Raw genomic sequence first — 70,224 nt, 5'->3', positions numbered from 1 at the left:
GAATTTTTCTTCTGTTTTTAAAAGCATGTCAGATATTTAAAGAAAAATTCACCTCCTAGACCTGCATAGTCAATTTGATATGGATTTGTCTGCACTGGGGGTGGGATAGGCGTGGCCATTGCAATCCAGCAAAATTAATGGGTAGTTGATCCAGGACTTTATTTCTTCACCCAGTGCATAATTCATATATTTGCTTGTTTTACTGATTTATTTTTATTGGTGTGGTTGGTCTTTATTGACTTAGTTTTGTTGTGTTGCATGATTCTGTTTTGTTGTTTAACACTGTGAGCTGCTTCTAACTGGTCTAAATTCCTTTAAAAATGGATACATACATTTAATGATCACTTGCTGAGATGGCTTTTAAAGGGAGTGTGAAGAAATGTTCATGGAGAGGACCGTCTTACCCCTTATGTCCTGAATCGGTCTCTGTGCTCGGCAGAGGCCAATTTACTGGTGATCCATGGCCCCTCAATGATGCGGCTAGCCTCCACCCGGGCCAGAGCCTTTACAGCTCTGGCCCCGGCCTGGTGGAAAGCTCCCCCTCCAGCTGTCAGGGCCCTGCGGGATCTTAGCGAGTTCCGCAGGGCCTGTAAGACTGAGCTGTTCCGCCGGGCCTTTGGGGAGGCCGGCCGCTGATGGCCCCCTGTAACATCTGTAACATCAGTGGATCCTGCCGCCCCCCCCCCTCCTTCTGGCCTTTTTAGGGGATTGTCAGTAGGCGCCGTCTATTATGTTGATTTTAGTATGCTGCGTTTTAACGGGGTGGGGTTATTTTATCTATATAGAGCCAACTTGATTAATATTTATTGGATTTGTTTTTGGTTTATGTGCTCTATTTTGTTTTGCTGTTCACCGCCCTGAGCCCTCCGGGGGAGGGCGGTATATAAGTTTAACCAATAAATAAATAAATAAATATGTCATTGGCTGAGCCCAGTGGGAACACGAGTGGCAGGGAAGACGTACGTACGTCAGCCATTTTTCCCAATGGCGGGTTTTCAGGCAACCGGGAATTCTCCAGCTTCTCCTGGCTCCCTGTGCTGCCTGGAACCTGTTTGGAGACAGCCGTGCAGCGCGGCAGCAGTTCCACCCCTGGACACCTCTAGGAACTGAATTGGGCTGTAAATAAATGAAATACAAAACATTTTTTTTCAGTTGCCCTTTCAATAGATAGCTTAAATTAGACTTTGAGTTCCTGAAATTGTTGGGTTCTTACGTCATTCTTCCTGCAACAGGTTGGTTTTTTTTCAGAAGTTCAACTATCTTCCTAAACTGAAGCTGGTCTGACATAGACAAAGCCTGGATGGGTGACCTCCTGGAAAACTTATGTATGCATAAATGGAATGAATAGATATTTCTGTCGGTTCTGTGCAATTGCAGAACAAAGGTTGTTTGTCATTATAGCTAAAATAAGAGAAGGGCTGGGAAAAATCAGAGCCCTTCTCTGACAGGTTTTTGTCCCTTTTTATTCCCTATTTGCAGAAAAATTCGCAAGCTGCTTTCCTCTTATGAAGCCAAGAGAGCGGCAAGAAGCCCTTATAAGCCAATCATCCTCCAGCCTCTACAGAGCGTACATCTGCAACAGCCGGTGAATGATGAACCAATAATTATTGAGGACTAGAACTGGACAGGCCTTTAAAACACTGGAGAGCTTTTCTCAAACCTCCACATGCTATTATGTGACTTCAGCATTGAAACTGCTGCTGAAGACGAGAAACGAATGCATATCTTTTACAGCACAGTCCTAGGCAGACTTAATTCTTCCACGCCCATTGACTTTAGTGGACCTAGAAGGGTGAAACTCTGCATAGGATTGCATTGTCACAGTCTGAAAAGGAAGCCGGTTTCTCTCTTGAGTCTTGACAACCGCAGACTGCACCTGAATGTGCTTACTCCTCTTTTTAAAAAAATCTCTTGGTAACAGATTTTTTCCTTTCCTTGTAGCTTATTGTTTTGGGGTTTTTTTGTAAACAAGTAGGAAGCAAAGTAACTTTAATTTATTGCGGAGAAAATGGGGGATAGTCATTTTACCATATTCTGTTCTATCTTTTAGTAAAGGAATAACCAGATGACTTTTGTTTTGTGACCAAATTTTCATTTGCCAGGATGTTTTATGAGACTGTTGTAAATTTTTTTTAAAATTTTGACAGTACCATTTTAAAATTCCATTTATATAATTTCTTTGTAGATAAAATGCCAATGTGTATCTGTTATATTTGGAAATAGACGGTCTAGAAACCAGCAACAAGTTTAATGTGCTTTATGCTACAGGTCCCTGGGGGGGTTTGAATACTTTGCCAGTTCCATGGATCTTGGACCACATAAGTGAATATTGCTGGGGTACAGTGGCGTAGCACCAACGGGATAGGGGGGTGCGAAGCACCAACGGGGCAGGGGGGTGCGAAGCCTTGGGTGGAGCTGTGTCGGAGGCGTGGCCTGGCCACGGAGGGGGCGTTCCGGGACGGGGGCAGACAATGCTGCGACAGGGGCCCAGGGCCGCGTGTGCCCCGGGCAGAGTTTCCCCTCGCTCCGCCTCTGCTGAGGAATTGGTGGCCAAGCTTTCCACATTGGGTTATTCCATTTAGGTTTTCTAACAGTTATCAATCAAGCCTCCAGTGCAGTATGTCCATGGCCCAGTAATCATGCCTTGTATACAGAAGGCCCCAGGTTCAATCCTTGGTATCTCCAGTTGAAAGAATCAAGTTGTGATCTCTGCCTGGGACCCTGGAGGTCCGCTGCTCATCAGACCAGATGAGACTGACCTGGATAGCTTTGTGTGTCCAATGGATCGTGGTGCTGTAGGAACAGTTCCATACTTTTAGGCATGCTACAAACACTCAAACACATTTTTGATCTCCTATCGGGGAAATTTCGGTTTGTAGCCAGGAACACTAGGGAGACTCAATATCTGACTCCTGACTGATCCACCTTCTTTATGATCTCTATGCAGTCCACAAATGGGTTTTGCACAGAGTTGTAGCGAGGGGGAACTGTGCCTGGGGCATGTGTGTGCCCTGCGCCCCTGCACCGGCGTGTGCCTGGGGCAAGATGCCCCGCCCCCTGGCAGCTGCGCGCCTGGTTTTGCATCAGCACCGAAGACAACTCTGGAAAGCTTTAGCGCTCTAGCCAGTGAATTGGCACTCAGCTCTCCACCCTGAGGGAGAGCGACGACCCTCTGCTCTTGCCTCGAGGGGAGAGCCGAGCACTTTGCCGTTCTTTTCTGACCAACAATAAGCGGCTGCTTGAAGGTTCACTGGAGAACTCTTTTCATTATTGTTTTATTCATCTTTAGGTATGGGAATTCCTATTTCTTCTTCCCTTTACTTCAGTTTTGCCTTCGTGGGAAGATGTCTCCAACAAGCACTTTGTCTCCTGTGTGTAGAATCTTGTGTTGTCCTTGCTGCTGTAAATTCACAATGCTCGCTCAGACAACCTAGATTTAGAGCTCTATGTCAGGAGCAATTTCTGTCACCTGCAAAGATATCCTAAGTGATCTCATTGACCCAGCTTCCTTGCACTGAGTCTAACACAGACTTCCTTATCCACTACTGTTGGAGACAAAGCTCAACGAATACCTTCCCTGCCAATTCTCAGGTATTTTGGATGATTCAAGCCAGGCCTGATTCAGATATAGGCGTGCACATAAGAAGCCGTGGGCATCTTATGTGCTTCCCAATATCAAACCATGTAACTCCTGACTAAAGGTACACCACAGGAACATTTCAGGTTTATTTCAGATATAGCACACAAATGAGAGCCAGTGTGGTGTAATGGTTAAGAGCGGCAGAATCTAATCTGGAAAACTGAATTCAATTCCTCACTCCTCAGTATGAAGCCTGCTGGGTGACCCTGGGCCAGTCACAGTTCTCTCAGAACTCTCCCAGCTCCTCGCAGATAGGCAATGGCAAACCACCCCCATATCTTATTTTGAAAACCCCGAGGTGGCCATAAGTGAGCTGTAACTTGATTATCCTTTCCACCACCAATACTGTTAGAGAATCTCTGGCTCATTCCGCACATGCAGAATAATGCACTTTCAAACTGCTTTCAGTGCTCTTTGAAGCTGTGCGGAATAGCAAAATCCACTTGCAAACAGTTGTGAAAGTGGTTTGAAAACGCATTATTTTGCGTGTGCGGAAGGGGCCTCTGTTTCCATTTTGAGCTTGTTATTAAAGTGTAACTATTCAGCATTCTTAACATTGACTAAATCAACAAAACATTATACCATCCATCACTATCACATAGACAATTAAAGGAGAGCCTTTACATGAGTCCGTAACAGTTTCTTGCCCCAAAACTAAGAAGTTCACAGACAAGAAGCCTGGTCTAAGAGGAAACTCTCGCTCCATTCAACTTTCCTTAGTCACAGGGTTTTAAAATTATCTCCTAACAACAGCTTACTGCCCCTCTTGATCAAGGCACACATTCTTGGCTAACTCACTATCAAACTTCGAACACCCTACAAAGTTATCTCTACTTGAAATGTCATCATAGAATATATTAAAAAGTTAGTTCATTCTTGCCACTTGCTAATCTTAACGTCAATTTGAAAAGAGCAGCAATAAGTTTCTCATACATAAGAGTATTTCTTGACCCTCAACCAACACACCACTATTTGCACAATATCTCCACTTCTGAAAAACTGAACATTCCTGCCATACTTAAGACACTTCAGCATCTGTACCTCAACACCTGTAATATCTATTGACTTGAGTCAGGCAGTTTCTAATCTACAAAAGACCATATAATGATGTTACTACTTTGTTTTCTTGGTCCCATCAAGCACTATTCAATTCTGGGTCTTATTATGGTCCAGTCCAGCAGCTCTTCCCCTATATTTTTGGCTCTGTCTTTGACTCAGGATGGAAGAACAATGATCTGATAAACATCCTCTAACCTAACCACGCTCACAGCCAAACAATTGTTGCAGGGATCTGAGCAAATCAAATGCTGAAAGTCTAAACTAGACAAGCAAAAGAGGGTGCAGGAAAATATCTCTGAAACTGGATCATCATCAGAAGTTGTGGAAGTTTCTATGCTGCAGCATCAGCTGTGCCATCCAATGTGGTGCTATGATCAAACATATTGCCAGGACCATTGTCTGCTTTTCTAATTAGCTCATCAATACAGCATGGAACTAGTCTTTCCAAGGTGACAAGCTATGTAAGTTCTATGCAAGCAGTGGGGTAGTGGTTAAGAGCAGGTGTACTCTAATCTGGAGGAACGGGGTTTGATTCCCCGCTGTGCCGCTTGAGCTGTGGAGGCTTATCTGGGGAATTCAGATTAGCCTGTACACTCCCACACACGCCAGCTGGGTGACCTTGGGCTAGTCACAGTTCTTCGGAGCTCTCTCAGCCCCACCTACCTCACAGGGTGTTTGTTGTGAGAGGGGAAGGGAAAAGAGTTTGTAAGCCCCTTTGAGTCTCCTACAGGAGAGAAAGGGGATGTAAATCCAAACTACTACTACTACTACTACTACTCTTCTCCTTCTCCTCCTCCTTCTTGTGTCAGCTGATAGGGAGGTAGATCCGTAAATTTCAGTGCTACCCAGTTCTTCCCCTTTTTAGCCACTCATCAATAATCTTGGTCAGGTTTCTTTTACTGCCGTTACTGCTCTTCCTAATCTTCCAACTATGGTATGCAAAACAAAGCGTGCCGTTACTTTATGTCCTGGCATTCCTTTACTTCTATTCCAGGCAGGAGCAATAAAAATATCAGTAAATATACTTCATTCTCTATATGTCTCTGTGTCAACAATGCAGAAGTCTTTAACCCACACTGCATAAGTCATTGGAATAGTTCTTGATGCCACTACCGGGTATGTCTTTGCAGCACAAGACCAGGCATTTAGCATTAGCACCATTGTAAAATGCTTCAACATACAGCATGTTACTGGCCACCATCTTAGTATGTTAGTATGTTTTCCCAACTTTACATGTGCCCCTTTTGACTGTGCTTCCTGCGACTCTCCACTTCCACTCTCCTTCCAATTCCAGATCTTACAGTTAGTACTAATGTGTTCTATAGAGATAGTAAGTTTACTGTGTAAACCTCAAAGTGGCTCTTGGATTTCCACAAAAGCTGAGAGCACAATAGTTGCCAACAACTCTCGGTCAAACATAACTCACTGACATCTTTCCTTCCATGAAAATGTTTCCTGGGTATCCACCCAGAGACTATCTTAAGCAGAACCCCTTCAGTATTAAATTGTGCTATCAGCCAGGGGACCAACTTCAACCAGGCTGTTTTCTATATCGGCTATCCTTTTTAAGGGGAGCCTTGTGGTGCGGAGTGGTAAGCTGCAGTACTGCAGTCAAATCTCTGTCCATGACCTGAGTTTGATCCCGATGGAAGTCAGCTTCAGGTAGCTGGCTCAAGGTGGACTCAGCCCTCCCTCCTTCCAAGATCAGTACAATGGGGAAGGCAAAGGCAAACCACCCAACAAACATAGCCATGTTATGATGTCATCCCAAGACCTGGTTGTTTGCACACGGGACTGTTTTCCCTTTTTAAACGGCTTGCTTGCCTCCATATGATGTCAGTAGAGCCTGGCGGAACGGCTCCATCTTGCAGGCCCTATGAAACTGTCATAGGTCCCGTATTGACCAGGTCTCACTTGAAAGAGCATTCCACCAGGTCCCAGGAGGACTACCCTATTGTTATTCTTTTATTCAAATCACCCTGTATACCCCAGTTGGTTCCAGCACTGTTCCTGGTTGCTAACCATGAGGATAGCAGCGGAGGTCAGGGTGTGGGCCCTTTAAGGCCATCAAAATCCTGAGGGTAGCTATTTAGAACACCTGAGGATATAGGGCAGTGGTGGCGAACCTTTGGCACTCCAGACTACAATTCCCATCAGCCCCTGCCAGCATGGCCAATTGACCATGCTGGCAGGGGCTGATGGGAATTGTAGTCCATAACATCTGGAGTGCCAAAGGTTCGCCAGCACGGATATAGGGGGTCTGGTAGCTGGGCAAGCTAGGAAGTATGAGGAAGAGGCAGCTATGAAGAAAGTCAGAGAAGGAAGCTGACGCTGGAGCGTCCTGAACTAGAGAAGAATTACACACGTGAGCCTTTGCTGTTGCAAAGCTGGCAATAATTGGATTGATACTGCAGCCAAGCCTATATCTGAGCCTTTAATTATGGAGAGAGAGATCTTTTAAATGCCCCTGGGCGATGCACATATATACATACGTTTACGTGCATAGAGTTCCCCCAGACAGCACGGCTTGTATCCCTGGGGCTTACTTAATAATTGAGCCTTAAAAATGGTAGCTCCTGGCCAGATGTTTAGTTCTACTTGCAGTGGCCTCTCTCTGGTCAGCACTTGGGCTACAAGAAGATTTAAACTCTACGTAAAATGTCTAACTGTACTTATTTCCTAATAGGAATTCTATGTACTTAGTTCTGTGCTAGCGCAGCTGGCATCAGGGAAACACGATAAGTAGAAGGGAGACATTAGCTAGCTTCAATACAAATAAGGCCTTCCTTAGCATTCCTGCTTATAGTGCAGTGATGGCGAACCTATGGCACGGGTGCCAGAGGTGGCACTCGGAGCCCTCTCTGTGGGCACATGCACACAGAGTTTGTCATGTGGGGGGTGGAAAATCACCCCCCCACACACACACACACATCTAGGTTGGCCTGGGCCACTGACCACGATGGGCCTGGTGCCTGTGCTCCGGGGGGCTGCTGCCCGAGGGGGGGGGTGCAGAGGAGGCAGAGATACTAGAGGGGCACAGAGCAGTGCACACAGGACTTGCTGGAGGCTACAGCAGGCTGGCCCCTGCTCCAGCAGGTGGGGCGGAGGAAGAGGGAGCCAACCGTTTTTTTCTAAACTAAAACCTCAGCATTCAGGTTAAATTGCCGGGTTGGCACTTTGAGATAAATAAGTGGGGTTTGGGTTGCAATTTGGGCACTCGGTCTCAAAAAGGTCGCCATCACTGTTATAGTGAAATAAAAAAATATTCCTCCAGGAATCAGAGTTAAATATACTTACCTGTCATTAAATTCTGAGGCCTCCAGGAGAAATGTGATTTAACCAAGTATAAGGTGAGAAAACATGACTAGGGTTCTGGGTTGCATTATTTCTCATGGGGAGTCTTTGAATTGTGGATCTTGCCTGTCACTGAGGTTTAAAAATTAACCCTTAGGGCAATATTTGTTTAACATTTGAACCAGGCGTTTTGTATCCAGGACGTGAGTGCCAAAGAAACAAGAAACAAACTTCAAAACTGTGTAACTTTCACTTCACTGTGGTATGCAAGTAAAATAAAAAAGATATGCTTCTCACAGGATCCGTAATAAAAAAAGAACTGCCTGGAGCAAATTGCCAAGGAATAGTTCTTTGGGCTGCACCGTCTTCGTTCCTCCAGGATTTCTGTTTACATTTGTCCTGAAAGAGAAGGCGTTTAACAAAAGGAATTCGCAACAACAATGTAGATTTGTTAAACTTCATACATTCCTTACTTTGGTAAAAAGGGGAAATGGCTCTCGTTATTCATTTGCAATACAGTAGTTAGCCATATGATCCAGAAGTTTCTTCAGCCAAGGTACAAGAGGCTGAAGTATTCCCCCCTTGCCCCCACAAAAGAAGCACTGAAGACTGTTTTGCATCTATAGTAGTTTCTCCACTTGCCTTAGCATTTCTGTATATATTTGCTGTGTGTCTGCAGGAAGCCACCAGTGAAAGAGAGACCCTGAACAGATACCAGTTAATGATTTTACTGTTTCTATTTTAAGTTGCTGCAATACTTGGGTAAGGCTTAAAAGGCAGGGATACTTGAACATGGCTAGTCATATCAAGTTGCACTTTGAAAAAAAATGGTTAGACAGTTTAATTATTTGGGTATCACATGTCAAGCGAACCTTAACTAAAAATTCCACGTCAAAAATATTAAACTTGAAGCATACATTTCGACGAATGCCCTAATTCGTTTCTTTCTACGCAAGAGGTGGGAATTATATACCTGGAGCAATTAAGGCTTTCACGGCCAAGGTGACCCCTCCCAATTATTGTATGGTATTGGCATCCTGATCAGTGTGGTAGATGAAGTCATTTATCAATCAATTGTTCCATTGCAGGAATGCCAAATTGTTTCTGGGATTCCCCCCCCCCCCCCCCGGCATGGAATTAGGTCAGAAATCCCCAGAGGCCTTTGCATGGCAAACCGTAAGACGCTTGTGCCCAAAGAGCGGTTTAGAAGCCTTATTGGAAAAGATCAATTTGTGTCCTCTTGGGAAAGGGTTATTGTAAATAGATTGCAGCTGTTGGGCTTTAAGCCCAGTAAGGCGTTACAAGACTAATGAAATCAAATCAGGGCTGACATCTCTTGATTTTAGTAGCACACAGGAGAGAGCTTGGCAAGGCCGCTCAGCTGCCACTGGCGGGTCTAATCCCCTCTAATTCCATTCCACAATATATCTTTAATTTAATGGTATAGCTTATACAGAAGAGCGTTCATGCTCGCTGGACGGGATGCATTCCGGTCTAGTGTTACCAAAGGGCACTTGGTGGGCATTCCCTATTCAGACAGAAGGTGTGAGTGCAGATCGCCATATAGAGACTCTGGAACATACCCTGTTTCCCCGAAACTAAGACCTACCCCGAAAATAAGCCCTAGCATGATTTTTTGGGATTTTTGGAGGATGCTTGAAATATAAGCCCTACTCCAAAAATAAGCCCGAGTTACAGATTCCCCAGTGCAGCTGATCTGGCCACGTGGGGAGCGCAAAATATAAGACATCCCTTGAAAATAAGCCCTAACACGTCTTTTGGAGCAAAAATTAATATAAGACCCTGTCTTATTTTCAGGGAAATGTGGTATTTTGCTGTTCTCCTGCTATTGGGCTGATCTGAGACAGAAATATTGAGGGCAGTTTTTATCCTATAAATCTTAGGTTTCCTCGCAAAGCTGAATTCAGCGGATACTATCTGATACAGATGATAGAATTACATTATCAGCAGCTGAATTTTTGCCGGCAGTAATTAATTGGAAAAGGGGTTAAGTTTGGGGCTTGTATTAGTGTGATGCTGCTTGTAGCCTTTTGGCTATTTAAGCAATACAGTTTAGGCAAGTAAGTTTAGGCTAAGTTCCCTAAATTATTCTATGCTTGCAAAGGAGCAGACATAATGTTAAGAGTTGGAGGAGATTTTGTAATTCAACTCGCTTCTTGGTGCAAAGTATAAGCAACCGCAGCATCTTCAGCATATGTACAGCCAACTTGAACTCCAGCGAAGGAGCGTCTACCATATTCAGTCCATTCCTCTGTTCAGGTGCTCTAATCATTAGAGAATACTCCCTCAGACAGTGATGGCGAACCTTTTCGAGACCGAGTGCCCAAATTGCAACCCCAAACCCACTTATTTATCGCAAAGTGCCAACACGGCAATTGAACCTGAATACTGAGGTTTTAGTTTAGAAAAAACGGTTGGCTCTGAGGCGTGCATTACTCGGGAGTAAGCTTGGGGAAGAAACCATGCAAAGCGTCGAATGGGTGAATCACGACCTTAGGAGGGTTTACTCAGAAGCAAGCCCCATTGCCAGCAACCGAGCTTACTCCCAGGTAAAGAATCACACTTTAGTTCTTTGCATGAAAACCAGTGGGGTTTAACAGCGCTTAACAGGGTTACCTGCACTGCTTCCCCAAAACTAGGTCTTAGGTTTAATGCTAACAATCGAGCCCAGCAGCCCAGGCCAGCCGGGGGTCTGTTTGCGCGTGCCCACAAAGAGGGCTCTGAGTGCCACCTCTGGCACCCGTGCCATAGATTCGCCACCACTGCCCTAAGATTTATCGGAAATCTGCTTCCTTGTAATTTCCACCTATTAGTTCAAACCCTGCCCTCTGGAACAAGACTTTCAGGTATTGGAGGGCTATGATTATATCTCCCTTTGTCTTTCCTCTAAGAACCCACCCAATTTCTTTCAACCTTTCCCCATTGGCTTTGCTTTCCAGACCTCTCACATATCTCCGGTGCATGCTCTAGTTTTGAGATGTGGTACTCCGGATGAGAGTAGTGCAGAATAAAGTTATGACTTGCTGTGATCTGGACACTGCTTTTGTTAATGCAGCCCAAGACTGCATTGGCTTTTTTAACAGCCGCATTGCATGGCTGGCTCATATTCCACTCGTGATCAAATAAGATGCCTAGGATCTTTTCTCAGATATTGCCGCCAACCTACATTTTCCCTGTCCTCTGATTCTACCTTAGAGACATGTGATACAATATAGTGCAGCCTCATCATATCTGATAAGCTACACCTGGTCAGTACTTGGGTGGAGACCACTCAGGAAGACTTTGCACCAGAAGGCCAAGGCAATTCACTTCTGCTTAATCACTTGCCTTGGAAACCCTAGGGGTCACCATAAATCAGCCGCAATTTAATGGCACTTTACACACACACGCACACGACTGTGCCTTTATTGTGTACCTAACTGTAAGACTATACAGCCATTTATGCACTTGTAGTCTTCCCCACAGTGAGCATACATTCCCTCCGGACCAGATTCTTGCTTGTGCACGTTTGCCCTCTCCAGAACTCACTACACTGCAGATCAGAGAAGCCCCATGGCTTCCAAAACTTCCGAAAGTCCCACCGTCCTTTGCCTCGCCCCCTACCTTGTCCCACACACTTGATAGTAGTTCCAGCCATTCTTTGGGCCAGCAGAATTTTTCTTTAAATGTTATGGCACAAAGAAATTGAAAGAAAATGTATTTCAATTTTATGGCAAAAAAAAAAAAGTAGCAAGCAACATGGGAAAAGGCGGGAAGTGGCTGACTTGGCTGGGGATGCCTTGCAGTGGGAGGATCCCCAGTTAAAACAGACAATTATGGGAAAAACCCACTGTTGAGAAGAAGAGCAGCGGGATAAGCACTGCATGAAGAATGGTCCTAAATTTATTTTTGTTGGAATTGAATTTTGTTGGTCTTCATCCAGTATGTTGCGATAATCTTTATCCTGACTCTGTCTTCTTCCGTGTTAGTTGTTTCTCTCAGCTTTGTGTCATCCGCAGATGTGATAAGTGTCTGTATCCTCATCCAAGTAATTTATTAAAAAATAATGTTGAGCAACACCAGGACTAAAACAGAACCTTGCAGTAAGACCTTCCTTTAGGCTGATCCATAACCATTAATGAATACTTGCTGGTTACAAACTAAGGATATACCTAAGCAGTAACATCATCCTGCCCAGTGGTGTGATCCAAAACTTTTAGTAACAGGTTCCCATGGTGGTGGGATTCAAACTGTGGCGTAGCGCCAATGGGGCTGGGCGGGGCACGACGGGGGCGTGGCCGGGCATTCCGAGGGTGGGGCATTCCTAGGCGGGGCTGTGGCAAGGACACAGCCGGTGCGCCGGTCCTTGGGCGGGAAACGAATGCACGCAGGCGCAGGCTGCCACGCACGCCGGTGACCTCCTGCTAGACTGCTTCAAGTTCTGCACGCTACAGCTGAGAGGAGGGGAGTAACTAAGGCAAAAATCACGTGGCAAAATCACCCATTAGTAACCCCCTCTCGGCACACACAAATAATTAGTAACCTACTCTCGGGAACCTGTAAGAACCTGCTGGATCCCACCTCTGATCCTGCCCACGTGTAACCATAGTGTCCACAAAGATACCATGGAAGACTCCGTCAATTTTTTTTGCCTAGATTTACAGTACGTCCACAGCATTCCCATGCATTATCAAGAATGAGATAAGATTGGTGCAGTATGACGTAACGCTGGTTCGTAGAAAATAATGCATTCTTTTCTATATGCTCACAGACCTTCCAATTAAACTACTCTATAATATCAGCGTGAAGATAAGCGGCCTGCAGTTTTTTCCCCTTCCTTGAAGACTAGGACAACATTTGCCTTTCGGGAATCTTCTGGCACCTCGCCCGTTCTCCACGAATTCTCAAAGATTAGAGCCAGAGACTCCAAAAACAACACAAACCCTGGGATGTCATTGCCCCGGCCCTGGATAAATCAATTGAATTAAAGTAGCCAGATATTTGCTGATGATCTCCTTACCTGTTTGGGGCAGCAACTTATTCCCCACATTGTATTGTCGAAGGCTTTCACGGCCGGAATCACTTGGGTGCTGTGTGGTTTCCGGGCTGTATGGCCGTGTTCTAGCAGCATTCTCTCCTGACGTTTCGCCTGCATCTGTGGCTGATCCTCTGAAGATGCCAGCCACAGATGCAGGCGAAACGTCAGGAGAGAATGCTGCTAGAACACGGCCATACAGCCTGGAAACCACACATATTCCCCACATAGTTTAGTCTGCTTTCCCAGACTGGACACAATTCTTGTGGGAAAAGGCCAAGGCAAAACAGGAATTAAGGAGTTCTGCCATGCCCCTGCCACCTGTTAAGATATTATCATCTTCCCTGAGCAGCAGATCTATCCCTGCCTTGTTCTTCTGGCTCCAAACATTGCTCCAAAGCAGTCCCTACCGTTGGTAATATCCCCGGCAATTCTCAGCTCATTCTCGGCTTTAGTCTTCCTGAAGTTGTCCTCGTAGGTTCAACTTTCCCTTCTCTTTCCATCCTTGTTTATTTGTTCTTCCTTCCATTTCTCTTTTATGTCTGACCTCATCAGATAGCTCCTGGGGCAGCCCCAGGGCGTCTGTAGTTGCTTTCTGTTTTTCCCTCTTGTAAGGATAGATTGTGACTGCTACCGTTGGTATTTCGCTTTTCAGAATCTCCTGTTCTTTCTGAGCACTTTTGGCTACACAGTTTTCTCCTTCCAGAGGTTTAGATTGTAAAATCACTCCAGGGGATCTTCAACCCCATCAGCTTGACTAGTGCAATTTTTACACATTTGTCTTAACTGAGGCAGAGATAGAAATATTAATATAAACCTTAACACTCAGTCTTTCCCAAGAGTACAAAAGTCCAGGTCCTTTAAAAATTTGCCTGGTATTCCAAAACAATGACCCCTTTTTCTCTACTCATATCACTTGGCTTGGATCCTCAAGAGTGTTATGATCTGGTTTCTTTGCTTCTGAACATTGTTATCTTGTTCTGAACTGTTTTGGTTCAGCCTTCCTGGAATTCTTGCCTCTGTGTGACAAAAACCAAAACAATCCATTGTTTGGGGAGCGTAGTTCCCAGGAAGTAGGCTCTGCGTTGTTAGCCACCCAGAGTCTGACCTTAATCTGGGAGGAGTAGAATATAAATCTAATAAAATAAATAAAGATCCCTCTGATTATAAGCAGTTTTAATTCTGCATCCCTACAAGCTTTCTTTAGCCCAACGATACCGCAGAAAACAGGTCCTGATTTTTACTGAAATAAACTCCATCTTTTCCAAAAAGCTTTTCTGTACCAGTGCAAACTCACAGTTCAAACTTTATAAAGGCACCATATATTTTCCCATTGTCTTTTAGGACCAAATTGAGCCTTGAAGGTTAGAACCAGCATTCAGCTCAGAAACAAACCGGCAACCAATGTAGCATGGCAGAATTTATTAGGTTTCATCAGCAACTAGGCAGCCGTGTTTAGTACAAAATTAAGTTTCAGAGTGGTCTTCAAAGGCTACTCTATGTAGAGTACAATACAGCAACAAGGTTATAGTAACATGGATCAGCATGCTGAAGTCCCCAGAAAGTATGTCCTTGCTGACCAAGGATGTCCCTCTATGTCTCTTGAAGGTAGTTGCAGTCAGAAAATGAACATCTGTTGGTGATCCCTGGCTGAAAGAAAGGCTGGCTAGCCTCGACCCGGATTTTTTGACCCCGGTCCCTGGCCCTTTCCCCACTCACCTTAAGCCCCGCGCTACTCAAGAAGAGTAGCGCGGGGTCCCTCGGCACTCCCCACAGAGAGGGGCGGCGACAGCGCAGCCGCCCCGAAGCTGCTGCTGTCGCGCCCCTCAGCGCGTGGCATCCCAGACGCTCTTCTGAACGGCGCCTTTTGACGACCCCGCACAGAGCGCGGGGTCGTGGGGACGCCTGGGCTGCCGCGCGCTGAGAGCAGTGCGCGGCATAGGGGGGATGGAAGCGAGTGGGGAAAGGCCCCCTATCTGGGAGAACACTCTGTTGGGGGGGGGGGGGTGACGGCAGAACCCTGCAGGATTTAATGCAATTCCACAGGGCCTATAAGAGAGAGCTGTTCCACCAGGCATATAGTTGAGGCAGTGGGGGTAATATATCAACTGGTCCCCCTTTCTCTTCCCCCTTCTTCTCTTTCCCTTCCCCCTCCCTTCTCTCCATTCCTGTTTTTCCTTCCTTCCTTCCTTCCTTCCTTCCTTCCTTCCTTCCTTCCTTCCTTCCTTCCTTCCTTCCTTCCTTCCTTCCTTCCTTCCTTCCTTCCTTCCTTCCTTCCTTCCTTCCTTCCTTCCTTCCTTCCTTCCTTCCTTCCTTCCTTCCTTCCCCCTGTTTCTTTCCTCCCTACCTTATTTACCATACTGTTCATTGATCCCTGTGGCTAGAGTCCTATCCAAAAATCACAAATATTGATAAAATGAGGAACACATGTATCAATTGACTGACAGCCTCTGACGGTCTCCTGTTGTTAAACTGTAAAATTTTAAAGTCTAAATATGTTTTTAAGTGTAAGTTTAAAACTATTTATAATGTTTATGCATGGCTTTCTTAAATGTTGGAAATGGCCTGAAAAGGGAACAGTGGAATAAAAATCTAAAGAAATAAATGATATGCAGCGTGCCATTGCTGTGCTGAGGAGGCCCCTTCCGCACATGCAGAATAATGCACTTCCAATCCATTTTCATAATTGTTTGCAAGTGGATTTTGCTGTTTTGCCCAGCACAATCCAGCTGCAAAGAGCATTGAAAGTGGATTAAAAGTGCATTATTCTGCACGTGCGGAAAGGTTCTGAATGACATGCTGTGATGGAGCCCATTGCCACTGTCAGGTGTGCTATGACCCCTGGATTTCATCCTAGTGCCTTCATTCATGTGCACCCTGGCCCACATGCAGAGTTCACCAAGGGGTGAAGATGCATACACCAATCCACCCACCAACTTTGCAGGGGACTATCAATGACAATGAAAGGAATAAACTTGGGGGACTCAAAAGGGCCTTGTAACTGGGTAGAAAGGCAGCATAAACACATTTGGATAAAATACGTTTTACAACTTTACATACAAAACACTGTTCACATTTGAAATACTGGAAGGGGTTTTCCAGCAGTTGAAGAAGAAGAGTTTGGATTTATACCCCACTTTTCTCTCCTGTAAGGAGACTCAAGTTGGCTGACAAGCTCCTTTCCCTTCCTCTCCCCACAACAGACACCTTGTCAGGCAGATGGGGCTGAGAGAGTTCTGAGAGAACCGTGACTAGCCCAAGGTCACCCAGCAGGAATGTAGGTGTGCGGAAACACATTTGGTTCACCAGATAAGCCTCTGCCACTCAGGTGGAAGAGTAGAATTCCTATCCAGTAGAATGGGACTTCTCACCTTCCCATCTCACACAGCAAAGGGCTTGCCAAGTGATGCTGTTGGTGGACAAGAATTCTCCAGGGACAACATAAGAGGAAAACCTGCAGTAGGAAGGAGAGACCCAGCAAAACCTCTTAACGGAAATGTGCTGCTGAGTATAGTTCAATGTCATAGCTCAAAAAAAGATACTGCACAAACGGGAAGCTAGGAGAAGCTAGCAATCAAATGAGTTGTATCACTGTTCCTATAGTATAGAGCAACCATCTTCAAACTATGGCCCTCCAGATGTTCATAGACTGCAATTCCCATGAGCCCTACCATTTGGCCATGCTAGCAGGGGCTGATGGGAATTGTAGCCCATGAACATCTGGAGGGCCATAGTTTGAAGACCCTGCTATAGAGGCTACAGAGCTTAGGACATTTCAGTTTTGAAAAATGAACGTGTGAGGACATGATAGGGGTTTATAATATTATTCAAGGAGCGGACAAAGTATTGAGACGGAACTTTGTCTTCCATGCCAATCACAGTAGTAATTAGGAGCACCTAATGAAGTTCTATTCAGGACATACAAAAGCAAGTCCTTCTTTACTCAGTGAGTAATTACATTGTGGAATTCAGAGCTGGTGGAAGTAGCAATGGGCACTGGCATCAATGGTTTTAAAGGGGGGATTAAACAGATTGATGGAGAATCATCCTATGTTAAGAGTTTATTCCTGTCTAAGGATTCTTTTTCCAGTCCCAGGCTGCTTTGAGAAATTTTGGGAAGCCCTTTCCCGTGCCATTTGAGTTCAGCAACCATGCCTGTCAACAAGAGATGTTTGTTGAAAACTTCCATTAGCTGTCTTTCTACCTTATAGGATCTGAAGGGTGTTTACAATGTAAATAATAACAAAACACAATAAAACATACTTAAAAACTAGTTACAATTAATTATTTGAAACTGCAGATAGGTAGAAGAACAAATCAAATACCCTCATGAATAAAACTATCCTCAGTGGCCTCCTAAACAGCAATGGTGTAGGGTCCAAGTGCCCCTAGTGAGGCTGCTCTATAATCATGGGGCTACCACTGTAAAGACCCTGACTTTCGTACTCTCCATACAAATTTATTTGTTCTGTTCTGGATTACTCTGGTCAGGCCAGATTCAAAGATAGGTGTGCACATCAGAAACGCTAAGCATCTATTTAGCGTTACTATATCAGACCATTTAATTCCTAGCCAGAGATACACTTTCCTAAAGCAATAGGTTTGTTCTGGGTGTAGCATACAAGTAATACTATTAGAGAATATCTGCTTCCATTAGCAGCTTTTTAGTAAAGCATAACTATTCTGTTCTTAATATAAACTAAGTCCACAAACCATTTCACTATCTATCCTTCTGTAATTGTCACATTGATAATGAAAGAAGAGTAATCAAATGAGAACATTAAGGCTTCTTACCCCCAAAGTAAGCAGGTTACAGGCAAGAAGTCCCTTCTGAGAAGAAGCGCTTGGTCAGTACAGCTTTCCCTACTTACAGGATTTCAACATTATCTCCTAACAACAAACTGCCTCACTTGATAAGAGTGCACATTCTTGGGTAACTCATATCTGACTTCAAACACTGTACAAAGTTAGCTATACTTGAAACACCCTCTTAGAATATACAAAAAGTCAGTTCATTCTTGCTACTGTTTGCAAATAGTGGCACTAAGTAGTGCATACAGATAAGTATTTCAATGAACATTCCCACTTTTAATTGTGTCTTCATTTCTCTGAAGGCCAGTTTTGCTATATTCAGACCCTGGATCTGAGAACAAAGTTGTCAGCGTATACTGTGAAGTTCAGAACAGAGTTACAACTTTCTCGGTGAGGCTTGGCGGTTAGTCACATGTGAGTAAAACAATTAGAGGTTAGTCTCATGTGAGTAAAAGGCATTCTGTACATGTTAAGAGGCATGCCTTTTTTCAGGCAGTTAAGTTACAGCAAAGTGGTTTGCAATTAACAATTAAAGCCAGATATCAGGTTCAGTGAAACTCAGCTTATCCTGCCACACTTCAGTTTCTAAGGCAGATCAGCAGGAGGGAATGACAAAACAATCCAATATTCTCACTGTGGACTTCAAAGAGGAGGTAATCAAGAAAGAAGTAAAGAGTCCAGGGAGAAAAAAAGGTGATGGGATGGAATAGAAGTAAAAAGACTATTGAAGATATGATTGAAAAGATATGATTGAAAAGATATGATTGAAGTCTACAAAATTATGCCTGGGGTAGAAAATGTTGACAGAGAGAAATTTTTCTCTCTTTCTCACAATACTAAAATCAGGGGGCATCTATTGAAAATGCTGGAGGGAAGAATTAGGACTAATAAAAGGAAACACTTCTTCACACAACATGTGGTTGGTGTTTGGAATATGCTGCCACAGGAGGTGGTGATGGCTACTAACCTGGATAGCTTTAAAAGGGGCTTGGACAGATTTATGGAGGAGAAGTCGATCTATCTTGATCCGCCTTGATGTCAGATTGCAAATGCCTTAGCAGACCAGGTGATCAGGAGCAGCAGCAGCAGAAGGCCATTGCTTTCACATCCTGCATGTGAGCACCCAAAGGCACCTGTTGGGCCACTGCGAGTAGCAGAGTGCTGGACTAGATGGACTCTGGTCTGATCCAGCAGGCTAGTTCTTATGTTCTTATGACACTTGTTGTGACTTTTAATTCTTGGAGGAGAGCCCCTCTTGATTGGCTCTCGACAATTGGATCTATTGAGGAATGGATTCAAGGTGCAGGAAAAGAGATCCCACCTAAACATTAGGAAGAACTTTCTGACTATCAGGGCTGTTCGACAGTGGAATTCACTGCCTCAGAGAGTGGTGGAGTCTCCTTCTTTGGAGGTTTTTAAAGAGAGGCTGGATGGCCATCTGTCAGGAGTGCTTTGATTGTGTGTTCTTGCTTTGCAGGGGGTTGGACTTGATGGCCCTTGGGGTCTCTTCCAACTCTATGATCATGGGTTAGACAGCTTCTAATCTATATAAGGCCACATAATTATGTCACTACTTTGTCTTCTTCATATTGCTCTTCAAGGCTATTCTGTTCTGGGCATCTCTGAGAGTCCAGACTGGCTCTGATTATGTGTGCTGCAGCATCCTCTATGATTTTTTTGGGTCAAGTCCAGCAACTATGTGTTTGATCTTTCCTGCTGAAGCGTCTGGCCATTTTCCTATGCCATGGTCCACCATTCTCCTCCCTCCTTTCCCCCTCAGCTATACATTTTTATCATTTCAGGAGAGGTTTTTTTGCTGTTTTGGTGGATCAAGGAAGCATTGATTAAATGGATCTACAAACAGATCTACAAAGCATCAAGTCAATGGATCAACAAAGCATTGTGTCTATGAATAAGCAACAAAGTTAAAAATAAAAAACATTATGGCAGCCATAAAACGTTTGGAGGAGGCGAATACAGAAAAACATAATGGTAAAGGGGAGGATAAGGAATGTTCTGAAAACGTTCTACGCATCTTGGGTGGAAAGAAGAAGAGTTGGATTTATACCCAGTCTTTCTCTCCTGTAAAAACGTTCAAAGGGGTTTACGAACTCCTTTTCCTTCCTCTCCCCACAACAGACACTTTGCGAGACAAGTGGAGCTGAGAGAGAGTTCTGAGAGAACTGTGACTAGCCCAAGGTCACCCAGCAGGCTTCCTGTGCAGGATTGAGTAAACAAATCCATGTCTGCAGGTCTGCCACTCAGGTGGAGGAGTGGGGAATCAAACACGGTTCTCCAGATTAGAGTCTACCTGCTGTTAACCACTAAACCAGGCTGGCCTTGATCCTACAGTCATGCTAGCATGCAATCCCTGTAATGGCTGCCAGATTGTCCCTGTTTTTCCATAATCTAACCCCAAGGTACCCAACCCTTTTCTCAGCATGTGAGCACTTTTCAAATTCTGACACGGTGCAGGACCCAACCACAAACCATGGCGGTTGCAAGGTAGTACCAGATGCACCCACACAGAGGAAGCCCAAGTACAGCACAGAAGATGGATAATTTTAAAAAATACTCTGACAAAGAGAGAGAATAAAACCAGTACTGTGGTGGGAGTTTTCAATGAAATGTAAGGACAGTTCTAAGGATAGTGCAGGCTTGGTTTGATGTAGAACCCACTTTGTCAATTAAAATGTAAGGATGGTGCAGCTTGATCTAGAACCCACCGATTTGCTAATGACATGTATGGAGAGTTGAAGCTTGATTTGATCTAGAACCCACCAATTTGCTAACGACGTGTGCGGAGAGTTGAAGCTTGATCTGATCTAGAACCCACCGATTTGCTAATGACATGTACGGAGAGTTGAAGCTTGGTTTGATCTAGAACCCACCGATTTGCTAATTAATTTAATTAGCAGTTAGCAGTTAATTTGCTAATTAAATGTACAAGCTTATTAAATGTTCAAGCTTGGTTTGATGTAGAACCCATTGATTTGCTAGCGAAACGCAAGGACAGTGCAGGCTTGAAACTGATCTAGAACCCGCTGGCTTCTCTTTCGGGCGGCCCCAACTTCATCCACTGGACCTAAACGCGCCCGTCCTGGCGGCTGACCCGCGCCCAACAAACGAAGCCCCCCTCGGCTTGCGCCGCGCGAAGACGACCGGCCTCTCCGGCCTTCGCATCGCCCATGAACCCGGCCGGCGCGGTCCAGGGCCGCTTCCGCTCCTCCGCCCCCGGGATGCCGCGCAGGGACCAGCGCCTGGAGGCGGCGGCGGCGGCGGCTCCGCCCAGCAGCTCCCCCTCCCGGGCCAGGAGCCGCGGCGCAGCCAATGGGCGCGGCGGGGGCGGAGCCGGCGGGGGCGGCCAGGCCGGGCGGATGGAGCGCGCGAGTCGGGCGCGCCCCGGGGAGCCGAGCGCCGCCGCCGCCGCCGCCGCCTGTGCTGTGCCGCTGCCCTCCTGCCGGCCATGGCGTCCAAGTGCCCCAAGTGCGACAAGACCGTCTACTTCGGTGAGTGGCCGGTGCCGGGCGGGCGTCTCTCCCGGGCTGCATCCTCTGGCCAGGCTCGCCGGTGCCGGCACTCTGCGCCCCGAGTCCGGCTGCCCCTGCCTGCCTGGCCAGGGAAGTTGCCCACGTTGGAGGAAGGAGGATGGGAAGGGGGGAGGGTTGGGAAAGCATCTTCCCGTCCCCCTCCCCGCACCCTTCAAAGTTGGAGCGGAGAAATGCACCGCGGGGGTATCTGAGCGAGTGCAGAGTGCTTTCCCCAGCCCAGCCGTGAAAGCTCAGGGCCGTGCTAGAAGCGGGTCATTCCTGCAGAGGTGGCCACTGGGACCCTTCGACGCCTGCTTCTTCGGACATCCCAGCCAGTGGTGGGATTCAGCAGGTTCGCACCACTTCAGCAGAACCGGTTGTTAAAATGCCCCTTGTAAACAACCGCTTCTTAAATTATTTGAATCCCACAACCCCTGACCCCGCTGATCCAGCCCCCTCCCCCCAGTTGCTGGCAGAAGACCTGCGCCCCCGGAGAGCGGACTGGATCTTCCGGCGCCTCCCACCCAGATGGCTCAGTAGATGCTCTCTCTTAGGGCACCCCCTGCCAGATGGTTAGGACAAAGGGTCCTCAGGGAAAGGGGGCCTGCCCTGACTCAAGGGATCCTCCACCTGCCAGGGCAGTCAACCCCAGAGAACCACTGCTGGGAGGCATCCCCTGGGGGAAGGCTTGGACCCCCGGACCCTCTTTGTTGGCTGCTGTGTGAAGCAGGATGATGCATTCAATGAACCACTGAGTTGATCCAGCTGGCTCTTACATCTTGGAGACTGGCCACAGTTGGCCCGATCCGGCAGAGATACTTGCATGAACAAGCAAACTCAGGGGCACTTCTCTGCTCTGTGTCTACTGCAAACATCTTCCCTTTGTACAGGCTCCTGTACCTTCCCGAAAGTTAAACAATTAGATTTGAGCTCAGTAACAACCGAGAGGCCGACCAGAATTTCAGGGTAGAAGCTTTCGAGAGTGAAATCCCCCTTTGTCTGACACCACCAGATCTTGGAGTCCTTTTATCCCAGCCAGGAGATGGGAGTGCTGTTGTAAAGAATCCTCGCAAAGGATGCAAGGGGACGGTTGGTTCATATTCCAACAGTTTGCTTCTTCCAAAATTTATGCATCCTCCCATGGCCCCCACCCAAGTTTCTCCTGATTTTGCCTGCTAACAAACCGAATTTTATCCCCCTCCCGCCCATTAACCGTTGTTCTTCATACTCCATGTTCCCTTTCCTCACTCGTGCTTGTTGCTACGTTACCAGATTTCTACTCCAGTCTTTTTTAGCCTAGCAGCCTGCTCTCCTGATGCAAGCGAGCCTGTCTCCAGTTAGCTGCTACCTCCCCGTGTTGGGGGGAGGGGGACTGAGCCCGCCTGTCTCCATTCCTCCCCCTGCTCCCGTCATGCCTGAGGGGGGCTCTCGTGTTCGGGATGGTTGTTTCAAGGCAGGTGTCCTTGCAACCGATGTGCGCGCCTGCTTTTGTGCACCTGCTACAAATTCTAGAGGAGGGAAATCCTTGCCGATGAATCTTACATTTATTTCATCCACACACAAACATGTATTTGGTTAACCGGACAGTGATTTTTATCTGTGTTTTTCCCAACAAGATAGCAGTCAGGATGTCTCCCCCCCCCCTCCACCCCCGCCCTGCGTTTTTAATTTTTATCTCTTGGATGGTGGCTCAGTGTATTGTTTGATCCAGGTAAGCAGGTGCCTCCTACCTGTTCTTTGGAAATTGATTAGAGATGTGGAAAGAGCGCTTCATGTGCCCGAGGCAAAGGATTTGTCTCTGGCATTTCCCCCCCCCACCCCCAAAGCCTTTAGATTCCTCTGGTGTGTAGAGAAAACCTCCTTTGTGTTGGCTGCTAGCGAGGAGGAGGAGGAAGACGAGAGAAAGATGTGAAGGAGCTTTGTGTGAGGTAGCCGCCCTAGAGGTTGTACGGAAACATGGGAATCCTATAAATGCAGTTTCTGTGCATTCTTTCCATTATACCCTGGGTGGAAAAAAAACTCTCTGTAGTTTTACTGATTTAAAATGTACAAAAAAGGTAGTCATTGGATTTGTCACTGTAGGTCTGTACTTGGCAGGGCAATTGAGTCTGACTTCCTGTGACAGCAGAATTCAGGAGGTGCTGATTATCTTGGAAATGTTGACTTCTAAATCAAGACTCCTGGTTTAGTAAGCTCATTTTATGGGCTACTCTACCATCTCAAAGGAGGCTTTGAAAAGCCAGCTGAATCCATTTGTCACCCTTTTCTTCCTTGCCAGATCTTTCTCCGTCCACTCTTTGTTCTGGTAATTCCAGTTTTAGATCCAGTTGCCTTTAAAGGTCTAATATGACTTTTCCATGGAATTAAAATAGCATTGCCTTGTTGGAATGGATTGGAACAAGAGCTTCCTATGTAGACTGAAGCATTTCAGAGGCACGGTTTTCATGTCAATAGAATGAATGCTTTTTAGTTATTACATAACTTGGTGTCTTAACGGGCAGGTTTATTCAATCAGTTTTCCAGGTGCATCTTTTAAAAAAAACACAACATGTTGTATTATCTGTATTATCTATTCAGCATTTCAGAACAGAATTATTAATTCAACTATTTTTGTAATCCTAATCCCATTGCATTGTTTACTGGATGTCTTACAATATTTGATTACAAGATCTAAAACAATCCAGTCTGATTTGAATCTCAGTGAGAAAGGTGGCCCATAAATAAACAAGCAAATACCCAGCCTGCTATCAATTTCATGTTGAGGATTTGTCATGCATTGTTTTTCTTCTGTTCCTGGGGATGGGCTGTGATTTGATGAAACATATGACATCAGAATATTTCTCCCTAAATTCTTTTTTTAACCTCTCTTTGTGTGCCTTGAGCAAGTCTCTTCTCCAATCTCCGTCAACACAAAAAATGAGGAATTTGCTGTTTTCTTTAAATAGATGTTTGTTTATAGATGAAAAAAGGTCTTGGGTTTAAGTTTATAGTGGGAATAACATTTTTTACTTTTGTGTGTGGGAAAATGTTGGTCTGAACATGTTACAAGAGAAACCTTCCCCCACCCCTTCAAGATGTGAACCCTTTTCCTGTGGAACAATATTCATAACAAATGTGGAAGTCAAAATTGGACATCCATGTCAACTTTTCAGGAAAGATCCTGGTGCAGTTTTAAGTGAAGGCGTTCCCCTGTGCAAACATCAGGTCATTACTGACCAATGGGATGATGTCACATCACGACATTTACTAGGCAGACTTTGTTTATGGGGCAGTTTGCCATTGCCTTCCCCAGTCATTGACACTTTACCCCCAGCAAGTTGGGTGCTCATTTTACTGACCTCAGAAGAATGGAAGACTGAGTCAGTCTAGAGCAGTGGTACCGTGTTTCCCCGAAAATAAGACAGTGTCTTATATTAATTTTTGCTCCCAAAGATGCGCTATGACTTATTTTCAGAGGATGTCTTATTTTTCTGTGTTCTGTTCGTCGGGCATGCTTCCAAACAAAAACTTTGCTACGTCTTACTTTCAGGGGATGCCTTATATTTCACACTTCAGCAAAACCTCTACTATCTCTTATTTTCAGGGAATGTCTTATATTCGGGGAAACAGGGTAGTGAACCTTTTTGAGACCGAGTGCCCAAATTGCAACCCAAAACCCACTTATTTGTTGCAAAGTGCCAATATGGCAATTTAACCTGAATACTGAGGTTTTAGTTTAGAAAAAACAGTTGGCTCCGAGGCGTGTGTTACTCAGGAGTAAGCTTGGTGGTAGTCGGTGGCTTTGCTTTGAAGCAACCGTGCAACTCTTCCAATGGGTGAATCACGACCCTAGGAGGGTTTACTCAGAAGCAAGCCCCATTGCCAGCAACCAAGCTTACTCCCAGGAAAAGGATCGTGCTTTAGTTCTTCACCTGAAAACCAGTGGGGTTTAACAGCGCTTAATAGGGCTACCTACACTGGTTCCCCAAAACTAGGTCTTAGGTTTAATGCTAATAATTGACCCCAGCGGCCCAGGCCAGCCTAGATGTGTTTGTGGAGGGGGACTCTGTTTGCGCGTGCCCACAGAGAGGGCTCTGAGTGCCACCTCTGGCACCCGTGCCATAGGTTCACCACCACTGGTCTAGAGTAGAGGTGTCCAACTCTGGTGTTTCAGATGTTCATGGACTACAATTCCCATCAGCCCCTGGGGCTAAGGGGAATTGTAGTCCATGAACATCTGAAACGTCAGAGTTGAACACTCCTGATAGAGCTAACTACCTGAAACTGACTTCTGTCAGGATTGAACTCAGGTTGTGAGCAGAACTTTGATTGCAGCTTGCCACTCTGTGCCAAGTAAGTGTTAAGTATGTATTTCTGTCAGCTTTGAGTGTGTGCTGAAGATCTCTGCAACACAAGAATCCTCATCTTCCTTTTGGCTTTGGACCCAAGCTTTACCAATTGCTTTGCGATAGGAAATATAATAAAACATTGTGGATGGCATTTTCTCAACTCTGGTTGCAATGCTAAAAACACTTCCCTCTGAATAAAACGGGAACTACTTTCCAGTAGACCTGTTGAGGATTGGTCGCTCAATCTCTCAAACGTCACCAGATAATCCCACGAAAATGTTCCTGTTCTGGATGAGGCAACAGGCTACAATGAGAATTATCTGTATTCGTGGAAAAAAATGATTCTGAGATTGCTTCCTGTTGTAAAAATGAGCGTGCCCCTCTCAAACGGGACATTTTGCTGTTCCTGAATTTATGAGTGAGATCACAAGTTAACAAAAATCTTAAAATAGTTTGTAAAATGTATGCTGGGCCAGCAGGAACGTTGTTCCTAGTAGCCAGCTGTATTATTTTAATGGTTATAGTAAAATATAAAACGGAATGTGACTAATTTTGAGCAGACGTCATAGTACAAACAACTCTCTGGAGCTTTCTCTTGGCTCCAAATACTACTAATAGCTACTGTTTAACCTTCTTCATTTTAGCAAAGAAAGGTGGTTGATGGTTGGACACCCAGAAAGCAGAACAATGGAACTTTTCTTATGCCCTTCTGCGCAAGGAGGCATTTCCCGCAGAGTTTCCATGGGTCATTGCCCTCTATTAGGTTTTTTGTGTTGTGAGGGCGAACAGAACGGCGTACAGGAGCAGCGGACCACAGCGTCCTCCCTGAATTATCATGAAACCCTGAGAGTTAAATAAAACTGTACTAAAAATGTAACAGACATTGTTCATCTCTGGGAAGCGGGGCGAGGTGGTGAGCAAGTTGTTCCTGAGTCTCATTTTTTCTTTTTCTGCCTTGGCTAGAAGAACAGTGAAAATATGAGGGCCGTCCATGGGATTGTGGCTTCTTTCCAGGAGCAAATGGACAAAAATCCCAGAATAGATAGTGTCTCTGCAGACCTCCCTTTCATGGCCCAAGATGGGGGGAGGAGGAGAAACTTTATGAAGTCCTTTCCCTGGAAGGTCTTGATAACACCCCTCTTGAATGTGGCATGAGTCAGAAGTATAGTTCTTCGCCACGCAGCGGAGAAGAATGGAAGGGCCTTAGTCTGTAGGTTATCTTTGATTTCTAGCTTGCTGCTCCTTACAGTGCAGTGGCGTAGGAGGTTAAGAGCTCGTGTATCTAATCTGGAGGAACCGGGTTTGATTCCCAGCTCTGCCACATGAGCTGTGGAGGCTTATCTGGGGAATTCAGATTAGCCTGTGCACTCCCACACACGCCAGCTGGGTGACCTTGGGCTAGTCACAGCTCTTCTGAGCTCTCTCAGCCCCACCCACCTCACAGGGTGTTTGTTGTGAGGGGGGAAGGGCAAGGAGCTTGTAAGCCCCTTTGAGTCTCCTGCAGGAGAGAAAGGGGGGATATAAATCCAAACTCTTCTTCTTACCTACAAAAGGGAGATATGGTTCCTTTTGATTTGGCCTTCCATGTCCTAAGAGGGGTGAGCGGCATCTCTAGCCTCTACTGCTTTTTTGTTTAACTTTCAAAGTTTCATGATCATTTCTGGAGGTGCCACTTCACAGCGGCTGGCAGAAGAAAGAACACAACAGATGTGGAGGCGAGGGGAGTGACCAAATACCAAAGAGAGGCGTGCAGTTCAACTCCATGCCCAGTATCTGTGCACCACCCTTTCAAAGTTTGCTTCATTTCACCCTTCACTGTTTATTTCTTTCAAATATTGTTTGTGCCATTTGTCCTTCCGAGTTCATCGTGTTGTAATTTTTTTTGCTCTTTAAAAAACCTCTTAAATTGAGCAAAGACATCTGTCTGGCAAATACAGCTATCCCTTCTGCAGCATGGTTTTGATATATTCGTGGGAAGGGATAAGAAATTAAATGGAGATTTTTGTGGGAGTGTTGTGGAAGCTGTAGACAACGCATGAAGAAGAAGAAGAAGAAGAAGAAGAAGAATTTGGATTTATATCCCCCCTTTCTCTCCTGTAGGAGACTCAAAGGGGCTTACAATCTCCTTGCCCTTCCCCCCTCACAACAAACACCCTGTGAGGTGGGTGGGGCTGAGAGAGCTCCGAAAAGCTGTGACTAGCCCAAGGTCACCCAGCTGGCGTGTGTGGGAGTGTACAGGCTAATCTGAATTCCCCAGATAAGCCTCCACAGCTCAGGCGGCAGAGCTGGGAATCAAACCCGGTTCCTCCAGATAAGAGTGCACCTGCTCTTAGCCACTATGCCACTACGCCGCAGCAGACAACACAGAAAAGGTTTAGAAACTTAGAAATGCATAAAAGATATGTACAGCATTGTCTAATATCAACATATTTTGTCTTTTAATACCATAAATGTACACAATTTCTTTTTAGAAGTTAAAATAAAAGGAAAAGAAAAAAAATAAGATTTCTTCCCTGATACAAAGGGAGGGCCAAACGTTGTTCAATTGGATTTCTAGATCGCGGAGTGCGTTGCACCCCTAACCTCAGTGATATGGAAGGGATAACTGTATTGTAGATGAAAATGAATTATTTGGTTGGTTAGGCCCAATTCTGCTTTTTAATTGACCTTAAAAGAGGACTTAAATGGGAGTCAGAGGTTTACTGACTCTAGATATGTATTTATTTTGGCTACTAGCCACTGATGCCCCTTCCTTAATCTGTCTAATCCCTCTCTAAAGCCATCTGTGAGAGTGGCCAACCATAAAGGCAACTGGCAGTGAATCCCACAGTTTAATTACTTGTTGAGTGAAGACGCACATCCTTTTGTCTTCCACAATCTATTGTCCTTCTATTGCATTGGGCGTGTCCCCCTTCCCCCGCCACCCCCCCCCCCGCTCCCCACAACCCCGTTCTAGCATTACTAGAAAAGGAGAGCTGATCTTGTTCACTGTTTTACTCCGTGCATAGTTTTGTGAAGCTCTTATCAAGTATTGCTTGACGAGTACTTATCAGTACTTGAGAATGCATGCCTGACATAAATATAGCCTGCTTTGGGGCAGGGTAGCTGGTAACGTATCAGAAAGGATTATGAAAGTAATCTTCAGTTTTAAGGTCTGAATGGCTCCTGTTTAGTTTATGGGACGTTGAGCATCCTGGTACCGTGCAGATAACCCAGGGCTCCGACCGGAAAAGATGATTAATGTGTGATATTCTTGGAAATGGCAGAAACCTCCGGACTTCAGAGGCGGAGATGTCCACCATAGAATGTGAGCAGTGAAACTGTGTATGCCTGGGAGCATTACAGAGAATGTTGCTGACAGGACAGGGGCTTGCAGAGTTGATTCTGTATTTGGGCACGCTCTACTCAGCTAACTTCAACAGTTTATGAATGGCAGTGCCAACTGGGTTTTTTCTCCCTCTAGGAAAAATTGACATTTCGGGAGGAAACTGAAATAGGTGCAATACTTATTTTTCTTTCCAAGAGCCGATTTGGTCCCCTCTTGGGATTGGGCTGTCAGAGTCATAATATGACTGAGAGCGTATTTTAATATCAAGCTAAACGTTATAACATTTAAAACGAATTTTTCAGTAGTGTTGATTATATAGATGCCCTCTGTGCAGTCAGCCTTCAACGAAGAAAGATCGACTCTGAATTCTTCTGCATGTGACTGGCTTGACAAGTCAAAAAGGCTCTGGGCCAGGGGAAATCTTTCTGACAGTGCGATCCTATGCGAAATTACTTTAGGACTCTAGAGTAAGCCCATTAAATTCAGCGGACTTAGACTAGAGCAACTTTGCGTAGATATATGTTGTAATATTGCCTTCTTCCGGCAATATTCCAAATCAAAGAAATAAGTTTCCTTAAAACAAATCTTTGCAAACTGTGTATATTTGTGCACACTTTGCCTGCATTTATGTTTCTCTAAAGAGCCTTAGCATTTCAAAGGCCGATGACAAACTAATATTACTACTGGACCAGGAGGGTTCATAGTGCTTGACTGTGTGAAAGTCAGCAGAAAAACTTAAACAGTCAGGCCTCTGTTCCAAGAAACAACAGGAGCACATGGAAAAGAGTTTCGATTTCGTTGTGTGCATGGGAGAAATTTAAAATGTTATGTTTGTTTAAAAAATCCAAAAGTTAAAGTCATTTGGTACCATTTATAAATACCAACAAAAATAATGGAACACAGTCGGCAAGCTTCCGTACTTTTCAGAGTTCTTCGACAGGCTGGATGTTAAATCGAAAATAGAAAATTGGGGTGGGAGGGGGAAGAAAGTCCGTCAGGCAGTTTTATCTGGGAAGGCTAGAGAAATTTTTCAGTGCAATCCTAAAATTGTTGATGCTGAAGTCGAATTGAGTCCGAGGGCTTAATGGTAAAAAGGTAAAGTTTCCCCTTCAGTCGTGATTAGAGAAACATCCTTACAAAAAGATACATGGTCACGAAGAGGTTTTTAAAAAATAAACAATAACTAAAAACTCATCTTGAAGTAAAACATCTTCATTTGCATCCCCATTTCTTAAATCCAGCCCAACACCTTTTTCAGTAGTTCCAGTGGAAAGTTCCTGTTCTTGTTCCAAACCACAATGAAAAGAGATCACCAGTGTGCAAATAAGTTTTGAGCTTGCATTTACTCAAGTGAATTTTAGGCTCCCATTAAAAGGTAAAGTTTCTCCTTCAGTTGTGTTTGACCCTGGGTTACCACTGCAAGCAATGATTTTATAGGCAAGCCATTTTTGTGGGGTAGTTTGCCATTGCTTTCCCCGGCTATTCTTTACCCCCTAGCTATGTGCTAGGTAGTCATTTACCAACCAAGGAATGGATGGATGGCTGAGTTGACCATGAGCCAGCTGCCAGGATATCTGTCCCACAGGGGGCTTGAACTCCTGACTGTGTGAGTAGCTATGCAAGCACTTAACCGGTACGCCGCACGGCTCTTGAGCGCTTACTTACTAGCAAACCCTTCCGTAAGTCCGAGGGCTAGCTTACTAGCAAACCCTTCCATCAGCATATTTCTAGATAAATTGTTTTTGTTTTTAAAAGTTAAAAAACCAAGCCTATCCGGATTGTCATGGATTGCTTTTGCCCCCCCCCCCCCCTAACCCTTTGAAGCCTGCATGGCATCAACTCAGTTTCTCTGATCTTTAATTTTACCGTACAAATCACACCAGGCCCTCTTTCTGTCCCTCATCCACCGAATGAGCTAGGAAGCAATCAATTTCACAGATCAACAACAACGAACCTCCCATTTCCCTTCTGTTGCTAAACAGCCAGCATAGCAAAGCCCTTGGGCTCTAGGCTCTTTCGGAGCTGCATAGGCAGAACAGCATGTCATGGCGAAGGCCCCAGCCAGGCACGGCCCTGCCTGAGCAGCAGAGCAAAACTACACCCATTGACTCAGCCATCAGCCTTGGGTCATTCCAAAAATAAACTGGGAATCAAGCAAAGGGTTTGGGACATCAGACTTCAGTGCCGTCGAAGCTCTATTGCAATGCACCATCCCTTCAGGAAACAAGAGATTGGTAGCGTCAAACAATTTAGCTAATGGATTGATTCCCAGACAGAGAAGAGTTTTCAATGTTCTTCCCTCTGCTTCATTAGAAGGGAGATATGGCGGTGGAGCATGTCAGGAGTGCTTATGTCCTTGTACCAGAGGGGAAATTGAAGTGGTTGGAACACTCTACCACCAGCTGTCTGGGCCCTGTGGGGTCTTGGTGAGTTCCACAGGGCCTGTAAGACTGAGTTGTTCCACCGGGCTTTTGGGGGGACCAGCTGTTGATATGCGCCCCCTCCTTTTGCTCTCCCGTGCACTCTGGGCCCATAACAACCGCTCCCCTTCCTCTTTTTCTGGGAGGGTTTCTATGAGTTTTAAATTGGTCACCAATACTTTTGTATTATTTTGCATAATTTTGATTGTCTTGAATGAGGTGCTGTTTAATGGGGTTTTAATGTTATGGTTAAGTGGAGCCTATCTTACTGTAACTTGTATTTATTTATTTGCTCCAACACTGGTCTGTTTTATTCATCTTGTTGTTCACTGCCCAGAGCCCTTTGGGGGAGGGGCAGTATATAAGAATTATAAATAAATATATATGTGCTTCTCCTCTATAATGACCTCTTCTTTTTATGCTACCAAGTCACGGCTGACTTTATGGTGGCCCCATTGAGTGTTCAAGGCAAGGGGTATTCACAGGCGATTTACCATTACTTGCCTCCTCCTCATGACCCTGGTATTCCTTGGAGGAATTACACTGTTCTGTCCTCCATTTTATCTTCACAGCAACCTTATGAGATAGGTTAGGCTGAGCATATATGGCTGGCTGAACATCACCCAGCAAGCTGCCATGTTAAAATGGGGATTCAAACCTGAGTTTCTCCGATCCTGGTCTTACACTAACCACTACACCATGCTGTTTTTAAAATATATATTTAAATCAAAGATTGTATGTGTGTTCCTGCAGCTGTTGTGCACCGCTACAACTGGAAAATGAGCAGCAGGTTGTGCTGCCCTTGTGCTTCTCTGAATGGTCAATAAATTCCATAGGAATCCATTGGCCAAGCCAGTCAATCTTTCCTTGTTTTAATGTGTCTCATCCTTTTGCTATAGTTTTGATTTGGCAGTCATGGGCTTTGGCCCAGGAAGAGCCTGTGCCATTAAGGGCGGGGGTGGACTCTAGCTTGCCCCATGTGGTTGGTTCAGTGTGAATTGAAATGTGCCCCTTTCCCAATGATATGATTGCCTTGGCTTGTAGATGCATATTTTATATATTTTTTCTGCATTCTTCATTCCTTACTCTGAGGCCGTGGTGGCGAACCTTTGGCACTCCAGATGTTATGGACTACAATTCCCATCAGCCCCTGCCAGCATGGTCAATTGGCCATGCTGGCAGGGTGTGGGGGGGGGGGGGGGGGGGGGGGGGGGGGGTTGGGGGGGGGGGGGGGGGGGGGGGGGGGGGGGGGGCGGCGGGGTGGGTGGGGGGTGGGGGGGGGGCTGGTGCGGGGGGTGGGGGGGGGGGGGGGAGTGGGGGGGGCAGGCGGGGCGCTGGGGGGGGGGGGGGGTTTTTGGGGGGGTGTGGGGGGGTTTGGGGGGGAGGGGGGGTTGGGGAGGGGGGGTTTGGGGGGGGGGGGGGGTGGGGGGGGGGGGGGGTGGGGGGGGGGGGGGGTGGGGGGGGGGGGGGGTGGGGGGGGGGGGGGGTGGGGGGGGGGGGGGGTGGGGGGGGGGGGGGGTGGGGGGGGGGGGGGGTGGGGGGGGGGGGGGGTGGGGGGGGGGGGGGGTGGGGGGGGGGGGGGGTGGGGGGGGGGGGGGGTGGGGGGGGGGGGGGGTGGGGGGGGGGGGGGGTGGGGGGGGGGGGGGGTGGGGGGGGGGGGGGGTGGGGGGGGGGGGGGGTGGGGGGGGGGGGGGGTGGGGGGGGGGGGGGGTGGGGGGGGGGGGGGGTGGGGGGGGGGGGGGGTGGGGGGGGGGGGGGGTGGGGGGGGGGGGGGGTGGGGGGGGGGGGGGGTGGGGGGGGGGGGGGGTGGGGGGGGGGGGGGGTGGGGGGGGGGGGGGGTGGGGGGGGGGGGGGGTGGGGGGGGGGGGGGGTGGGGGGGGGGGGGGGTGGGGGGGGGGGGGGGTGGGGGGGGGGGGGGGTGGGGGGGGGGGGGGGTGGGGGGGGGGGGGGGTGGGGGGGGGGGGGGGTGGGGGGGGGGGGGGGTGGGGGGGGGGGGGGGTGGGGGGGGGGGGGGGTGGGGGGGGGGGGGGGTGGGGGGGGGGGGGGGTGGGGGGGGGGGGGGGTGGGGGGGGGGGGGGGTGGGGGGGGGGGGGGGTGGGGGGGGGGGGGGGTGGGGGGGGGGGGGGGTGGGGGGGGGGGGGGGTGGGGGGGGGGGGGGGTGGGGGGGGGGGGGGGTGGGGGGGGGGGGGGGTGGGGGGGGGGGGGGGTGGGGGGGGGGGGGGGTGGGGGGGGGGGGGGGTGGGGGGGGGGGGGGGTGGGGGGGGGGGGGGGTGGGGGGGGGGGGGGGTGGGGGGGGGGGGGGGTGGGGGGGGGGGGGGGTGGGGGGGGGGGGGGGTGGGGGGGGGGGGGGGTGGGGGGGGGGGGGGGTGGGGGGGGGGGGGGGTGGGGGGGGGGGGGGGTGGGGGGGGGGGGGGGTGGGGGGGGGGGGGGGTGGGGGGGGGGGGGGGTGGGGGGGGGGGGGGGTGGGGGGGGGGGGGGGTGGGGGGGGGGGGGGGTGGGGGGGGGGGGGGGTGGGGGGGGGGGGGGGTGGGGGGGGGGGGGGGTGGGGGGGGGGGGGGGTGGGGGGGGGGGGGGGTGGGGGGGGGGGGGGGTGGGGGGGGGGGGGGGTGGGGGGGGGGGGGGGTGGGGGGGGGGGGGGGTGGGGGGGGGGGGGGGTGGGGGGGGGGGGGGGTGGGGGGGGGGGGGGGTGGGGGGGGGGGGGGGTGGGGGGGGGGGGGGGTGGGGGGGGGGGGGGGTGGGGGGGGGGGGGGGTGGGGGGGGGGGGGGGTGGGGGGGGGGGGGGGTGGGGGGGGGGGGGGGTGGGGGGGGGGGGGGGTGGGGGGGGGGGGGGGTGGGGGGGGGGGGGGGTGGGGGGGGGGGGGGGTGGGGGGGGGGGGGGGTGGGGGGGGGGGGGGGTGGGGGGGGGGGGGGGTGGGGGGGGGGGGGGGTGGGGGGGGGGGGGGGTGGGGGGGGGGGGGGGTGGGGGGGGGGGGGGGTGGGGGGGGGGGGGGGTGGGGGGGGGGGGGGGTGGGGGGGGGGGGGGGTGGGGGGGGGGGGGGGTGGGGGGGGGGGGGGGTGGGGGGGGGGGGGGGTGGGGGGGGGGGGGGGTGGGGGGGGGGGGGGGTGGGGGGGGGGGGGGGTGGGGGGGGGGGGGGGTGGGGGGGGGGGGGGGTGGGGGGGGGGGGGGGTGGGGGGGGGGGGGGGTGGGGGGGGGGGGGGGTGGGGGGGGGGGGGGGTGGGGGGGGGGGGGGGTGGGGGGGGGGGGGGGTGGGGGGGGGGGGGGGTGGGGGGGGGGGGGGGTGGGGGGGGGGGGGGGTGGGGGGGGGGGGGGGTGGGGGGGGGGGGGGGTGGGGGGGGGGGGGGGTGGGGGGGGGGGGGGGTGGGGGGGGGGGGGGGTGGGGGGGGGGGGGGGTGGGGGGGGGGGGGGGTGGGGGGGGGGGGGGGTGGGGGGGGGGGGGGGTGGGGGGGGGGGGGGGTGGGGGGGGGGGGGGGTGGGGGGGGGGGGGGGTGGGGGGGGGGGGGGGTGGGGGGGGGGGGGGGTGGGGGGGGGGGGGGGTGGGGGGGGGGGGGGGTGGGGGGGGGGGGGGGTGGGGGGGGGGGGGGGTGGGGGGGGGGGGGGGTGGGGGGGGGGGGGGGTGGGGGGGGGGGGGGGTGGGGGGGGGGGGGGGTGGGGGGGGGGGGGGGTGGGGGGGGGGGGGGGTGGGGGGGGGGGGGGGTGGGGGGGGGGGGGGGTGGGGGGGGGGGGGGGTGGGGGGGGGGGGGGGTGGGGGGGGGGGGGGGTGGGGGGGGGGGGGGGTGGGGGGGGGGGGGGGTGGGGGGGGGGGGGGGTGGGGGGGGGGGGGGGTGGGGGGGGGGGGGGGTGGGGGGGGGGGGGGGTGGGGGGGGGGGGGGGTGGGGGGGGGGGGGGGTGGGGGGGGGGGGGGGTGGGGGGGGGGGGGGGTGGGGGGGGGGGGGGGTGGGGGGGGGGGGGGGTGGGGGGGGGGGGGGGTGGGGGGGGGGGGGGGTGGGGGGGGGGGGGGGTGGGGGGGGGGGGGGGTGGGGGGGGGGGGGGGTGGGGGGGGGGGGGGGTGGGGGGGGGGGGGGGTGGGGGGGGGGGGGGGTGGGGGGGGGGGGGGGTGGGGGGGGGGGGGGGTGGGGGGGGGGGGGGGTGGGGGGGGGGGGGGGTGGGGGGGGGGGGGGGTGGGGGGGGGGGGGGGTGGGGGGGGGGGGGGGTGGGGGGGGGGGGGGGTGGGGGGGGGGGGGGGTGGGGGGGGGGGGGGGTGGGGGGGGGGGGGGGTGGGGGGGGGGGGGGGTGGGGGGGGGGGGGGGTGGGGGGGGGGGGGGGTGGGGGGGGGGGGGGGTGGGGGGGGGGGGGGGTGGGGGGGGGGGGGGGTGGGGGGGGGGGGGGGTGGGGGGGGGGGGGGGTGGGGGGGGGGGGGGGTGGGGGGGGGGGGGGGTGGGGGGGGGGGGGGGTGGGGGGGGGGGGGGGTGGGGGGGGGGGGGGGTGGGGGGGGGGGGGGGTGGGGGGGGGGGGGGGTGGGGGGGGGGGGGGGTGGGGGGGGGGGGGGGTGGGGGGGGGGGGGGGTGGGGGGGGGGGGGGGTGGGGGGGGGGGGGGGTGGGGGGGGGGGGGGGTGGGGGGGGGGGGGGGTGGGGGGGGGGGGGGGTGGGGGGGGGGGGGGGTGGGGGGGGGGGGGGGTGGGGGGGGGGGGGGGTGGGGGGGGGGGGGGGTGGGGGGGGGGGGGGGTGGGGGGGGGGGGGGGTGGGGGGGGGGGGGGGTGGGGGGGGGGGGGGGTGGGGGGGGGGGGGGGTGGGGGGGGGGGGGGGTGGGGGGGGGGGGGGGTGGGGGGGGGGGGGGGTGGGGGGGGGGGGGGGTGGGGGGGGGGGGGGGTGGGGGGGGGGGGGGGTGGGGGGGGGGGGGGGTGGGGGGGGGGGGGGGTGGGGGGGGGGGGGGGTGGGGGGGGGGGGGGGTGGGGGGGGGGGGGGGTGGGGGGGGGGGGGGGTGGGGGGGGGGGGGGGTGGGGGGGGGGGGGGGTGGGGGGGGGGGGGGGTGGGGGGGGGGGGGGGTGGGGGGGGGGGGGGGTGGGGGGGGGGGGGGGTGGGGGGGGGGGGGGGTGGGGGGGGGGGGGGGTGGGGGGGGGGGGGGGTGGGGGGGGGGGGGGGTGGGGGGGGGGGGGGGTGGGGGGGGGGGGGGGTGGGGGGGGGGGGGGGTGGGGGGGGGGGGGGGTGGGGGGGGGGGGGGGTGGGGGGGGGGGGGGGTGGGGGGGGGGGGGGGTGGGGGGGGGGGGGGGTGGGGGGGGGGGGGGGTGGGGGGGGGGGGGGGTGGGGGGGGGGGGGGGTGGGGGGGGGGGGGGGTGGGGGGGGGGGGGGGTGGGGGGGGGGGGGGGTGGGGGGGGGGGGGGGTGGGGGGGGGGGGGGGTGGGGGGGGGGGGGGGTGGGGGGGGGGGGGGGTGGGGGGGGGGGGGGGTGGGGGGGGGGGGGGGTGGGGGGGGGGGGGGGTGGGGGGGGGGGGGGGTGGGGGGGGGGGGGGGTGGGGGGGGGGGGGGGTGGGGGGGGGGGGGGGTGGGGGGGGGGGGGGGTGGGGGGGGGGGGGGGTGGGGGGGGGGGGGGGTGGGGGGGGGGGGGGGTGGGGGGGGGGGGGGGTGGGGGGGGGGGGGGGTGGGGGGGGGGGGGGGTGGGGGGGGGGGGGGGTGGGGGGGGGGGGGGGTGGGGGGGGGGGGGGGTGGGGGGGGGGGGGGGTGGGGGGGGGGGGGGGTGGGGGGGGGGGGGGGTGGGGGGGGGGGGGGGTGGGGGGGGGGGGGGGTGGGGGGGGGGGGGGGTGGGGGGGGGGGGGGGTGGGGGGGGGGGGGGGTGGGGGGGGGGGGGGGTGGGGGGGGGGGGGGGTGGGGGGGGGGGGGGGTGGGGGGGGGGGGGGGTGGGGGGGGGGGGGGGTGGGGGGGGGGGGGGGTGGGGGGGGGGGGGGGTGGGGGGGGGGGGGGGTGGGGGGGGGGGGGGGTGGGGGGGGGGGGGGGTGGGGGGGGGGGGGGGTGGGGGGGGGGGGGGGTGGGGGGGGGGGGGGGTGGGGGGGGGGGGGGGTGGGGGGGGGGGGGGGTGGGGGGGGGGGGGGGTGGGGGGGGGGGGGGGTGGGGGGGGGGGGGGGTGGGGGGGGGGGGGGGTGGGGGGGGGGGGGGGTGGGGGGGGGGGGGGGTGGGGGGGGGGGGGGGTGGGGGGGGGGGGGGGTGGGGGGGGGGGGGGGTGGGGGGGGGGGGGGGTGGGGGGGGGGGGGGGTGGGGGGGGGGGGGGGTGGGGGGGGGGGGGGGTGGGGGGGGGGGGGGGTGGGGGGGGGGGGGGGTGGGGGGGGGGGGGGGTGGGGGGGGGGGGGGGTGGGGGGGGGGGGGGGTGGGGGGGGGGGGGGGTGGGGGGGGGGGGGGGTGGGGGGGGGGGGGGGTGGGGGGGGGGGGGGGTGGGGGGGGGGGGGGGTGGGGGGGGGGGGGGGTGGGGGGGGGGGGGGGTGGGGGGGGGGGGGGGTGGGGGGGGGGGGGGGTGGGGGGGGGGGGGGGTGGGGGGGGGGGGGGGTGGGGGGGGGGGGGGGTGGGGGGGGGGGGGGGTGGGGGGGGGGGGGGGTGGGGGGGGGGGGGGGTGGGGGGGGGGGGGGGTGGGGGGGGGGGGGGGTGGGGGGGGGGGGGGGTGGGGGGGGGGGGGGGTGGGGGGGGGGGGGGGTGGGGGGGGGGGGGGGTGGGGGGGGGGGGGGGTGGGGGGGGGGGGGGGTGGGGGGGGGGGGGGGTGGGGGGGGGGGGGGGTGGGGGGGGGGGGGGGTGGGGGGGGGGGGGGGTGGGGGGGGGGGGGGGTGGGGGGGGGGGGGGGTGGGGGGGGGGGGGGGTGGGGGGGGGGGGGGGTGGGGGGGGGGGGGGGTGGGGGGGGGGGGGGGTGGGGGGGGGGGGGGGTGGGGGGGGGGGGGGGTGGGGGGGGGGGGGGGTGGGGGGGGGGGGGGGTGGGGGGGGGGGGGGGTGGGGGGGGGGGGGGGTGGGGGGGGGGGGGGGTGGGGGGGGGGGGGGGTGGGGGGGGGGGGGGGTGGGGGGGGGGGGGGGTGGGGGGGGGGGGGGGTGGGGGGGGGGGGGGGTGGGGGGGGGGGGGGGTGGGGGGGGGGGGGGGTGGGGGGGGGGGGGGGTGGGGGGGGGGGGGGGTGGGGGGGGGGGGGGGTGGGGGGGGGGGGGGGTGGGGGGGGGGGGGGGTGGGGGGGGGGGGGGGTGGGGGGGGGGGGGGGTGGGGGGGGGGGGGGGTGGGGGGGGGGGGGGGTGGGGGGGGGGGGGGGTGGGGGGGGGGGGGGGTGGGGGGGGGGGGGGGTGGGGGGGGGGGGGGGTGGGGGGGGGGGGGGGTGGGGGGGGGGGGGGGTGGGGGGGGGGGGGGGTGGGGGGGGGGGGGGGTGGGGGGGGGGGGGGGTGGGGGGGGGGGGGGGTGGGGGGGGGGGGGGGTGGGGGGGGGGGGGGGTGGGGGGGGGGGGGGGTGGGGGGGGGGGGGGGTGGGGGGGGGGGGGGGTGGGGGGGGGGGGGGGTGGGGGGGGGGGGGGGTGGGGGGGGGGGGGGGTGGGGGGGGGGGGGGGTGGGGGGGGGGGGGGGTGGGGGGGGGGGGGGGTGGGGGGGGGGGGGGGTGGGGGGGGGGGGGGGTGGGGGGGGGGGGGGGTGGGGGGGGGGGGGGGTGGGGGGGGGGGGGGGTGGGGGGGGGGGGGGGTGGGGGGGGGGGGGGGTGGGGGGGGGGGGGGGTGGGGGGGGGGGGGGGTGGGGGGGGGGGGGGGTGGGGGGGGGGGGGGGTGGGGGGGGGGGGGGGTGGGGGGGGGGGGGGGTGGGGGGGGGGGGGGGTGGGGGGGGGGGGGGGTGGGGGGGGGGGGGGGTGGGGGGGGGGGGGGGTGGGGGGGGGGGGGGGTGGGGGGGGGGGGGGGTGGGGGGGGGGGGGGGTGGGGGGGGGGGGGGGTGGGGGGGGGGGGGGGTGGGGGGGGGGGGGGGTGGGGGGGGGGGGGGGTGGGGGGGGGGGGGGGTGGGGGGGGGGGGGGGTGGGGGGGGGGGGGGGTGGGGGGGGGGGGGGGTGGGGGGGGGGGGGGGTGGGGGGGGGGGGGGGTGGGGGGGGGGGGGGGTGGGGGGGGGGGGGGGTGGGGGGGGGGGGGGGTGGGGGGGGGGGGGGGTGGGGGGGGGGGGGGGTGGGGGGGGGGGGGGGTGGGGGGGGGGGGGGGTGGGGGGGGGGGGGGGTGGGGGGGGGGGGGGGTGGGGGGGGGGGGGGGTGGGGGGGGGGGGGGGTGGGGGGGGGGGGGGGTGGGGGGGGGGGGGGGTGGGGGGGGGGGGGGGTGGGGGGGGGGGGGGGTGGGGGGGGGGGGGGGTGGGGGGGGGGGGGGGTGGGGGGGGGGGGGGGTGGGGGGGGGGGGGGGTGGGGGGGGGGGGGGGTGGGGGGGGGGGGGGGTGGGGGGGGGGGGGGGTGGGGGGGGGGGGGGGTGGGGGGGGGGGGGGGTGGGGGGGGGGGGGGGTGGGGGGGGGGGGGGGTGGGGGGGGGGGGGGGTGGGGGGGGGGGGGGGTGGGGGGGGGGGGGGGTGGGGGGGGGGGGGGGTGGGGGGGGGGGGGGGTGGGGGGGGGGGGGGGTGGGGGGGGGGGGGGGTGGGGGGGGGGGGGGGTGGGGGGGGGGGGGGGTGGGGGGGGGGGGGGGTGGGGGGGGGGGGGGGTGGGGGGGGGGGGGGGTGGGGGGGGGGGGGGGTGGGGGGGGGGGGGGGTGGGGGGGGGGGGGGGTGGGGGGGGGGGGGGGTGGGGGGGGGGGGGGGTGGGGGGGGGGGGGGGTGGGGGGGGGGGGGGGTGGGGGGGGGGGGGGGTGGGGGGGGGGGGGGGTGGGGGGGGGGGGGGGTGGGGGGGGGGGGGGGTGGGGGGGGGGGGGGGTGGGGGGGGGGGGGGGTGGGGGGGGGGGGGGGTGGGGGGGGGGGGGGGTGGGGGGGGGGGGGGGTGGGGGGGGGGGGGGGTGGGGGGGGGGGGGGGTGGGGGGGGGGGGGGGTGGGGGGGGGGGGGGGTGGGGGGGGGGGGGGGTGGGGGGGGGGGGGGGTGGGGGGGGGGGGGGGTGGGGGGGGGGGGGGGTGGGGGGGGGGGGGGGTGGGGGGGGGGGGGGGTGGGGGGGGGGGGGGGTGGGGGGGGGGGGGGGTGGGGGGGGGGGGGGGTGGGGGGGGGGGGGGGTGGGGGGGGGGGGGGGTGGGGGGGGGGGGGGGTGGGGGGGGGGGGGGGTGGGGGGGGGGGGGGGTGGGGGGGGGGGGGGGTGGGGGGGGGGGGGGGTGGGGGGGGGGGGGGGTGGGGGGGGGGGGGGGTGGGGGGGGGGGGGGGTGGGGGGGGGGGGGGGTGGGGGGGGGGGGGGGTGGGGGGGGGGGGGGGTGGGGGGGGGGGGGGGTGGGGGGGGGGGGGGGTGGGGGGGGGGGGGGGTGGGGGGGGGGGGGGGTGGGGGGGGGGGGGGGTGGGGGGGGGGGGGGGTGGGGGGGGGGGGGGGTGGGGGGGGGGGGGGGTGGGGGGGGGGGGGGGTGGGGGGGGGGGGGGGTGGGGGGGGGGGGGGGTGGGGGGGGGGGGGGGTGGGGGGGGGGGGGGGTGGGGGGGGGGGGGGGTGGGGGGGGGGGGGGGTGGGGGGGGGGGGGGGTGGGGGGGGGGGGGGGTGGGGGGGGGGGGGGGTGGGGGGGGGGGGGGGTGGGGGGGGGGGGGGGTGGGGGGGGGGGGGGGTGGGGGGGGGGGGGGGTGGGGGGGGGGGGGGGTGGGGGGGGGGGGGGGTGGGGGGGGGGGGGGGTGGGGGGGGGGGGGGGTGGGGGGGGGGGGGGGTGGGGGGGGGGGGGGGTGGGGGGGGGGGGGGGTGGGGGGGGGGGGGGGTGGGGGGGGGGGGGGGTGGGGGGGGGGGGGGGTGGGGGGGGGGGGGGGTGGGGGGGGGGGGGGGTGGGGGGGGGGGGGGGTGGGGGGGGGGGGGGGTGGGGGGGGGGGGGGGTGGGGGGGGGGGGGGGTGGGGGGGGGGGGGGGTGGGGGGGGGGGGGGGTGGGGGGGGGGGGGGGTGGGGGGGGGGGGGGGTGGGGGGGGGGGGGGGTGGGGGGGGGGGGGGGTGGGGGGGGGGGGGGGTGGGGGGGGGGGGGGGTGGGGGGGGGGGGGGGTGGGGGGGGGGGGGGGTGGGGGGGGGGGGGGGTGGGGGGGGGGGGGGGTGGGGGGGGGGGGGGGTGGGGGGGGGGGGGGGTGGGGGGGGGGGGGGGTGGGGGGGGGGGGGGGTGGGGGGGGGGGGGGGTGGGGGGGGGGGGGGGTGGGGGGGGGGGGGGGTGGGGGGGGGGGGGGGTGGGGGGGGGGGGGGGTGGGGGGGGGGGGGGGTGGGGGGGGGGGGGGGTGGGGGGGGGGGGGGGTGGGGGGGGGGGGGGGTGGGGGGGGGGGGGGGTGGGGGGGGGGGGGGGTGGGGGGGGGGGGGGGTGGGGGGGGGGGGGGGTGGGGGGGGGGGGGGGTGGGGGGGGGGGGGGGTGGGGGGGGGGGGGGGTGGGGGGGGGGGGGGGTGGGGGGGGGGGGGGGTGGGGGGGGGGGGGGGTGGGGGGGGGGGGGGGTGGGGGGGGGGGGGGGTGGGGGGGGGGGGGGGTGGGGGGGGGGGGGGGTGGGGGGGGGGGGGGGTGGGGGGGGGGGGGGGTGGGGGGGGGGGGGGGTGGGGGGGGGGGGGGGTGGGGGGGGGGGGGGGTGGGGGGGGGGGGGGGTGGGGGGGGGGGGGGGTGGGGGGGGGGGGGGGTGGGGGGGGGGGGGGGTGGGGGGGGGGGGGGGTGGGGGGGGGGGGGGGTGGGGGGGGGGGGGGGTGGGGGGGGGGGGGGGTGGGGGGGGGGGGGGGTGGGGGGGGGGGGGGGTGGGGGGGGGGGGGGGTGGGGGGGGGGGGGGGTGGGGGGGGGGGGGGGTGGGGGGGGGGGGGGGTGGGGGGGGGGGGGGGTGGGGGGGGGGGGGGGTGGGGGGGGGGGGGGGTGGGGGGGGGGGGGGGTGGGGGGGGGGGGGGGTGGGGGGGGGGGGGGGTGGGGTGGGGGGGGGGGGGGGGGGGGGGGGGGTGGGGGGGGGGGGGGGTGGGGGGGGGGTGTGGTGGGGGGGGTGGGGGTGGGGGGGGTGGTGTGGGGGTGGGGGGGTGGTGGTGGGGTGGTGGTGGGGGGGGGGTGGGGGTGGTGGGGGGGGGGGGGTGGTGGGGGGGGGGGGGGGGTGGTGGGGGGGGGGGGGGGGGGGGGGGGGGTGGGGGGGGGGTGGTGGGGGGGGGGTGGAGCCGCCTTTCTCTCTCCCCTCCTTGCTGCATTGGTACGGTCCCCTCCGGCTGCTTGGAATGAGCAGCGAGTCGCTCGCGCTTAATGCTGTTTGTAAACCTGGGGAAAAGGAGATAGAGAAGGGGGAGATCCGCTTCTGCCCAGCGGGCCGGATAAATGTCTTCTGGGGGCCTGATTTGGCCCCCGGGCCGTAGTTTGGGGACCCCTGTTCTAGACTGCTTCAAGTTCTGCGTGCTACTGCTGAGAGGAGGGCGTAACGAAGGCAAAAATCACGTGGCAAAATCACCAATTAGTAACCCCCTCTCGGCACACACAAATAATTAGTAACCTACTCTCGGGAATCTGTGAGAACCTGCTGGATCCCACCTCTAACCATACCTATCTCCCATCAGAAGGATATTGTAGTCAGACCCAGTGTAAGACTAGACATGACATCTTCCCTTCCCTCTTAGCTGTAGAACCTGACTGCCTTTGTACAAGCTGTAATGTAAGGTTTATGAGCCCAAAGACAGAAGCTGAGCTGATTCACTGAACCTCCCAGTGGATTTCTTTTGGGGCTAATCCCCATCCATGGGAGAGAAACCAGAGGGCCAGGAGAACGGTAGGGCTGTCCCGAGCAAGATGCAGCATGAATTGGGACGTGAACGGGGTGTGGTGTGAATGATGAAAGCAGGACTCTTTCAGTCCTGGCTTCCGTTAGGTTCTTGGGAAAAGACAGAGAATTCCACTTTGGGGAACGGTTGCACCGTGCAGCATAGGAAATGTTTCTATATTTGGCGATTAGCTCAGTTTCCCCTCAGGAGAGAACACTGGCCTTCTGTGCTGGTGGCTGGCTTGGGTGTGGGACATTACGTCACCGCTGCTTCCTGAACTGGCTGTTGGATGCTAATCGTGGCTTTCAGGCTTGGATTTTGTTCACCACACTTACAGTATTTCCTGACTGGCCTCTTTTCCTTTGGACACTGGCGGTCTGGTTTTGGCTGCACTGCTGCCCTTTGCTTTGTCCACTGAGCTACTGATGTGACTAAATCGGTACATTCTGGAAGACACAGTTTGGCTATCAAAATCTCGGTGTGTCACATATGAAGGGTAGTCTTTTCCCTGGTGATGCGGCTCGTTCCTTGTGTATCTGCTCTTCCTCAAGACAAAGTGGGAGGCTAGTTGTCTTTCACGTGAGAAACCAGCTGTAAAAATGAAGCCAGAGACGGCTGATGGCCAGGCAAGGCCTCCAGTTCTGGTTTGTTCAACCTTTGGCTCAGTTCCTCCTCTGCCCTTTGTGCAGGGCTCCCTACTTTCTGTTGCAAAACTTTGCCCGGTGGCAAATCTTCGAAGCGGAAGCCTTAGAGATGGGAACCGGTCTACTCTAATTATAAAGCGTTTGCTAGTTATGAGGCGGAATGCTTGTGAGTTGTTTTGGCACACCCAATGTAGAGCATTTGTTTGATGGGTTGCCAGAAGTCCGGTTCTTAATGTGACACGCAGCCTAGAAACCTTTGCATTTGCTGAACCTGAAGCCATTTGATGAACCTGCTTTTGTCCTTTTGTGGTAAAGTTCAGTGGCACTTTTATAGGATTCCTGACCAGCTGTCTGTTATTACTGAGAACCCTTTGCTCAGCAACTAAACTGGACAACTTTTACCCACAAAGAGGAGTTCCCGTCATGACCTGTGGTAGCTGCTTGACAGCTTCTAATCTCCTGCACAGAACTGGTCTTTTTGTTCAAAAGCCATCTTTGAAGAAAGGATCTCAGTGAAGACATTTTGGTGTTTCTTTGATTCAAGAATAGGATAGACTAGTTGGAGGAGCACACTTTTTGTTTCTGTGTTTCTCTGTGCATGTATGTATACATGTGCATATCTTCCAAACATCTAGGTCAGGTTCCCAACATGGCACCTGCTGAAATCTTTTCTAGAGCCTGCAAAGAATTTTTAGGAAGTTGGTAGGACCATGTAGGTAGGGCTTTTGTCCTGCAAGGCTTCCGATTGACTACTGGAGTTTTGATTGACTGTTTTTTTATATGTTGCTTTGGCAGAAGCCGCCACTACATCACAAGGATCGACCTCCGTGGCATCCATTTTGTGGCATTTGTGTTACTGAAGTTAAGCCGTAGCAACCATTTTGTGGCTGGCTCCACCTCCTGTGGCAGCCATTTTGTGGCATTTGTGTTACTGAAGTTAAACTGTAGCAACCATTTTGTGGCTGTCTCTGCCTCCTGCAGCAACTGTTTTGTAGCATCCTTTTTTCCCTCTGTGCCCACCATGACGTGTCAGAATGCCCAGACATGAAAAAAGAATTGAGAGAAATTACTGCATCTGTACCAAAGACTTAAGTGCTTTGGAACGTTGTGGTCCAGTACATGTCACAGGCATGAAGTGTTTTCACAGAGTTGTAGAACATGCTATTTTGCAGCCGAGTATCAGAAAATAATGTGTGGATTACTAGTACCTAGCACAGTTTTTAAAAGCCTGACTCATGCCACAGATCACCCTTTTCAATAAGGTAGCTTGTTTGGAGACCATTGGAATGCTGTGAACGTAGTGTTTGATTTCAATAAGACATTCCCATGATATCTTTGTGGTCAAGATAGTTAAATGTGGACAGGGTGGGACACTAGTGTTAGGTGGATCCATAATTGATGGAACAACTATACCAAATAAGTGCTGTTGCATGTCTGAGTGTTATCCCGGTGGGAGGAGGGAGGGCTGAGTTGTTGAACATTTGTTCTGCAGGGTGAGGTTGCTTATCAAACGTGCAGATGACACAAAGTTGGAAGAGGCAGCTAACACCAAAGAAGATAAGAGTTGGGATTCAGAATTATCTCAGCAGGCTGGAACTGTGAGCCAAAACAAACCAAATTCATCTCAACAGAGATAAATATAAAACCTCACACTTAAGTACAAAATAATCAGAGACAGGTACAAGATAGGGAACAGCTTAGCCGCAGCACGTGTGAAAAGATCCCAGGCATCTTAGTTGTCACACCGTGAACATGAGCCAGCCCATGCAGAATGGCTGTTAAAAAGCTAAAGGTCATGGGGAAGTAATAGCTCGACTCTATTCTGTAGCGGTCAGGTATCATATGGGATCTTATGTCAGGTTCTGGGCGCTACTTTTTATTTGCCGGAGTCACACTTCCTCAAGGAGGTCCCATCCCTGCTTTTATTATGGCAGCAGTCTTCTGGCAGAATGAGTTGCCAGAGAAGGTTTGGAAGCACCCTCGGTGACCGCCTTCCAGATGACTTTCCTTTATTATTAAGCTTATATGACCAAAGGTCTTCAGCATAAACCAATACATTAAAGGATAAACAGCATCAAAATGTTAGAAGTACAGAGAAATAAAGCACATATTGCCTGAGGAGGATGCTTTGGTCCTCTGATACTAACCGTCTAGGGTCCCCAACCCTAAGGACATTAGGTTGGCCTCGAGCGGAGCCAGGACTTTTTCAGCCTTGGCTCCAGCCTGGTGGAACTCTCTGTCAGCTGACACCAGGAGCCTGCAGGACCTCAATCAGTTCTGCAGGGCTTGCAAGATGGAGATGTCCCACCAGGCCTTTGGTTGAGGCCACCCACTGTCCCAATTCCATCTACTGGCCTCCCAGTCACCATCTACTAACTGTTGACACCAATCCACTCTCTTGCCCTCCCTCTCTTAGATGAAGTGGATAAATAACCAGATAGGGGGGTATGATTCTGATTTAAATCGATACTGCTGTTTTAATGCCATCAAGGATGCTATAGGTTTTAACTGTAACGATGTGTTGTATTTGCATTACTAGATTTTAATTTCTGTAAACCACCCTGAGCCCAACTCTGGTTGGGAAAAGGTGGGATATAAGTCCAATAAAATAAATAGCTCCTAAAATTAGCACATAAATAAAATGAACCTATACAGTTTTTTTAATGATCAGTAAGCAAAAACTCATTTTAACAAGACTTTTAAAAGATCACCATTTAACGAGGCTTTAAAGCGAACATCCTCAGTGGCCGACTTTCAGATAACTTGAAAATGTCCTTTTCCATAGGAGTTTATTAAACCTGGTTCTTATGGTTTGTTTGGGAAGTAGAACTGCCATTGTGTGTATAATAGTTTTTAAAATCACATTTGTGTTTTACATAGTTCTGTTATGCAAGAGATTACTAAATGCGGTAAGATGCATTGGAGCGTACATTTAAAATAAATTGCTTCAGCAGCTCGAGGCACCTTGAAAAGAGAGAGTAGCTGTCACTTCTTCAGTGATGAAGGATTCGTGTTAGTTGAATTTTGTTGCTGCGATGAGTGTCGTTTGGTCGGAAAGCCAAACATGCTCTGTTTTCTCTCTCTCAATATCTACTTCCTGCTTTTTTTAAACTGGAGATGCCACGGATTGATTTCGGGATCTTCAAATGCTCTACAGTGGAGCAAATCAAATGCTCCACTGTCGAAACCCCACCCAGTTTATTTCTGTTTATCTTTTGTAGTCATTGGGTGGTTCTGCACGGGCAAAATATAACAGGTTAAGGGATGTGAAAAAGTGTTATGAGGGGAAAATTTCCACAGAACTCGACCCCCCCTCTCAATGCTTCTAACCCAGTAGTGGCGGACCTATGGCACATGTGCCAGAGGTGGCACTCAGAGCCCTCTTTGTGGGCACGTGCGCTGTCGTCCCAGTTTGGGCACTTGGCAGTGGCATAGCACCAACGGGGTGAGAGGTGTGTAATGCACTGGGTGCGTGCCCCTGTGGTGGCGTGGCGAGAGCGTTCTGGGGGCATGGTTGGGGGTGTTTCAGGACATTCTGGGGGTGTTTCAGGGCGGGGGAGGACGGGGGTGCGGCAGGGGCACAGGGCGCACGCGTGCCGCAGAAGCAGTTTCCACTTGCTCCGCCCCTGGCACTCGGTCTCTGAAAGGTTTATTTATTTATTTATTTATTGTTTAAACTTTTATACCGCCCCATCCCCGAAGGGCTCTGTTTGCCATCACTGTTCTAACCCGTTTCATTTTACTGAAGCTGGGTTAAATGAAAGTTGCTAAATTGGCGACTTTTCCCCTTTAACCCAGGTTTCACACACTTCCTGCTTGCCAGTGCAAACTATTGCAAGCAGGAAGTATTCTATTCCTCCCCACCCCTTCTGTCCACCGTTATGGTGGATTCTGGATTCTCTTGGTGGCCATTAGAGTGGATTCTCTTGGTGGCCACCATTTTGTGTTGGTCTGTTTGTGTGTGTGTGGGGGGATTCTCGGCTGTGCAATTCACAGGGAAACACAGCGTTTCCTGTGCAAACCTTGCCGCATCCTGACGCCAGGATCCCAGCAATCCCAGATGGCCCCCGCACCCACTGCGCAAACGACAAGATGGGCAACACTGGTTCATTTAACCCGTTTGTGTTGCCTGTGCAGAAGGGACCATTGAGAGGCCTATTCTTGGTGAATCTGTCTACTCTCTTTTAAAACACTAAGCTAGTTGCCACTGTTGTTTGTTGTGACAGTGAATTCCATCAGTTGTAAGCATAGACAGAAGCAGGGTGTAAATTTTTAAACAAACAAACATTTTGTGGCAGAGTATTTCCTTTCCCCCCTCCTAAACCTGTTGCCAATCCATTTCTCTGAATGCCACTAAGATGACAAGAAATCTGCCTTTTTGCTTTTTGTTTGCCAGCGTGTGGGAGCCTCTAAATTGTGCAGTTGCTCTACAGCCCATTTCTAGGGCACTTGTGTATGACAGCTGTTTCCTTTTGTCAACAGAAAAAAAAACTGCCTCAGTTTTTCTACAGTAGCTGATTGTGCCCAATTGTTTGACTTCCTTTGAAGGGGATGTAAACGTTCTTTGTTTGAGATGGGGGGTTGTCCGGTAAGCCTTTGTGACTGTATGGCCTGCACACGAAATACTATCTCTCATTCCCTGTTGTGATGCTGTACTATCCATGACATGGTAAATAAACACAGACCTGGGATGAGAGGAGAACTAGAGGCGAGACTTTCAATGCAGAACAAAGGTTATCACAGCAACTGGAGTTTCTTCTTGGAGAAACAGCCAGCAAAACAGCAACTTTTTGTGGCTCAACTTTGCCTAATAAGAGTGAGGCCCCTTCCACACAGGCAGAATAATGCACTTTCAGTACTCTTTCACAATTGTTTGCAAGTGGATTTTGTTATTCCGCACAGCTTCCAAGTGGATTGAAAGTGGATTATTCTGCATGTGCGGAAGGGGCCTGAGAGTCTTAGCATCTTCTTACAGCACCTGTGAACTAGCCCAGTGGGAAACTGTGTCCTGCAATCCAGACTTGTCATGACTTCTTGGTAGCTCAGGATAACATGACCTGTAAAGGCTTTGCCTTAGAGTTTGGGTTTCATACCCAGTCAGCCCGAATATGTTCCCTGGCAGCTCATAACATTATAGTCATTCTGGAAGACCTAGGAATGCAGGCTACAATGTGAAAACCACCTAAAATATTAAAGCCCGGATACCTGATCCAGCAGTCTTGCGGAAGTGTCTAAGAGGCTCTCAATTATAGAAGTAATTGAGCTGTCGGCAGCTTTATTGTGATCTCTGCCCGGTTGCTGTGCTCCAAGCACACGTTTTGTGCTGCGAATAGGATAGAATCCAGGGCTGGCTCTTGCCGCAAAGTGGAAGAGAAAGGGTGGATCCCAGCTGGCAGTCTTCTTGTCACGAAAGTGGCCGTTGGAGGTTCTTATCTGGTGTGGCATCTTTTGGACTTGCTTCAGTTTTGCCCTGTGACAGACTACCAGGCAGCGTATCTGCCAGAGGGACATGGGGGGGGGGGGGGCGTCAATTGACCCCAGGAATCCCCCATTAGATCATGTGGGAGGTGCCCGGGAGCCAGGCGCCCCTTGGCCCGACCCGCCAGTCTACCTGGGACTGGGGGAGCGCCCGGAGAAGTTGTTGCCCCAGGCGCCATTTTCCCCCCGTACACCTCTGCTACCAGCCCTGTGACAGACTAATAGAAACACTAGAGTCCAAAAACTCCCGGCAAAACACTCACCTCCAAAAAAGCCGACACATACCCTGAAGAGCAATGTGGAGATGCTTTTTGAAATGAATCAATTCTGAACCAAAACCCAAAAATCTCTCTGTTGCTTTGAACTCAAACTACTGCACCGATTTTTCTTTTTTCTGGGAGGTTTAGCCCCAACGTCCTCTGCCAGCTGACATTCACTCTGTTCAACTATGACTGAGGAGTTCTGAAAGATGTAATTGGTTTAAAATAGTTTTCTCGTGTCCTTACAGAGGTTACCTTGCTTCCATAAGCATAGATATTGAGTGAATGTGTTGAAAATGATTGATCAGCCAACAGTTCCCCCCTCCTGCCCTGCCCAGCTGCTGTCCAGACTACTAAACTGGTGTTGTATCAGCTAGAGAAGGTTTGGGAATTAGATCTCTGTAAATAGGAACACCGGTATTCTTCTTCTTGTTCTCTCTGGTGGGGAAGGGTGTGGTTTGCACCTGTATCATATTGAGGCTTCTATACCAAAGCCTTCCTTGGTCCTCAGAGTTCAAAAAGGAAAAAAGAGGCATCTGGATTCCTGCTGTATACAGGAGCTCAAAACTTTCTTTGCTCCCTGGTTTGGAGCTTCAGTGTCTCTGCCTAAGATTTCCACTGTCGCCACAACACCTGTTACGTCTCTGGCTGTGGGAGCAGATCCGTCTCTGCAGTTAGTACTCACCAAACTCCAGGGGATGTTATTCAATCCTGATTGCACCCTTTGCAGATCAAAAAATGTCTTTGGTCTTGTCTATTGAGAGAGACATGCCTTTGGTCTGCCCATCTGAAACAGCAGACTTGGAGAGACGTGCCTTTGGTTTCAGATGGGCAGACCAAAGGCACGTCTCTCCAAGACGTTCATTCCTTTGAGACCAGTTGCTTACGCACATATTGCTTAAAGGCCTCTGTCTTGGGCCCACTTTCCTTGGGGCTGTGTCTGCCTCTCTCTGCCTAGCACTGGTAGCTGGACTCTTCGTAACACATTTTATCCCCAGTCTTGAGATGGTGGCCCAGAAATTAGAGATTCTAGATATTCACACTGGAAGTTCTGTCCGTAGGAAAACTGTCAACCTCAGTCCCTGCACTGGTCCAATCATAGGTGTCCATCCGCTCTGTGAATGTCTAATGTTTCTTTCTCATTTGATATGTGTTATGAAGAAGTCTGAGGGTTTTTCTTTCAATTATCAGTTTTTTAATGGAAAAATCTGGAAATTCTGAGGAGCACTGGGGGGGGGGACCTCCTCTGAAATATTTTTGAATGAGAAGAGTCTTCTTGTAAAAAAGAATTTTATTCATTCCAAATGTATAGCTTGAAAAGGTCTGGAAAAATGAGTACATTTTGGAAGCACTATATAAAACTATGAAATATACCTTTTGGTATTAGAAAATGTTTTTTAAGACTAGGTTTTTCTCACTCAGAATGCATGCAAAGAACTCCGAGGACTTTTTTCAATGGAAAAATGAGAATATTTTGGGAAACATTGGGGGAAAAAACCCCTGTGTCCCCTCCCCCTTTGAAATGAATGAAATGAAAAACAAATTTTTACTCACAATGTGTCATAGGGAAAAATGCTTCTAAATGTTTATGTCTGAGTTGAGGAACTCTTTAATTAGCATTCTTTTACATTAGTTTCAAGGCCCTTCTAAGAAGTGTCTAATTTCATACCTTCTATTTGGCTGAAACCCTCATATCACTAATTCAGCAACTAGGTATCTCCTAGCTGCTGTGATACTTTGGGAATTAATTGTTAATAATTTTGAATAATTTCCATTTGCCTCTTTCTTTAAAGTTTATGATGGTTCATTTGTGTTATTTCTTGATGTTGTCTGATCCAGTTATGTAACTTGCAATAAATACTCCATAAAGGTTCCTGATTTAAATAAAAAAGCAAAAATTACTTAATACAATTTACATCAACAGAGAATGATAATTCCTGTGTATACTATAGAGTTATACAACATGATCAAAGGATTTTGGGTTTGTTTGTTTTTTGCTTAAATACAAGTGTTTTGGCAACAATTGGTATTCCGTAACAGTAATAATCTCTTTAATAATACATTGGCTGTTCAGAAAGTTAAGAAACGGAAAGAAACAACTTTGTCAGCTTCGCTCTTTTGTTGTATGACTCTTATTCGTTGTAGCTAACCAACTTTTTGTCTCTTTTAATATGCATGCTTGACTACCTGACTTTCCTTGAGATGCTGAATGTTTATGTATTTTCTGAGTACAAAACCTTAGGGATTTTTTAAAATAAACTAAACTAGAACTTTAAAGCAGAGAAGCAGTGTTTTCTTGGAAAAATGACTGGGGATGGAAGAGTGAGTTACTGAAACCCGAAGAGGCATATCTAGAGAATACCTCTCTTCTTCCTGGTGGTGGATTCCTTTTAAAATTGCTGCCACAGCTAAAAAGTTTGAAATGCTGATAAAAGAGGAACCTATACCTCAAGTGTAGTCCCCTCTGCCCTAAACTGATTGTCAAATGGTACTCTAGCTTCATATTTTGCTTTTTGTATTCTTCTATCATGCAGCTGAGAAAGTAACGTCCTTGGGGAAAGACTGGCACAAGTTCTGCTTGAAATGCGAGCGTTGCAATAAGATAGTGACCCCTGGTGGACATGCTGAGGTAAGGCTCAGTTGCCAGTTGCAATGCTTGGGAGGCTGTTAGTCATGTATATGTTTTGTAAGGAAACAAAGGGGGACGTGTGGTGGCAATTAGCAAGCTATCAACAACAGATAACAAAAAACCAGCCACTTAATAGGCTACTGCATAAACATATTTAAAGGAATCAGAGGAAACACATATATCCAAACAAGGCAAGTAGTCTTGGGACATACAACACATCAACATCAAATCTGACAGTTTTGGGTGTGAGGCTTTTTGGAAGGGAGACTTATAAGAGTGTGTATTTGGACCATTGTAGAACTTGTAGAACTTTTCTGATTGGGGGATACAGGTGCCCTTGAAGAACTTGGGAGGGGAAATGTCTGATTGGGGGATATTGGTGCCCTTGGGGAACTTGGAAGTAGAAGGATATTAGTGCCCTTGGGGGATATTAGTGCCCTTGGGGAACTTGGGAGGGGGAGTGTCTGACTGGGGGATACTGGTGCCCTTGTAGAATTTAGGAGTAGGAGTGTCAAATTGGGGGATATGGGTTCCCTTGTAGAACTTGGAATACTCTGACTTGCTGAAACTCACCTGCATTTGGTTCATTAATAGATGAACCCAGCACTCCTGGGAAATAGTAGGAAATGTTATTGGGTGGTGGTGGTTTCCTGACTCCTTTTCTGTCTCCAACGCAAATGGAACATTAAGATGGCTTTTCAAAAACTTGCTTGAAGCATACTACATTTTCCTAATCCTGACACAATTGCTGTTTCTCTCTTTGTAGCATGATGGGAAACCCTATTGCCACAAGCCTTGTTACGCAACATTGTTTGGACCAAAAGGTAATTTTTTGTGGGGGTGGGGTGTGGGGGTGTGTGTGTTTTCTAAGCTGTTTCACTGTCAGGCACAAATGCTGCAAAATTTCCTTCTGTCTGTTACTGAAAGTATGCCTGTCTGTCCGTTCTTGATGCTCAATTTAGTTGGCACTAAAGCCAATTGGAGATTATTACTAATTTTTTAGAAGACTCATTTTTAACATGCGTCATGCAGAAGAAGAAAAAAGATGGTATCAATAGTAAAGAGTAAGTTTTTAAAAACATTACAAGAATATTGCACCCTTATACCAAATCCATTGTAACCGTAACTATTGGGTCCGGCAATTCTAAAAGCATTTGGAACTTTTAAAATGATGGCTTAAAAATCTGTTAATATTGGTATTTAACTATTTCCCTCCTTTATGGATTTTTATTTAGCAGTCACCCATTTATTAGTATTTTTGCTGCTGTAAAGACCATGCTCTTGTGAGTTGCAGGAACATGATTTCATAAAAGTCGTGGCAACATTTACCCCTTCATGAATTTAAAATCCAATATCCAATTCATTTCAGTGATCTCTTGATCTCAGATTTCTTTTAACGAGATAGCACAGCCACCAAATCTATCTATAGTCTATGGTGTCCGTTCTGTGTCTTTGTCAAACATGTCTGTTAGAATTTGAGATCTTGCTTAATTTATTTGGAGTGAAATGTCACTGATAGAACATTTTATTTCATGTTTGTACATATTGACTTAATGGACCTAGATATAAATATAGCCTCTTTTCTTCATCAGTAATTAAAGAGTTGAAGATTTTCTCTAGAGGACATTACATTAGACTGAAATGTTTTTCTGAAATAGTCATGCATGGCGAGACAAATCTTTTCTCCTCTTTTTATTATATAATCATCTTTCAAACTCTTTCAAGTCAGCACAAAGTAAAAGGGAGGGCTGTGTTCATACAGCTGGAAAATTGTAGCTGTACTTCATTGGGACATTCTGCTCAGTTAGTTCTGTATAGGAAGTATGTGCCCATTCAACAATACATCATCTAAATTAGTACAGTGATTTAATAATCTAGGCATTCCATGGTTCAGCTACACGAAATTATACGATAGTTGGCAAGATCTGAGGCTTGTAGCTTTGCTTGTATTCTCTGCATATGATCACGCCGCAGTGGCGTAGTGGTTAAGAGCAGGTGCATTCTAATTTGGAGGAACCGGGTTTGATTCCCCGCTCTGCCGCTTGAGCTGTGGAGGCTTATCTGGGGAATTCAGATTAGCCTGTGTACTCCCACACACGCCAGCTGGGTGACCTTGGGCTAGTCACAGTTCTTCTGAACTCTCTCAGCCCCACCCACATCAAGGGTTTTTGTTGTGAGGGGGGAAGGGAAATGAGATTATCAGCCCCTTTGAGTCTCCTACAGGAGAGAAAGGGAGGATATAAATCCAAACTCTTCTTCTTCTTTAAAAGAGATCAACTACATTTATAGTTCCCCAAAAGTTCTCCCCAAATATTCCAGACTAGCTTATCCCAATACTTCTCTGTCTCTCGATATATCTTCTATTTGAAAGGGGTATTTCCATTCTTATCTCATCGCTTCTGCTTTTCATGAATCATATCCCAGTTTCATACCAAGTCACAAGATCAAAAGATATACAGAACTGAATTAATGTGGGTTTTTTTTTCCATCGAGGCAAGACTTCTCCTTTTCATTTGGCAGGTAATTTAGATTGTTCGTTCTTTGAGAGTTATAGTAAACCAATTTAAAATAGCAAAACCCAGCCTCCCTCCCATTCAAAATTTGGCAGCTGGGCTTGGGCTCCTTCCAATCCATTGTCCAAGGACAAGTTATCTGGACTTGTTTTTGTCCATCTTCTGGTTGTGTTTCCAGAACATCTGCCATTTCCCTTCATTGATAACCCCGGTCATTGTTCCTAGCGTTGTGCTTCGTGCCTAGAATGGATAGAACCAGACACACGTCTGTTAACAGTCAGCCGCTCGCTGCCTCAGGAATCCTGAACGCTCTCTAGTTCACATGCCAGCATTTCATTTTTTTTAATTCATATGCTCAGGATGTTTTAAAATCTGCATGCTCAGCTCAGAATGAGACAAGAGAAGCTGGCCAGATGGTTGTGTGGAGAAATGGTCTTACAGACCTGTTTCAGACTGCGTGAAGTTGAGAAAGCTACTCTGGGTGTCTCAGTTCTCCAAACTCACCTACTTTTCCATTCAGTCCCTTTGGTTATTACTGTCAACACAAACCATGAATTAAAAGGACCCCACCACCCCTGGGGTCCTGTCCATTGCTGCCCTTGAAGTATCTCAATTCCCTATCTCCTGCTTTACTTTTCAGATAGTTCAGGGACCAATGGCTTCCATTGAGCCCTCATGGGTTGGAGGGTTGTCCCGTTGCCCCTTCCCCACAGTCCTCCTTAATAAGCATGACTGAATGGGCTTAATGGGGGTTCAGGGACCAGACCAGCATTCAAAATATAAAGAAGCTTAATGAGAGATTAAAAAACACATGGATTGCCTTTGTACACATTTAACTGACAAGAACCAAATTAGAAGAAATAAAACGGCAGTCCTCTAGCTCTCTACAAGATGGCTACAATAAGGATAAGTTGTTTACGCTTGAATTTGCAAGTTTAAAAAATGATCCATCTGCATATCTATGGAGCTGGCTGGCTCTGGCGCAGGGAGTTGAGAGGCCCACCCTGTTTTTCCCTTGTGCACCTGTTAGCCTGTAAAAGGACTTGGCACTCTCTGAGCATGTACAGAAGTCAGACCTGGAGAGCCAGTGTGAATTAGCCAGTGGTTAAGAGCAGGTGCTGGCTCTAATCTGGAGGAGCACAGGGTTTGAGTCAGCTCTGCCACTTGAGTTGTGGAGGCTTATCTGGTGAACTAGATTAGCTTATGCACTCCAACACATGCCAGCTAGTCACAGTTCTTCAGAGCTCTCTTAAGCTACCTACCTCACAGGGTGTTTGTTGTGAGGGGGGAAGGGAAAGGAGTTTGTAAGTCCCTTTGGGTCTCCCTTATGGGAGAGAAAGAGGGGATATAAATCCAAACCACCACCACCTCCTCCTCCTCCTCCTCCTCCTCCTCCTCCTCCTCCTCCTCCTCCTCCATATGGAGTGTTATTATACCTGCCAAGAGTCATAGCGTTAGGTAGAGCATTAAAACGAGCCAAAGTGTACACTCTGCGTTGTTTGGGGTTGCACAGAATGTACAGATAGTTGGCACAGTAATCTGATCGGACAATTCCCAAGGCCTGTGGGGAGCAGCTTTTTCCCCCCTCCTGCAACATTCTCAGTTTCTCTCGTTCAACTAAAACAGATTTAATTTCCATCTGCATATCTATGGAGCTGGCTGGCTCTGGCGCAGGGAGTTGAGAGGCCCACCCTGTTTTTCCCTTGTGCACCTGTTAGCCTGTAAAAGGACTTGGCACTCTCTGAGCATGTACAGAAGTCAGACCTGGAGAGCCAGTGTGGTGTAGTGGTTAAGAGCAGGTGCGCTCTAATCTGGAGAACTGGGTTTGAGTCCCCGCTCTGCCACTTGAGTTGTGGAGGCTTATCTGGTGAACTAGATTAGCTTATGCACTCCAACACATGCCAGCTAGTCACAGTTCTTCAGAGCTCTCTTAGCCCCACCTACCTCACAGGGTGTTTGTTGTGAGGGGGGAAGGGAAAGGAGTTTGTAAGTCCCTTTGAGTCTCCTTATGGGAGAGAAAGAGGGGATATAAATCCAAACCACCACCACCACCACCACCACCTCCTCCTCCTCCTCCTCCTCCTCCTCCTCCTCCTCCTCCTCCTCCTCCTCCTTCTTCTTCTTCTGATAACTTTGACGTAAATTCTGGGAGTAGGAGGCATTTCACCACAGGCTGTGTTTACTCAAATTGCAGTGCTTCATGGCTTCTACAAAACATGTCCTCGGTGGGGTTCAGGAAGTCAGGAGGGCTGACGGCAGCAAACTCCTCTTACGATTGTCACTTCCCTTTACAGGTGTGAATATTGGAGGGGCGGGGTCATACATCTATGATCAGCCTCAGAATGAAGGTCAGTTGGTGTCAGGCCCAATTGAGTATGTATCCAAGACAGAAGAAAAAAAAGTTAATGCTGCACCCAAGCCACCTAGCAGAGGTGAGTATTATGCCAGAACATGTCTGAAAAGCAACTATGAAACTTTCTCTGGAGGGGAGGTGATAACGGAGAAACTTTAGGATGGTGGCATGTTGCATCCTATGGTGTCCACATCTCAGCGTATCCTCTCTGCGAAGTATGGGGAAATGTGGTCTGCTCATAGGTTTTGGTGTACTGAGGCTGTGTGTTTGCTGCAGGGCTTTTCCATGCCCTCCCCCCTCCGTCTTAAGGTTCCTGTTTCTTTTTTAATTGTTCTACACGTGTTTTGCTCCATCTAGTGGTGGATTTGATATCGCACCAGTTTTTATGAAGAGTATAACGCTTCTGCATAAATCAGCAGGGAAATAAGCTAGATTTAATCTTCTGCTATATCGACTGGATCACTGGAAGGAGCAAAACATCAAAAAACATCTAAGAAACAGGAACTTTGAGACTAGGAAAAAGAGAATGCAGAAAAGCCCAGTCACGCAAAAATTGAGAAAAGGCGCCGAGTATAGTTCTGGATACAGAATTAATCTTTCAGAGCTCCTCAGTTTTCACTTTTTTAAAAAAAAGAACAGGCAGATTTGAATATTAGTAAGACATTGCATACTGAAATCTCAGAATCTGGAAGAGTGATTTGAATAAGACTTCCAGTGGTTTGAAGGGCACGGTTTTAGAGATTGCTAGAACGAATTATGAAAATTACTCAAGGCAGAACTTTGCTTATTTTGCATGTTTTAACAGTCATAGAATCCAGCTTTCCTTTGCCCAGAGTTTTAATTTATTTCCATCAGAATACACATAGCCCTAGGTCAGGTGTACAGCTTAAGCTAAGAATGAATGTGATTTTTGTATAATTTTGGTCATGGCATAGGTTAAGATCCATGGAGAGGAAGAAGTAGCTGGATAGGTCACAAAGCCCCACATCTGGAAATTCTGGAATATTTCTTCTTGTCTCTGCTGATCATCCAGATGCTGAACATCTGGCCCAAAAATGGAAGCAGATTTTCTCTGCTCATCACATACTCTGAAGTGCTCTTAACTCTTGCATAGTTCTGTATCTGCTCCATACCTCGCCTTTCCCAGGGTGAATGCAGCTCAGCCCTGTTTAGGGGTTGCCAGTAGTTGGGTTTAGAGCTCTCCCTGCCTTAAGGATGCAAGAGGACTGGTGCCGTTAGGATTTCGTTCTTGGAGTGTCTTAAAGAATTCACGTCTTCCTGTTTTGTGTTTCAGCCTCCAGTATTACCACCTTCACTGGAGAGCCCAATGTCTGCCCACGCTGCTCTAAGAAAGTCTATTTTGGTGAGTGTGCTGCCTTTGCCTCAAATAAGATCTTGGGCCCAGTGTAACTAGCACTGTTAAAACCCAGGATCAGAGACAGTAGCTGCTGGTGTAGATGGTTTTGTGTATTTTTAAAGAACACACATCATTTCTAGTTTTATGCTGGAGAGAGTATCTATGTATGCTCGCTTGGGAGAGAAGGTGGGAGAGAGGATTCACATCAGTGTTCTGTAAACAGTATAAAGATATTTTGTCTCCACATCTTGTCTAACTATATAATGAAATTAGGGAGTGGTTCTCTTTGCCTCCTTCTTGGCTAGAAGCAAAATTTGTTCGAATTCCCAAACCAGGCAAGGATCTAACTTTAAGGGAATCATATCACCCAATATCATTAATGAATATAGATTATGAAATATTTACCAAAATATTGGCCTCCAGACTGAAGGAGTGTGTCCCAAGACTAATAAAGTCAGATCAGTATGACTTTGTTCCCAAACATCATATATTGGATGCAGTTAGGAAAGTAATAGGTCTTTTATTATACTCAAAAAGAGAGAAGGCAGTGCCGGCGTTATTATCATGACATATAAAGAGCTTTATTCAGTAAACTGGGATTATTTAGAAAATATAATACAGTATTATCAATTCGGAAATAGATTTAATAATGCCATTTTGGCTATCTACATCTTATGCAAATATAGTAATAGCATGCTTTGGTTTCCCTTCAGATCATATAAATCTTTCCTCAAAACTGTAATTATAATAGTATATCAGGTACAGCAAAAATTAATTAATTAGCAAGGGTGCCCAATATTTCCGCTGCTTTTCATTTTAGCTTTAGAGCCTTTAGCTAATAAATTAAGATCAAATCAAGAGATTAAATGTGGAGAAGAATATCTTTTAACCATGTACACAGATGATATGTTAATATATACAAATTTATTTATATATTTATATATCAAATTTATAAACCGCCCACCCCCGAAGGGCTCTGGGTGGTGTACACTGGGCCAAACATACAATGGCCAAACCAACAATACACCAACTAAAATAAATTAGAGCAAGTTAAAACAATTTACAAAATTCATAAAACTAGCAGCATCAATACAATATACATAACAATAAGATTATAAAATTGTGTGGCGCCCGATCCCAAGGCCAAGCGGGGGTAGCAGTGTCAGAGATGTTATATTGGGCGTGCTGATGATGAAATGGCACGCAACATAGGCGCATCCCGGAGGGTGGGTCCGCAGCCGGCCTCACCAAAAGCCCGGTGGAATAAAACCGTTTTACAGGCCCTGCGGAATTCTCCAAGGTCCCGCAGGGCCCCACATCTGATGGAAATGACTTGAATGTAGCTATAAAATCTTTGAGAGAGAAATTTTTAAAATGTAGTCAGATCTCAGGTTTAAGGACAAATTTTTCAAATCTAGTATGTTATGTACAGTACAGTCAGAAGCCTCTCATATTTCAGGATCCTATTCGTACATAAAAGTTTTAAACACCTTGGCATTTCAATTACGAAAAATTTAAATAAAATATATCAATGCAATTATAAAATATTGTGGAAATGGTTAAAAATTGACATGAAGAGATGAACAGAAAATAGCAGTGTCAGCCGAAATAGCAGTGGTTAAAATGCCAGTAATTTCTATATTTTCTTATTTATTCTATGTATTGCCTTGGCATATTCCAGAGAGTACCTTAAGAAATTGTCAATTGGAAATAGATAAATTTATCTTTAAATCTAAGAATCTGAAAACAGTAAAAGCATTATCACCCTATAGGAGGAGGAGGGTGGGAAATTCCGAATATCCCATTGTATTATGACACATCGTTAAGACATTTGTTTCCTTGTCTATCCTGGAAATGGTTGGAGATAGAAAGATTTAATTTGGAGGAAGTGAGAGGACATTGAATATTGAATAATAAGGAGCATTTTAAAAAGTTAAAGTTAAATTCATTCTCAACCCTTTATTGTCCAATTCTGATATGGAGAAAATGGAGAAGAATTTTATAAATATTTCACCTTTGACCCCACTCATATATCACACACATTTTGAGTTTCATCCAACTTTTGACCCTTGGAAATTCTACTGAGTCTCCTTCACGCCTCAGCAATTTAATTAGGTATTGCTCACATACCTGAAGACTTTGGGGTTTTTTTTCTACATACAAATGGGGTAGACAGTTCAACTGTTTCCAGTTCAACTGTTTCCAGTGGAACCTACAGGTGTTTCCTTGACTGTGGAACCTACAGGTGTTTCCTTGACCTGCCATTATTCTGGCACGTGCTCGAGCGTGCTGTACCTCTCCAACAACAAATGCAGTGATTAAGACCCTTGGGTTGAGCATGTTCATGCCTCTCCCGAAAGAGAGCTGAATTTACATGCAGCTTCTTGTCTGTTCCAGCTGAGAAGGTGACTTCATTGGGCAAAGACTGGCACCGTCCCTGCCTACGGTGTGAGCGCTGTGGGAAGACTCTAACACCTGGAAGCCATGCTGAGGTAAATCACCAAGAGTTCTTCCTAGGGGTGGGCAGGGCTGACCATGAGGCTTTCATTTGATGCCTCCTCCTGTTTTTGTCTCTCCAGCATGATGGACAGCCATATTGCCACAAACCTTGTTATGGGATTCTGTTTGGACCAAAGGGTGAGTGTAACATAGAGGATGAAGGAATTCCCATTAAAGGGCTAAGAGGAGAGATGGGAACAGCCAGACATTTTTCATGGGAAGCGGGGAGAGCAACGAGCCCATCATAATTTATTTTCTTTATTATTTATTTATTTGTGCTGTGTTCAGTATTTACCAGTTTTGTACTGTAGACTCAATGTGTATACATAGTATACTGCAATGTAATTGAATAGCACAAGGGATCTAATAAGCAATGCAATAGATCGAGAATTACAAAACAGTTAGAAAAGTGCCAAACACACACGCACGCACGCACGCACGCACGCACGCACGCACGCACGCATGCACCCCCCCCCCCCTTTAGCATTTAACATTAGGACACTTCAGTCCTGCTAACTCCCAATTCTGTTCTATCCAATTGCGTGGAGAATTCACATTTGCAAGATATATGATAGGATTCATGCCCATTTACCTCAGCTCCTTCCTTTTTTCACTCAAAGAATTTACACTTGAAAGACTTGGGATGAGTTTCACACCAACCCTGGTGCTGATTGGAGGGGCCTGGCAAATGATCGATGGGACCCGACCCCTTTTGCACCACTGTGACTACGGGCCTGGATAGGAAGGGCAGCCATGCTGCAGGCCTTGCATACATAGGATGTTGGTGGGGTGGGGCTTAAGCTGCCATGTAAAGGGAAATTTCATTTTGTATTTTATCAGTATAAAAGACAGCCAGTTTGGTGTAGTGGTTAGGTTGTTGGACCAGCATCTGGGAAACCTAGGTTCAAATACCCACTCTGCCGTGGAAGGTTGCTGGGTGACCTCGGGCCAGTCACACACTCTCAGCCTCAACCCCGGCCAATGTTTGGATGGGGGACCTCCATGGAATGCCAGGGGCGTGGCATGGAGGCCGGCATTAGCAAACTATTTCCGAACAGTTCTTTTCTTGACAACCCTTCAGGGTATGCAGCAAATGCTGGGTGATGTTGTTTATCTCCATAACATGACAAGCTTCAGTTGGCCATTTCTCCATATTAAGTCTCTAATAAGCAGGCAGGACGTTTTGCTCCCGGCCAGTGAAAAGAACCTACGCCAGCTCCCGTAAGGCTGCAGAAGGAAAGCCAGCTTTTCAGTGTCAGTTCAAGCTTAAACTGGAAAGTAGACCCCATATGCATACTGACACCTACGGTTCAAGAGGCACATATAATCACATCGGCTCCGTTTGCAGTATGAGGTTATTGGGCTGTTTTTTGCAGCCATTGACCCGTTGACTTTTCTGTCACGGTTGCCAAGTCAGAAGCAGCGACTGAGGGTTTTTCTACCCTTCTTCCACTGATGCTTTTATTATTATTCTTTTGCAGGAGTGAACACAGGCGGAGTTGGCAGCTATATCTACGACAAAGACCCGGAGGCAAAGGACCAACCTTAAGAGTGCCATCTGCCTGACCTTCTGTCTGTCTGTCGGCCCACTTGCACTGTCTTCTCTGGCCTAACCTCTTTGTGTTTTTAGATGTAGTGGAGTCAACTGTGGTGCTGTTCTGCTTTCTCCTCTAGGAAGGGCACTTCTGTAGTGGATCTTCCGTTTAATAACAACTGTGCTATTTTTTTTTTAAAAGAGCACACAAACCTGCCTCTTTCCCACGGACACCCAGGGAGTCCTTATGTGGCAAGCGTGCACGAGGCTAGCATTTTGGCTGTCGCCTTTCGCGTAGATTCTGTCGTACGAATCTAGCCGTGATCCCAAAGCCCTGCACAGCCAACTACAGTGCTTGTGCGTTGGTCCAATTTGCTCTTAGGCATCCGGTCGCTGTGAATGCCAAGAAGGAGCTGTGCTCTTCAGCAAGGCTGCTTTAAGTCTCGCTTCCAAATTCCCGCATAGCCTCTGCTGCAGCGACTGCTCTCGGGGCCTTTCCAGACGTTGGCTGCTGCGTAACCTAAAATCCAGTCAGTATTGTTGGGTGATTTGTGGAAGCTGAACCATCCCAACCATGGGTGTTACAACGTGGGCAAGAAGACACAAGGGATACTTGCCAGGTCATTTTGCACAGGCAAGAACGCTGCGGTCTGTTGCCTGAAAATGTTATGTTTGTTATGAAGTTGAAAGACTACAGTGTAAAACGGGAGAGGCTGAAGCTTATCGTATTGGGAGTGGGGAGGTGTGGGGCTGATTGCATTTATTGTTTTTGCTTTCTTAAGTATTTGAGGCTTATTTATAACTAGATGGTAATGTGCTTTCTGCTTTGGAAGATGGAACAGTATTCCTGGTTGCCTTGGCAGTAGCCCATGGGAGGAGACACAACAGGCACCAGCCGGTAACGGGGCATAGAGACTACACTACTCAACCTGCACTTGGCAACGCTTGCACTGCCCAAGCCACACATAAGCTGCTTCAACCCAGAAGCCCTACCAGACTGGTATTTTTTCCTTTTGCCGTTAATAAAAGTTTTGACACTGAGTTGTATGTCGCTGTTTTTGTTCATGGGAACCAGACAAGAGAAGGAAGGGTGTTGGGAACCAAAGCACAGACCAAAAAGAAATCTACTGCAAATCTACGATACAGATCTATCAAAACTAGGACAAAGAGGCTGAGAGACAGCTTCTACTCTAGAGCGGTGGCTATGCTAAACTCCGCGGCTTCGTGTTGATGTGTTTGGGGCTGTGTAGGGATGGGTGGAGGAAGGGGAGAGTGAGGATGGGGTATGAGTCTGAAATTGTGTGCATCGAGGAATGCTGCTGTAAATTTCGTTGTGCGTGCACAATGACAATAAATGCTTATGCTTACTACACCCTAGCTACTGGCTATACAAACACTAACCGATATCACAGTCAACATAAAGGTCAATTTAATGTGTCCAAAATTAAGTGCAGGAAAGTGCAACCATAAAACAATTTCACACAAAACATATGAAACAGGAAGACAACACTAATTTGTGCTTAGCCAGCGGGCAAGCACAGAAAAGTCCCAAAGTTAGGTGAGCACAACAAGTCCTGGTACAGAAAGTCTCAAAGCAGGCAAAAGGAATGTTCTCACATGCGAAACCCAACTGAGAAGTCACAGGCAACTTGCAGGTAAGTCACAGGTGAGCAAGACAGGTGTGAAGATAGGTCGGACGGGAAACACCGGAACATCCATTTTGCTGCAAGAACAGCATAGTCAGCAGAATGGTAAAGTTACAAGCTTGCACCTGATAGGGATATAAGAGTCAAGCTCTCTAGGTGAGTATATGTAATTAAAAAGACATTGCTAGAGCTTAGCTTTTTAGATATTGGGAATGTGTACAAGCTGCCAGAGGGTTATTATTGTATTATTGACAAGTTTAAGGTGCATGGTGATTATCAGAAAACAAATGGCCAGACACTGCTGATGTGGGCACAACCCCACGATGCCACAGATCTGCTGTCACGGGCCCAGGTTCAGCCAGCAAGAATCCTCAGATGAGGAGGACTGGCAAAATGACCCTGCCTCACCTGAGCCTCAGCTGTCCATTTGCCATTATTAAGGTTAGCATCACCTACTGCTATGGCCACTTGGCACTGACAGCCCCTCCCCGTCCATCAGGGCCAGCGAGCGAGGGAGGGAGGGTGGCCAGAGTCTTCCCACCCACGACGACGACCCTGCAGAGGGGCCCTCTCCTTCTCCCCGCGGCCGCTTCGCTCACGGGCCCCCCGGGGCGCTTCCGCCTTTACGGCCCCGCCAGCCAATCAAGCAGCTGGAGGAGGAGAAGGAAGGGCGGCGGCCCAATCGGCGCGCTCTCTCGGGACCCCCCTCCCCCCCATCGGGTGCCGCAGCTGGCACAACCACCAACATATCACCACCACCCCCCAAGTGGCATTTCTCAGGTTATAGTTGCCATAATGTGGTGTGTCGGGGGCCTCTCTGGGCAGGGGAGCTGCTGCGGAGGGCTCCCCGAGAGCGTTGTAACGTTTGCCGAGAGCCTGCCAACCCTCTCCGACTGCCTGCTAACCTTTTCCGAGAGCGTTGCAACGCTATCCGAGTGCCCACAACGTCTCTGAGAGCGTTATAACGCTCTCCGAGAGACCGTCAAGCCTTTCCGAGAGCGTTGTAACGCTTGCCGAGTGCCCCCGCTACCAGATCCGAGAACGTTGTAACGCTCTCCGAGCACCCGTTTACCCCCCCAGTGTTGTAACACTTTCCAAAGAGCCCCGCTAGCCCCCCGTTCCGAGAGCGTGATAACGCTTGCCGAGAGCCTGCTGACCCCTCTCCGAGAGCGTGGTAACGCTTGCCGAGCTACCCAAAGTGCGAGCTAGCCCTCTCCGAGATCGTTGTAACGCTTCCCCAGAGCCTGCTAACCTTTCCCGAGAGCCTGCTAACCCTCTCCGAGACAATCCTCTCCAAGAGCGTTGTAACGCTTGCCGAGAGCCTGCTAACCATCTCGGATAGGGTTAGCACGTTCTCGGGGAGCCCTCCGCAGCGGCTCTCCTGCTCAAAGAGGCCATGACACACCACATTATAGCAACTATAACCTGAGAAATGCCGCCTGCTGGGGGCCGGGGTTTGTGGTTGTAATTCACACTTTGGCCACTGGAGGGCAGCAAAATCCCCAGCGGCTCCCCTGCCCAAAGAGGCTCGGACACGCCACAACCTCGACGTGGGGACCTCGTGCGAAGGGCTCTCGGCTGCGTTGCCCAAACGGGCTGCCAAGCTCAAAGAGGCTTGGGAAGATAGTGGAATCCCCCCATAACATCTACGTGCGGTCTCGTGCGAAGGCAGCGGTCAGCGTGGCTGGTCCAGGGGAGGCAAGGGGGGGGCTCTCCCAAGCATTATGGGGCAGAGTCTCCTCAGCTGCGGCACCCGATCAGGACTGGGGGAGGGGGGTCCCGGGGGAGCCAGGCCAAGGGGGGGGGGCGTTTCAGGCCAATGACAGGAGCCCCTCCCTCCCTCCCCGTCGCCTCCGGGGTGACGAGTCCCGAGAGAGTGCGCCGATTGGGCCGCCGCCCTTCCTCCTCCTCCTGCGGCTTGATTTGCCGGCGGGGTGCGGATATGTCATTTTGGTGCAGATATGTCTACAAATGCCCCCTCCTGCAGGCACCTGGGGCAAAAAAATTTTTTTGGGTCGTGGGGTCGTGGGGTGGCCGCCCATGGCGGGTGGGGGGGGGGGGCATCCAACTCAGGTTTTGCCCAGGGCTCCAGTTTGCCTCCTTACGCCCCTACCACTACCCCAACTGGCAATGGCTCCCTTAGTGCCACAGATCCCCGCCAGCAACCATCACCATCTGACTCATGTGGCTCATTCTCTCTTTCGCCACCACCTGTGCCCCCAAAGATCCGGAAGATTGACGTGGACCACAGGCACTCTCAGCGTTCAAATGGGGTCAGAAGTAGATACAGAACCAGGGGATACTAGAAGGGGTCTGAGCTCCAGACGAAAAGTCAAGCAGAGGTCTTGCTCCCCATTTGCTGCCCTCTCTCCACCAGCCCGATTGGGCCCCAGCTGCCACCATCCTTCCCACGGCCCTGTGCAATCACCTCTTCACAAGAATAGTGTTGGTTGGTTTGTGGCACCAGAAAAAGACTGAAATAGAAACCATTTAGGTAGTTTGTCAGCAGTGCTAAGCAGCTGTAGGTCGCCATCTTGGCTTACTTCAGTATGTGCATTATACAAACTGTTTTAATGTATTTATTGTGGTTTTATTGTAATATTGTTTTTATAATGGTGTTGCTGCCCTGAGCCCTTCGGGGATGGGCGGGGTAAAAATAAAAAAATAAGTAAAATAAGATCTCTTTCATCAGTGGCATTTTTCTTAAGAGGCTTTCTCAAAACCCATGCTCCTCTTGTACACAGGGTGCAGTGCCTATGAGTACTGAAAATACCTAAAAGCACATTGATTTGGTCCAGTGGTCCTGGCAGAGGGCTTCCTCTTGAGTCAAACCGAGGAGAGCGAGCAGGCAGATCAGAGGTGGGCTCCACCCATGAAGATGGAAACTAAGTTCTCTGAGAGGGAAAGAGCTCCGTTGGAGAAAGGGCAGCATGACCAGGAACTTGCCCAACTTGCCCTCTGACGTGGCAGTGAAGAGAGAGTGTTGATCCCTTCTCTTTGCGGAGGTGTGAAAACAGCTGCCGCACCTCTAGTCCCGTCTCTGGTTTCCTTTGGGGAGGTGGCCGTGTATTTCAGTGAGGCGGAATGGGCATTACTGGATCCAGACAAAAGAGCTCTCTACGAGGTACCTAAAGTATCTAAAAGCACACTGACCACCTAATTTTGCCAGAATTGAACTGAATGTGCCCTGAGGCAACTGGCTGTGAAGGAGCGGATGGTGGGAAAGGCTGTTCCAATCGGGTTGACGATCTCCTTGAAAGTTTCTTGTCAGAGATTCTGCACCAGTTCCATTAGGTCAGAATGTTTCTCCCCCTGAAAACCATCTGCCGCCCTTGTCAAGGCCTTCCCCAAAGAAGCATTTTGTTCCCCTTTCTTCAGAAAAGCCGCTAGAAGTTCTGTAGTTCTGGCTCTGCTCTCTTGGTATCCACTGTCCAGATGTTCAAATATTCTTGAATTTGGAGCCTCCTCTCTGATCAAGCCTGGCTGCTCCTTGGAAGAGCAGCAGAACAAAACCACAAAACAAAGTTAAAATTGCCCAGTCAGAGAAACCAAAATTATACACAGACCAAAGCTGTACATAAAAACCTTGCCAATATATTAATACTAAGCAATATATTAGAACAAATCAACCATAAAAACATAAACCTAGTTATAAAAGCTTGACGCCAAAATTATACCATATTAAATTAACTTACAACCCACCAGTTTAGTTGATCAAGTATTTCTTTCAAATATGATATAAAACTGGCAAAGTCCTTTGGTTAAAATCTCCACACCCTAGCCTTGATATGTCTAAATATGCCCCCCACGTGATCTGTGGGAGTGGTTTCCAGGGCTTCCCCCATTGCCCCCCTCACGATGGCTATGACTATACTCCTATTGATGCAGCCCAGAATCACACGGTGCTATGCTACACGTTGGCCAGCTGCCATATCACACTATTGCCATATCACACTCTGGCACGGGCGCCAGAGGTGGCACTCAGAGCCCTTTCTGTGGGCACACATGAACAGAGTTCGTCTGGGGGGGGCCGGAAAATCACACACACACCACACACATATCTAGGCTGGCCTGGGCACATCTAGGCTGACCTGGGCCTAGGAGTAAGCTCGGTTGTTGGCAATGGGGCTTGCTTCTGAGTAAACCCTCCTAGGGTCGTGATTCACCCATTTGAAGTGTTGCACGTTGCTTCATCAAGCTTACTCCCGAGTAACACACACCTCAACGCCAAGTTAAATTGCCGTGTTGGCACTTTGTGATAAATAAGTGGGTTTTGGGTTGCAATTTGGGCACTCAGTCTCGAAAAGGTTTGCCATCACTGCACTATTGCATCACTGGCAACTCTTAACCACAAAACAGATTAAGAAAGATCTGAGAAACACTGAGGTAATCTGGGAAGTAGCTGAATAACAAGAATGCTGTAGGGAAGGGTGTGTGTGTGTGTGTGTGTTTCTCTGTCGCCTTGAACCTAGGCACATAGCTCATGTGGAAATGCACAGTTCTCCTGCACAAAACCCGTGGAGGCTGCAAAACAGTTTCATCTGATCTGTGAAGATGGATTGTAGCTCTTCTTTGTGCTTACCAGGGTAAAGAGCCTCAAGGCGATGAATCTGGATTTTCTGAATTAAACTGTCTCGGGTGCCAATTCCGCAGCATCCCAGCCTTTTGGCACAAGGAACACGTTGAAAGATCACAGGCTGGGTTAGGCCTGGGAATGGGAAGGATTTGTCCCATTTTTTTCTCTCCATCTGCCCAAAGGAGAGAAAGCAGCCCAGGGGAAGGGGTGCCAGTCACTCTGCTTAGGATTGGGTGTGAGGATGAAATCATATGTACACCTACTTGGTAGCAAGCCCCACTGATCAAAAATTAAAATTGAATGTTAAGTATGACAGATGTATTAGAAAATGATCCCATGCATATTTACTTGGAAGTTCAGTGGGACGCCTTGGCTTAGATAATTACCTGTGACATGTTCTATCAACCTGCTTAATCAGCCTACAAATTTCAGGAGATGCTCCAACTTTGGAGAGTATGGAAAAGTGAATTTTGCCACGCAGAAGGGATGGGAAATAGTTCTTGTCTTCCTATAACAATATGAGTGTCGTTGCTTCCATGATTTGCTTTGCTTTCTCTGTGACTCCACAAGCTTACAATTGGGGCAATGCCTTCCTCTCTGGTCTGAACTAGGTGAGACTTACCTCTGAGGAAACCTCCATTGGACCGGAAGGGCAGGGAGCTGAGAAAGCTGCCCAAAAGTCTCTGCAGACTGCAGAGTTTAACTTGAGGCAGAAATTAGCCTGGAAGGAATTCCGGTACCTGAAATGAATGGCAGTGAGTGGAGCATCTTTGCAGACTGAAGGAGCCGTATCAGTCCTGTGCCTTTGTTGGTGGTGGGTCTGCCCAACGAGCAGGCACAAGCAAGCACATCATTTCCAAAATGAGACTCCGGTGTCCTTTGAAGCCATCCTCTTGAAGCTTTCTTCCAAAGACCAGATGCGTAGAGGGAAGATGGAGAGGTAGAACAGGAATCTGAGATAGCGCTGAGCAAAAAGTTGCATACGCTGAGGCACTTAAAATAAACGGTTAACACGTGGCAAGTTTAAGCACTTAGCTTTTGAAAACAGATACAGAGGATGTTTGGGGACCCCTTCACCCCTGCATTTTACATGATGCTGTGTGAACAATTGAGAAGCAGCCCGCCATTGGTGTGTGCAGGACAACCTGGCAGGGATGGGCTTGCCATTGAACTTGCAGGGAAAGTTCCCACTGGGAGGCTGTTTTTAGAAGGAATAGGTGGCCGAGGGAAGCTGATCCAAATGGCCCCGTGGTGCTGGCAGAGCACAGAAACTATTCTGCATGGCCACTATGAGCAAGCCACTCCTGTCCCGTCATCATGGTTGCTGCAGCCCTGTTACGTAGTGTTCCTAACCTCCAGGTGCAAGGATGTTTCTACAGTAAATTGCCCTTGGGGCAAACTCTCGAACCTCCCCTTCCCCCACCCAGCCCAGCCTCTTGCAATCTGGATGTTATGCCCCCGTTGATATGTAACCCCTATGTTCAGAATGGGTTGACCCAGA

At 52.2% G+C, this 70,224-nt stretch overlaps 2 protein-coding genes across 2 annotated transcripts in view; both read left to right on the top strand.

Moving 5' to 3' along the window:
- LOC125443482 (metastasis-associated protein MTA1-like) overlaps positions 1 to 2,242 on the top strand; it is a 93,021-nt gene extending 90,779 nt beyond the window's left edge. The window contains 1 exon segment of the mRNA XM_048515629.1: positions 1,480 to 2,242. The gene's annotated coding sequence lies outside the window, so the exon portion shown is untranslated.
- An 18,952-nt stretch (positions 2,243 to 21,194) lies between these two features.
- On the top strand, positions 21,195 to 63,542 carry CRIP2 (cysteine rich protein 2). Its single transcript, XM_048516116.1, has 8 exons — positions 21,195 to 21,349; positions 52,151 to 52,245; positions 53,012 to 53,069; positions 57,053 to 57,190; positions 58,406 to 58,474; positions 60,866 to 60,960; positions 61,048 to 61,105; positions 62,449 to 63,542. The coding sequence occupies exons 1-8, from the start codon at positions 21,307 to 21,309 to the stop codon at positions 62,514 to 62,516; spliced, it is 624 nt and encodes a 207-aa protein (XP_048372073.1). The 5' UTR covers positions 21,195 to 21,306; the 3' UTR covers positions 62,517 to 63,542.
- The last annotated feature ends 6,682 nt before the right edge of the window (positions 63,543 to 70,224 follow it).

Source organism: Sphaerodactylus townsendi, linkage group LG14 (assembly GCF_021028975.2).
Source record: "Sphaerodactylus townsendi isolate TG3544 linkage group LG14, MPM_Stown_v2.3, whole genome shotgun sequence".
Taxonomy (NCBI): Eukaryota; Metazoa; Chordata; class Lepidosauria; order Squamata; family Sphaerodactylidae; genus Sphaerodactylus; species Sphaerodactylus townsendi.
This window is presented reverse-complemented; position numbering and strand designations above follow the sequence as displayed.

Bases quoted from the DNA above. Each gene is read 5' to 3' on its own strand.
- CRIP2 (XM_048516116.1), top strand. From the start codon at position 21,307: ATGGCGTCCAAGTGCCCCAAGTGCGACAAGACCGTCTACTTCG. The intron at 52,246-53,011 runs GTAAGGCTCAGT...CTCTCTTTGTAG, and splicing joins CCCCTGGTGGACATGCTGAG to CATGATGGGAAACCCTATTG. The intron at 58,475-60,865 runs GTGAGTGTGCTG...TGTCTGTTCCAG, and splicing joins CTCTAAGAAAGTCTATTTTG to CTGAGAAGGTGACTTCATTG.